At 40.6% G+C, this 71,425-nt stretch overlaps 2 protein-coding genes, 9 non-coding genes and 1 pseudogene across 11 annotated transcripts; 7 read left to right on the top strand and 5 right to left on the bottom strand.

Moving 5' to 3' along the window:
* The first annotated feature begins 21,437 nt into the window (after nt 1–21,437).
* On the top strand, nt 21,438–29,309 carry ZNF311 (zinc finger protein 311). Its single transcript, XM_057698150.1, has 6 exons — nt 21,438–21,579; nt 23,772–23,863; nt 24,204–24,330; nt 24,946–25,050; nt 25,821–25,847; nt 27,664–29,309. Exons 1-6 carry the CDS (start codon nt 21,507–21,509, stop codon nt 29,250–29,252), a joined length of 2,013 nt encoding a protein of 670 aa, XP_057554133.1. The 5' UTR covers nt 21,438–21,506; the 3' UTR covers nt 29,253–29,309.
* Nucleotides 29,310–33,915: 4,606 nt separating this feature from the next.
* Nucleotides 33,916–35,284, top strand: LOC130830825 (translation machinery-associated protein 7-like). The gene is made up of 2 exons (XM_057698149.1): nt 33,916–34,059; nt 35,090–35,284. Exons 1-2 carry the CDS (start codon nt 33,916–33,918, stop codon nt 35,282–35,284), a joined length of 339 nt encoding a protein of 112 aa, XP_057554132.1.
* Nucleotides 34,536–34,617, bottom strand: TRNAL-AAG (transfer RNA leucine (anticodon AAG)). Its single transcript has one exon. It is a non-coding gene; the product is annotated as a tRNA-Leu (tRNA).
* Nucleotides 35,285–40,344: 5,060 nt separating the features above from the next.
* Nucleotides 40,345–40,416, bottom strand: TRNAE-CUC (transfer RNA glutamic acid (anticodon CUC)). The gene has a single exon. It is a non-coding gene; the product is annotated as a tRNA-Glu (tRNA).
* A 485-nt stretch (nt 40,417–40,901) lies between these two features.
* Nucleotides 40,902–40,974, top strand: TRNAF-GAA (transfer RNA phenylalanine (anticodon GAA)). Its single transcript has one exon. It is a non-coding gene; the product is annotated as a tRNA-Phe (tRNA).
* A 10,588-nt stretch (nt 40,975–51,562) lies between these two features.
* TRNAM-CAU (transfer RNA methionine (anticodon CAU)) lies at nt 51,563–51,635 on the top strand. Its single transcript has one exon. It is a non-coding gene; the product is annotated as a tRNA-Met (tRNA).
* Nucleotides 51,636–54,176: 2,541 nt separating this feature from the next.
* On the bottom strand, nt 54,177–54,249 carry TRNAK-UUU (transfer RNA lysine (anticodon UUU)). Its single transcript has one exon. It is a non-coding gene; the product is annotated as a tRNA-Lys (tRNA).
* Nucleotides 54,250–57,627: 3,378 nt separating this feature from the next.
* TRNAM-CAU (transfer RNA methionine (anticodon CAU)) lies at nt 57,628–57,700 on the bottom strand. Its single transcript has one exon. It is a non-coding gene; the product is annotated as a tRNA-Met (tRNA).
* Nucleotides 57,701–58,499: 799 nt separating this feature from the next.
* TRNAL-AAG (transfer RNA leucine (anticodon AAG)) lies at nt 58,500–58,581 on the top strand. The gene has a single exon. It is a non-coding gene; the product is annotated as a tRNA-Leu (tRNA).
* A 3,010-nt stretch (nt 58,582–61,591) lies between these two features.
* LOC130830824 (FAU ubiquitin-like and ribosomal protein S30) lies at nt 61,592–63,973 on the top strand (annotated as a pseudogene).
* Nucleotides 62,265–62,336, top strand: TRNAQ-CUG (transfer RNA glutamine (anticodon CUG)). Its single transcript has one exon. It is a non-coding gene; the product is annotated as a tRNA-Gln (tRNA).
* Nucleotides 62,776–62,887, bottom strand: TRNAL-CAA (transfer RNA leucine (anticodon CAA)). Its single transcript has 2 exons — nt 62,850–62,887; nt 62,776–62,821 (listed from the first exon to the last, which is right to left on the bottom strand). It is a non-coding gene; the product is annotated as a tRNA-Leu (tRNA).
* Nucleotides 63,974–71,425: the final 7,452 nt, after the last annotated feature.

Genomic DNA, 71,425 nt, shown 5'->3' with positions numbered 1-71,425 from the left:
GGATTCCCATCTCCGTAGTGTCGGACAATTTTTCCTTTATCAATCAATCCTCCAACCCACACCCCCCTCCCCACCCACACACAGAATTTTATAATTAATTACACTCTTTCCCCAGAAGATGGCGCTCTCCATCCACATCCTTTCCATACTCCCCAGCATCTCTTACTCATAAATTTGCTGCAAGAATGTGGTGCAGCAGGCCTTAGGATAAATTCTGCAGATCACACAGTGAGAACCAAAGAACAAGATTTATTGGGGAAACACAGAAACCAAGAGCCAGGCATGAGAGGCATGGTGCCTCCATCCTCTCATAATCCCTCGGAGACATGTACCATGGCCAAGGGCAAGCTCTTTAACATGCAGTGGCTCAGTGCTCCAGTCCTGCCCTACTGCTGTACCTTCTCAAAACGTAAACTTGAATGCTACTTCTTAGTGAGACATCAAGACTACTTGGTTGCCAGGCAGTCTGGGTTTAGATGTCAACTGTTTGAGGAGGGCCAAATATCTGGCACCTGGAGACCATGGATACTGTGGAAAGTTGTAGCCCCTCCTGTTGGGGAATATAAGGCACTGGTCCTATGATAAACTGAGTTTAGGTGCAGCCCCTCCTTCCAGGAGGAGGGGAAAACCCCAGTTCTAGCTAGCTCCTTTCCTAGGCAACCTAGAGTGAGATCCCAGGATCATTTTTTAATAGATCTGCTCATTGCCACACAGAAGATTAAGAAAAATATTGTACATGGTGTTTAGTATAGTCTGTAATTAAAGTGCTTAATAAATATTAACTATTGAAATTAGTCCTGTTTGGCTACTGTTCCTTTCTATAACTCCCTTAGGACTTTCACATGAGAAGAGTATCAGAAGTAACTGACAGGGATGGACTTAGCCTTTTCTGAATCCATTAGCAAAAAGAAAAAAAATCTAAAAGTATCTCAAACCTCACCCTCAACTCTCAATGTGTTAAGGTGGACTTAAACTACACATTAAACCAGATGGACTTAACAGATATTGACAGAACATTCCATCTAAGAGCAGCAGAACACACATGAATATTCTCAAGGATAGATCATAAGAATTAATGTTGTTAAAATATCTATACTACGCAAGGTAATCTACCGATTCAATGTAATCCCTATCAAAACTCCAGTGGAACTTTTCACAGAAATAGAACAAACAATCCTAACATTTGTGTGGAACCATAAAAGAACCTAAATAACCAAAGCAACCTTGAAAGAACAAACTTGGAGGCATTACACTTCCTGATTTCAAACTATATTACAAAGCCATAGTAATCAAAACTGTATGATATTGGAAGAAAAACAGATACATAGATCAATGGAACAAAATAAAGAGCCGAGAAATAAACTCATACATATACAGTCAATTAATTTACAATAAAGGAGCCAAAAAAATACAGTGGCAAAAGGACAGTCTCTTCAATAAATGCTGCTGGGAAAACTGGAAAGCCACGTGCAAAACAATGAAACTAGACCTCTATCTTACACCTCTCACAATAATTAACTCAAAAAAGATTAAAGACTCAAATGTTATGACCTGGCCATAAAATCCTAGAAGAAAATATAGGGGAAAATAAATGGTTTTTTGGATATGACACCAAAAGCACAGTTTAAAAAAAATCAACAAAATGAAAAGGAAACCTATGAAATAGGAGAAAATATTTGCAAAATATATATCTGTTAAGAGCTCTGAAATATATAAGGAACTCATACACCCGTAGCAAAAAAAACAAAAAAAACTATCCAATTTTAAAATGGGCTGAGGACCTCAATAGACATTTTTTCCAAAGAATACATATCAACAGAAATACATGAAAAGATGCTCAACATCACTAGTCATCAGGGAAATGCAAATTAAAACGACAATGAAATATCACCTCATACGTGTTAGAATGGCTATTATCAAAAAGACAAGAAATAACAACTGTTGGTAAAGATACAGAGAAAAGGGAATCCTGTGTACTGCTAGCAGGAATGTAAGCTGGTATAACCTTATGAAAAAAAGTATGGAGGTTCCTCAAAAAATTAAATATAAAACTACCATATGATCCAGCAATCCCACTTCTGGGTATATATCCAAAGGAATGAAAACAGAATCTCAAAGAGATATCTGCACCCCCATTTTCACTGCAGTATTATTCACAAAGGCCAAAATATGCAAACAACCTAAGTGACAATCAACAGATGAGTATATAATGATGATGTGGTATATATGATGTGATATATATATATGGAATGGAATATTACTCAGCCATGAGAAAGAAGGACATCCTGCCATTTGTGACAACGTGGATGGACCTTGAGTGAAATATGCCAAAGAAAAACAAATACTGCAAGATATCACTTATATGTGGAATTAAAAAGAATAAAACAGTAGAAAAATTGTTGACAGGGACCAGGGAATGGAGAAAAAGGGAGAGGTTTATAAAACGTTACAAGGGTTAGGACTCCATGCTTTCACTGTTGTGGACCTGAGTTCGATCCCTGGTGGGGGAACTAAGACCCCACAAGCCACGTGGTGTGGCCAAAAAGGAAAAAAGAAAAAAAAGTTACAAACTTCAACTATAAGATGAATAACGTCTGAGGAGCTAATGTAAAACATGGTAACATAGTTGATAACATTGTATTTTATAATTGAAACTTGTTAAGACAGTAGAACTTAAATGTTCCCACCCCTCCAAAAAAATAATAAATATGTGAGGTGATGGTGTATTAATTAACTAGATGGGTGGGGGCAGAGGAGAGTGTGATATTCTTTCATAATGCATACACATATCAAACCACCACAATGTACTCTTTAAATATCCTATAATTTTATATCTCAATAAAGCTGAAATTAAAAAGAAAAAGGCAAAGCAGGTTAAGGGGAAACAATGATTGAAAGTGCCATTTAGAAAGGATGGTCAGGAAGGTCTCTCTGAGCAGAGGCAGTCTTTTGAAAATTATGGGGAAAACAGTTCCCAGGAAATTGCAAAGGATATCTTTGATGTGTTTGCCAAACAGCAAGAAAGTCAGTGTGGGGAAAAAAACTGTAAAAAATACAAATACATGGAGGCTAAACAATACACTATTAAACAACCAAAAAATCACTGGTGAAATCAAAGAGGAAATCAAAAAATATCTAGAAACAAATGACAATGAAAACACAACAACCCAAAACTTATGACATGAAGCAAAAGCAGTTCTAAGATGGAAGTTTATAGCAATAGAGTCCTACCTCAAGAATCAAGAAAAATCTCGAATAAACCACCTAAACTTACACCTAAAACAATTAGAGAAAGAAGAACATTAAAAAACCAAAGTGAGAAGAAGGAAAAATCATAAAGATCAGATCAGAAATAAATGAAAAAGCAATGAAGGAAACAATAGCAAAGATCAATAAAACTAAAAGCTGGTTCTTTGAGAAGATAAACAAAATTGATAAACCATCAGCCAGACTCAACAGGAAAAAAAGGGAGAAGATGCAAATCAACAGAATTAGAAATGAAAAAGGAGAACAACTGACACTGCAGAAATACAAAAGACCATGAGAGACTACTACAAGCAACTATATGCCAATAAATTGGATAACCTGGAAGAAATGGATAAACTCTTAGAAAAGTACAATCTTCCAAGACAACACCAGGAAGAAACAGAAAATATGAACAGACCAATCACAAGTACTGAAACTGAGATGGTGATTAACAATCTCCCAACAAACAAAAGCCCAGGGCCAGATGGCTTCATAGGCTAATTCTCTCAAACATTTAGGGAAGAGCTAACTATCCTTCTCAAACTCTTCCAAAAGATAGCAGAAGGAGGAACACTCCCAAACTCATTCTACGAGGCCACCATCACCCTAATACCAAAACCAGGCAAAGATGTCACAAAAAAAGAAAATTACAGGCCAATATCACTGATGAATATAGATGCAGAAATCCTCAACAAAATACTAGCTAACAGAATCCAACAGCACATTAACAAGATCATACACCATGATCAAGTGGGGTTTATCTCTGGAATGCAAGGATTCTTCAATATACGCAAATCAATCAATGTAATACATCATATCAACAAATTGAAGGATAAAAACCATACGATAATCTCAATAGATAGAGAAAAAGCTTTTGACAAAATTCAACATCCATTTATGATAAAAATCCTCCAGAAAATAGGCATAGAAGGAAACTACCTCAACATAATAAAAGCCATATATAACAAACCAACAGCCAACCATCATTCTCAATGGTGAAAAACTGAAAGCATTTCCTCTAAGAACAGGAACACGACAAGGGTACCCACTCTCACCATTATTATTCAACATAGTTTTGGAAGTTTTAGCCACAGCAATCAGAGAAGAAAATGAAATAAAAAGAATCTGAATTGGAAAGGAAGTAAAACTGTCACTCTTTGCAGATGACATCATATTATACATAGAAAACCCTAAAGACTCTACCAGAAAACTGCTAGCACTAATTAATGAGTTTAGTGAAGTAGCAGGATAAAAAATTAATGCACAGAAGTCTCTTGCATTCCTATACACTAACAATGAAAGAGCAGAAAGAGAAATTAAGGAAATTCTCCCATTTACCTTTGCAACAAAAAGAATAAAATACCTAGGAATAAACCTGCCTAAGGAGGCAAAAGACCTGTATGCTGAAAACTATAAGACACTGATGAAAGAAATCAAAGATGATACAAACAGATGGAGAGACATACCATGTTCTTGGATTGGAAGAATCAACATTGTGAAAATGACTATACTACCTAAAGCAATTTACAGATTCAACACAATCCCTATCAAATTACCAATGGCATTTTTCACAGAACTAGAGCAAGAAATCTTATGATTTGTATGGAAACGCAAAAGACCCCAAATAGTCAAAGCAATCTTGAGAAAGAAAGAAGGAGTTGGTGGAATTAGGCTTCCGGACTTCAAACTATACTATAAGGCCACAGTGATCAAGACAGTATGGTACTGGCACAAAAACAGAAAGGAAGATCAATAGAAGAGAACAGAGAACCCAGAGGTAAACCCAAGCACATATGGACACCTTATCTTTGACAAAGGATGCAAGAATATACAATGGAAAAAAGACAGCCTCTTCAATAAGTGGTGCTGGGAAAATTGGACAGCAACATGTCAAAGAATGAAATTAGAACACTTCCTAACACCACACACAAAAATAAACTCAAAAGGGATTAAAGACCTACATGTAAGGCCAGACACTATAAAACTCCTAGAGAAAAATATAGGCAGAACACTCTATGACATCCATCAAAGCAAGATCCTTTTTGACCCACCTCCTAGAATCATGGAAATAAAATCAAGAATAAACAAATGGGATCTAATGAAACTTAAAAGCTTTTGCACAGCAAAAGAAACCATAAACAAGACAAGAAGACAGCACTCAGAATGGGAGAAAATATTTGCCAAGGAAGCAACTGACAAAGGATTATTCTCCAAAATATATAAGCAGCTCATGCAGCTTAACACCAAAAAAGCAAATAACCCAATCCACAAATGGGCAGAAGACCTAAATAGACAGTTCTCCAAAGAAGACATGCAGATGGCTAACAAACACATAAAAAGATGCTCAACATCACTAATCATTAGAGAAATGCAAGTCAAAGACACAATGAGGTATCACCTCACACTGGTCAGAATGGCCATCATCAAAAAATCTAGAAACAATAAATGCTGGAGAGGGTGCAGAGAAAAGGAAACCCTCCTGCACTGTTGGTGGGAATGCAAATTGGTACAGCCGCTATGGAAAACAGTATAGAGGTTTCCTAAAAAACTAAAAATGGAAATACCATATAACCCAGCAATCCCATTACCAGATATATACCCTGAGAAAACCATAACCCAAAAAGAAACAGGTACCACAATATTCACTGCAGCATTATTTACAATAGCCAGGACATGGGATGCAACCTAAAAGTCCATCAACAGATGAATGGATAAAGAAGATGTGGCACATGTATACAATGGAATATTACTCAGCCATAAAAAGGAATGAAATTGAGTTATTTGTAGTGAGGTGGATGGACCTATAGACTGTCATACAGAGCAAAGTAAGCCAGAAAGAGAAAAACAAATCCCGTATGCTAACTCATATATATGGAATCTAAAAAGAAAAAAAAAAAGGTACTGATGAACCCAGTGACAGGGCAAGAATAAAGATGGAGATGTAGAGAATGGACTTGGGGACATGGGGTTTGGGGAGGGGGCGCAAAGGGGAAGCTGGGGTGAAGTAAGAGAGTAGCACTGACATATACACACTACCAATTGTAAAATAGATAGCTAGTGGGAAGTTGCTGCATAACATAGGAAGATCAATTCGATGATGGGTCATGCCTTAGAGGGCCAGGACAAGGAGGATGGGAGGGAGTCACGGGAGGGAGGACATATGGGGATATATGTATACATATATATATATGTATAGCTGTATAGCTGATTCACTTTGGTGTACCTCAAAAACTGGTACAAGAATATAAAGCAATTATATTCCAGTAAAGAACTTACAAAAAAAAAAAGTCAGTGTGGGGCAAGTGGCAGAATAATAAGGGATTCTTTCTACAAGAACAACAGGGGGGAAAGGCTTTGTATTTCACATACTATGGTTCTTATTCTGAAAGGGATCATTCAGAACGATCCCTTTACAGGATGTTCTATAAAACAACTTGCCTGGACTCTTTAAACAGTCAATGCCATGAAAGAAAAAGGTGAGTGATTTGTTCTGACTCCACAATATCCAACAGAAATACCATGTAAACACCAAATGCAAGCCACATATGTATTTTAAGTTTTCTTGTAGTCACATTTTTAGAAGTTAAAATGAACAGCTGAAATTAATTTTAATCATTTTTTATTTAATTCATATATCCAAAATATTATTTCAACATATGATCAGTATAAAAATTGAGGTATCTTACATTTTTTCTGTACAAAATCAAAACTAGTGTCCATTTTAACTGACAGCACATCTCAGTCACACTAACCACATTCAGCTCAGTAGCTACATGTGACTAGAGGCTACTGTATTGGACAGCATAGTTCTAAAGTAAAGTAGACTAAAGAAACATAACTATTGCAATGTGTGTACCTTAACTGGATTTTGATTGATGAGGAAAAAAAACAGCCATAAAAGACTTTTGAGGATGATGGGGAAAGTTGAATGTGGACTTGATGTTAGATGTATTATTGAATCAGTAATTTTCTTGGGTACAATAATGGTATTGTGACTATGAAAAAGAAAGCCATTATTCTCAGGAAAGCATGCTGAAGTATTTAGGGATAAGTATCATGATATCCTCAACATTTTCAAATGGTTCAGAGAAAGATCAAGTAAATACGACAAAATGTTTTTTTTTAAAGTGGGAAGAAAAAAAAAGTGGGAAGAGAGTGATGCGAAGCCACTGGAGAATTTTAAATGACATCACCTGATTTGCATTTTTAAATAATCTGGCTGGCTGCTCTGTAAAGTCTGTCTAGTGTCTATCCTGTAGGGAGACCAGTGACATGACCTAAAGGGAGATGGTGAGAAATGTATTCAGGATACATTTTATATATAGCATTGACATGATTTTCTGACCTTCTTGAGGTAAAAAAAATGAAGAAGACTTTCAGGCAAGAGAGTGGCATAAACATAGGTATTTATTTTTCCCATTCCATGATTTGCCTTAAAATGCCCCCAATGAATACAGAAATAGCATGTTTGTGGTTTATGTAAACATACTGCTGACATAGAGATGATAGCAGAGCATCATTTAGTTTAACAGGATTGGAGTGAAGGTCAGGAGAAGATACTGGCAATTAAGACCCCTTGTCTAAAGAATAGAGCATGATACCCAGCCACAACTTCGGTTAAGGGAACCAAAAGGAGTCAGCAAAGGCAAGAGGAAAGGAACAGTAGGACACACTGAAAGGCAACCCAGAAACAGCATATCATGCAAGCCAAGAATTCATTCCACTCAAAAAATATCCATTGTGCCTCTCACTGCCACATTTACCAGGCAAGGTTCTAGCGGCCTAGAATATCTCAATAAGCAAGAGACCAAGTTCCTTGTCCTCAAGGAGTTTATATTCAAGCAGAGGAATAAGATAATAAACATAATAAATAAACATTATAAATAAAATATAATTAGAAGTTATTAAGAGGTATGGAAAAAAGTAGGTCACGGTAAGAGCAATTGAGAACACCAGGAGGGAGGATACAATATTAAATAGGGTTAAGTTTCCCAAAACAATAAGGGCTCCTTGGTGCCAAATGTTGCAGGGAGGTGGATGTAGATGTGGCTGAGAAAAGCACATTGGACTTAATTTTTTACTTTCACACTCAGGTAGTTTCTCTTCAGTATGTGTTCTTCTTTTATGCCCATTGAGATCTGTGTTCACTCTCAAAGCTTTCTCATACTTTTCACATTTATCTGGTTTCTCTCCTGTGTGGACCCTTTGTGTGCATTAAATTCTGAGTTCTGATGAAAGGTCTTTCCACACTCATTACATCCAAAGGGTTTCTCCTCAGTATGGACTCTTCTGCGGTGCCTAAAGCCCAAGCTACAACTGAAGGCTTTTCCACATTCTTGACACTCTTAGGGTTTCTCCCCATTGTGGATTCTTTTGTGTTCAGTAAGATCTGACTTCCCACCAAAGGTCTTCCCACACTGATTACAACCACCTGGTTTCTCCCCATTGCGAATTATTTTATGTTTGACAAGGTCAGATCTGCAACTGAAAGCCTTCCCACACTTGGCACACCAGTAGGGTTTTTCTCCAGTGTGGTTTTTTTGTGTGTGTGTTTAGTAAGGTCTGAACTCCCACTGAAGGCTTTATGCCTAAACTGGAAGGGCTTACCAGTGTCATTCATAAGGCTTCTTATTGTGGATTTTCTGGTGCATGGTAAGTCTTTCCCACAGTCACTGTACTCATAGGATTTCCCCTTATCATGAATCCCTTTATGCTGAGAATGCACTGACCTGCTACTAAAGGTCTTTCAACATCCATTACATTCAAAGGGTTTCTCCCCATTATGAATTCAGTTCAGTTAGGGTCAAACTATTCCTAAAGGATTTTCCACAGTTCGCACGTTCATAGGGTTTTCCTCCAGTGTGAATTCTCTTGTGTTTAATAAGAGCTGAGCTCCCACTAAAGGCTTTGTGACACTGGTAGCTCATACACGGTTCCTCCTCACTGTGGCTTCTTTTGTGTTGGGTTAGGGCAGAGATCCTGCTGAAGGCCTTCCTCCATACTTTCACATCAGTAAGGTTTCTCCCCAGTGTGGATTCTTTTATGCAGAGTGAGGGCTGACATCACCCTGAAAGCTTTTCCATATTCATCACATTCACAAGGTTTCTCTTTGGCATGCATTTTCTCATACAGAATAAAATCTGACTGCCAATAGATGTTTTTACAACCTGTGCTACATTCACAGAAACTGTGCCCATTCAAAGTTCTCTCATAGCTGACATATACCAAGTTTATGTGCAAGCCTTCCTCTAAATCCTTATCCTTTTGTTCTGAAATGAGAATTTTCTTAGCTTTGCCTTTAACCTTCCTAGAATTTCTATTCTTATGTTTCAATGCTTCTGTGGATTTTCCACACTGATTCTTCTGAGTATTTGTCAAGATGATCCAATGTGAATCCTCCTTTTCAAAACATAGTCTTTCAGTTGATTCCCTACCTGCAATCTTGTCTTAACACTGGACACTTAAAAGAGAGAGGAGGAGGGGGAGGAGGAGGAGAAGGGGGAGGGGGGAGGAAGGAAGGGAGGGAGGGAGGGAGGGAGGAAAAAAAAGGAAATGTCACTTGTTTATCGCACTCACGTGGGGGGGAAAATGGATGATAATTATATGGAAGAAGAAAAATGGGCTATGGTGAGAAATTTTCTAAGCCTAAACATTGTTTAAATATTACGGACAAGACACAGACAAAATTAAGAAATACTGGGAGAGTGCTATCCAAGAAAGACAAAGGAAAATGAGTTGAAGCAGAAAGTAAAAGGAAGTAATATATGGTAAAATAAAATGGAAAATCTAAGCACATAAAGATATGGATTTATAACCTCAAAGTGCCCTCCAAACTGAATAAAATGGAAATAGAAGATAGGTTATACCTGCAGTAATCCCACCAAGGAAGCTCAAAAATGAGATGCAACTCAAGAGATCTGTTCAGCCCTTGCCTAGTGTCACACACCTCACTTTGAATACATTCTCTTCTAACTGCTAGGTTATTTTCAGTATTTTCTTTCAAAATGTAACTCTAAACTCCTCTTCTATATATAGAAGTCACTCAACATCCCTCCTATAGGAAACTTCCCCTGATTAACTTTGATCCAACCCTTGTCAAACAAGGACTGAGTTGTCTTTGAGTTCTCTTAAAAATTACTGTTCATTGTATACTAATATGTGAATGGTTACATATGCTATTTTGTTAAATCTTAGCTAATCCAGTCATCTATTTATTCTGTCTCCCTAACAAGAATGTAAAGTCTCTTATGGCATAGATTCTAACTACTCTAGGAATAATCTCTTCATCAAAATCCAAAATAAAGTTTACAGTAAGTCCCCTACATACGAATCTTCAAGTTGCGAACTTTCAAAATGCGAATGTGCCCAGAGAAAGGACGAAGAGAGACTAGAGGAAGAAGAAACAACTGAAAAACAGAAGAAATTCACAACACAGGAAATGGCAAGGGGATTTTCTTTATTTGAGGAGGCACTGTTAGTTTCTGAGGCACAGGACCTGAATGTAGAACCGTACACAAAGGTTGCAGCAGCTGTACAGAATGCAATCCAGTGCTACCGTGTCATCTACCTCGAGAAAAAAAGAGCTACCACCCAGATATCACTGGATCATTTTTTTTCAAAAGGTAGATAGAATTGAATCCAGCAAGGAACCAGAACCTGTGCCATCAGCGCCAGGCGTGACTGAAATTGCAGCTTGCCCTCTGTCTCCTATTGCTGATGATCCTTCAGCTCTGCCATCTCCCACCTCCTCTCCCTCCTCCAGTCAATAACTCTTCTTGCCTATTCACTTGATGCCAGCCCCTGTATGCCAGCTGTTGTACAATACCACTGTACTTTTCAAGTTACTATACTGTAAGATTAAAAATGTTTTCTTTTTTTGTTTGTTTTTTATGTATTTGTGTGAAAAGTATTATAAACCAATTATAGCACAGTACTATATAGCCGATTGTGTTAGTTGGGTACTTAGGTTAACTTTACTGGACTTACGAATGTGCTTTTGGAACAGAACTCGTTCATATGTAGGGGACTTACTATATCCTCAATATAAGCACAGTATAGTTGAACAACAGGAGGCAGGGGTGTTGACCCTTTGCCCAGTCAAATATCCAAATGTAGGGACTTCCCTGGTGATCTGGTGGTTAAGACTCCATGCTCCCATGCAGGGGGCATGGGTTCGTTCCCTGGTTGGGGAACTAAGATCCTGTATGCTGTACGGGGTGGCCAAAACAAACAAACAAACAACTAAAATGAGGTACCACCTCACAGCAGTCATAATGGCCATCATTAAAAAGTCTACAAATAACTAATGCTGGAGAGGGTGTGGAGAAAAGGGAACCCTCCTCTACTGTTGGTGGGAATGTAAACTGGTACTGCCACTATGGAGAACATTATGGAGGTTCCTTAAAAAACTAAAACTAGAATTACCATATGACCCAGCAATCCCACTACTGGGTATATATCTGAACAAAACTATAATTCAAAAAGATACATGCACCCCATGTTCATAGCACTATTCACAATAGCCAAGACATGGAAACAACCTAAATGTCCATCAACAGATGAATGGCTAAAGAAGATGTAGTACATATAAACAGTGGAAAACTACTCATCCATAAAAAAAAAAACCCTCCACATGTAACTTTACAGTCCACCCTCCATATTCACCGTTCTACATCCTCCCACAGATTGTGTAGTATGTATCAATTGAAAAAAATTTGCATGTAAGCAGACCAACACATTTCACACCTGTGTTGCTCAATGGTCAACTGTATATTACTGCAACGATGCTATCTATAGACTGTAGACATCACACCGACACCTGAAATAAGAGACTAGTATACACATGGGCTTTTTCAGTGTTCATACAACAAATATTTATTAAACATGAATCATATGTCACTATGTTCTAGGGATAACTACAGTCCCTCGCTTCAAAAAGCTCACAGTCTAGCACAATGCTTCTCAAACCCTCAAACTCTTATGTACCCTATACATTTACTCAAACATAAAGCCAAATATTTTATTCCCATTTTACCTCTGACCCTACTCCCACAACATCCTGTACCTGCTTCTAACACAGTGTTTATCACACTTGATTATTATCACAGATTTCCTAGTCTGCTTTCCCAACCAGACTGAAGTACCTTGAGAGCAGGAGCCAAACGTCCTTCAATTTTATCTCTCTACTGCCCAGAATAATTATCTGGCACTTAAAATATACTCAACAAATGTATCAATGAATGCACAAATTAAATGAAGGAACTGTTTAGTATCTGCTCAGGGTGTACAAGGGGCTGACAAGGAAAGCTGGCCTTATTAAACTGAGGGCTGGCCTCTCCTCCCATAGATATATCAGGTATAGTACAGCCTAATGTTCACTTAGGTCTATTTTTTTTAGTATTTATATGTATAACAACTAAAAATCAGTTCTTTGTACTATCATTTCAAAGATATGCTCTGGCTCCTTTTCCACCAGAACTCACCTCATTAGCAGAAAGATGACTGCTAGCTCCCCACCTCTCTTGTGCAGGACCCAAGAAAAAGAAATGACATTTTCAGGCTGGCTGACTATGGGCCAATGCTGAATAACTGGCGAACCGAAAGCCAATGCCAAAATCTTCTCACATGCCAAACTCTGCCTTCCTGGGCACTGGGTAGAACCTAGATGTAGAATTGTCCTCAAAAGGAAAGGGAAAAAAGGGTTATTTACATGTTAAAATTAAAACCTCAGAAAAAATACGAAAGAGCAATATCTCTGGACTACAGAAAAAGGGAAAATCCAAGTCTCATTCCATTTTAGGGAAACAGAGGATACACAGTCTTTCCTACAAAAGCATGCAACTTTAAAGACTATCAATACAGTCAGTAACAAAGAGGTTAAGGAAGAATCTCAATTGAGGCACCTTGCCACTATTTTCTTTAGCCCTTAAAAAAAAACCACATCATTCATTGTTTCTCTCCCCTGGCTGGTAGAGACACTTCCTCCTCTTCCCCATTCTCCTCCATCCAGATCTCACTCTCCATCTCCCATCACTCCTGTGACCTTCTCTCTGCTAGGTAATCACGTACCCACATCCAGTCCCATCTCTCTCCAGGCAGGATGTCCAGGGCCTGCTGCTCAGGACAGGTCACCTCAAGGAAGCCAAATCCCTGTGAACACTCATCAAAAATAACTGCCTTCTCCCAGTGACTGACATTTTGAGGGGCAGGAGCTGCTCTGCATTTTTTGTCCATTGACAGTATGTCTTTAGGGACCAGTGAAGTTCAGCGGCTCCACTCTGCATTTTGGGTTACTGGCCTGAAAGAAAAGGGCAGGAAAAGAGAGAGAGAAAGAAAGTCATGAATGGGACCACATCACAAAAAAACACAAAAGAACCAAATGTCCTGACAGGGAAAGAAACTGGCAAAAAAGGAAGGAAGTTAAAGCTCTGATCAGAGTTTCAGAATTCGCGAGGAAAGTCTAATGTCGGGGTTAAGAGTACCACATCGTTTGGGTGCCCTTTCCTCACCTAACCAGCTATGCGACTGTAGGTAAGTTTTTAGCACATCTAGGCTTCAAGATGACTATCTAAAAATTGGGGCAGTGATAGTACTTAACTCACTGGGTTGTTTGAGAATTAGAGTTAATACATAAACTGCATTTAGGACCAGGCCTGACCCAGAATAAGCGTTCTATTCACTAGTTTGCCAAATAAAAATATTTTAATTGTAATATTAAAGGATGGCCTAAAGAAGCAGGAGCAGGGGGAGGAGAGAAAAATAGACTAGAAGAAGTAAAGATAAAATATGCTTCAGCAGGCAGGCCCTCCTAAATCCCAACCCATCCCATCTCCGACCGCAGGCCACCCCCCGCCCCAGAAGACCAGCGACCGGCTCCCGCCAGAAGCCGAGACGAGGCTGCACAGACCTGCCCCGCGACCACCGATTCTCCGCCGACCTTGCTGGTCCTGCCTTCCCCGCGGTGGGAAGAAGAAGCCCAAAGGCCTCCTCAACTGAGGTCGAAAACTTTCCACCTGCACCTCAGAGACGAGAGGCTGAGCCCGGAAGTGCAGACAGCGCCTTTCCATTCCGCGATCTCCATGGTAACGCGCGGCTCGCCCTTCTAGGAGCCCCGGAGGACTCTTCTCTTTGGTCCAGCGCTACAAACCCTGAGAAGCTGGACTGTCCCAGTCCCTGTTTGCTAGTTTGGGACTGTTGCCACGTGGAGAACAGATGAGCTTGAATATGAAATTGATCTTCTTCAGCGTGTGAAGAGGGAAAACAACGAAAGAAAATGGAAGCACGAGTTAATCAGAATTACGTGAGTGTAAGCTCCACCACGCAGAGATCTTTCAACCGTTTTGTTCATTCATGTATCCCAAACTCTTAGAACAGTTGCTGAAGAAATTCTTGTTAAACGAATGAATTGAAATGATTCTGAAAAACTATTGCCGCAAAGCATCATTAACTAATATCAATATTTGCCTCTTATCAGTAGCTTTATTTAAAAGAGAACTATGTGTCACATACATTTAAATATGTTATAATTTGCGGATTATGAAAACCCACAAGCGTGCATTATAAGTAATGTATGCTGTATTTCCCAAAATATTATATTTCTAAAATGTATTTTTCTATACTAAATATTTTCATTATGGTATATTTCAGGATAATGATTAGCAGTAGAAAGTTGAACAAAAAATATTCAACATATGCAAGTTATTAAGTTAAGCACAAAAGATATATTTAAATATTTGAGGAAGTGGCAAATACTTTTTAGATTATTCTTTCCTACACTAGAATATGAACTGGCTAGCATAAAATTATAAGACATGATCTTTTTAGAAGGAGAAACTCCAAGAAAATTATTTCAAAAAGACAGCCAATATAAACAAAATGAAATCCATAAACTCAAAGACAAAAAACAAATACTTGCTAAAGTTCTGAGCTGAACTGGAAAAATAATCAGAATAATGAACAAGATTGTTAGAAGGAAAATGAAAAATACCTGTGATAGATAAGATAAATGAGCTAAGGATACATTTTTTATTAAGGAGAAATTTCAAAACTATGAAGTTGAGTACATACAAAGTACATAATAACCCCTATGAAGCATTCTTGCCAAAAATATTTAACCTAAATCAAATCAAGTCTTTCAAACTTACATATGTACAGAGTGAAACTACTGGTATAAAATTAGTAAAACATATAAATTATATATAAAATGTTTATGGCTACCCACATATGTACTGAAAACATATAAACATGCATCAGAATAATAACATCAATATCAAGATAGTAGTTAACCTGAGAAGGAAGAGGATAGGAATTGGACAGGAGTAGACAAAGGAATATAATTTTATCTATAATATTTATATCTTAAGATAGATGTTGAGTGTTTCTTACATTATTGTTTTGTATGCCTGAAATATTTGCTATTTTTTTTTTAAAAAGCCTCTGGAAATGAATTTGGTAATTTCAACAGATCGCAGAGGGGCCATTGGGTTTCTGTTTCTCCATCAAGGATCATGACCTTCAAATTGGGAATGCTAGGACAGACATTAATATGAAATTAAATTTCAGGACATACAAGGAGATAGTAAAAGAATAACTACTTGCTTTAAATGAGTGCAAGTCTTCATACCCAAGTAAAATCGCTTGAAGTATCCTGAATTTCAGGCAGATTGGCCACAGGGCCCCTGAAGGCCATTTTTAAGGAGTGACTCATGCCTAAGATTGGCAAATAAACAAATTTTCAAAAACTAAAATAAGATGAACTGTGGAATTAGGCTGAAAAGCTTGACATGGATCCCTGGCAAAAATCCAGCATTAATTCTTTTAGGAGATTATTTAGGAGATTTTATGAGATTGGGGTTAACCAAGAATAATGTAAATAAATTATATCTCAATTGGACTAGATTATTAAAGTGGTATACTAAGGGTCTGCTGTGGAAGTAAAGTATCTTCATATCAGCAAAGATTATAGCAAAGTCTCTCATAAATGTACCCTGTGAGTATATGTTTGTACTGTTAAGTAGATTGATATCAGGAAGAAAGACTGTACCTACTCAGCCTGGAGGGTGGGTGACCACGCATAGCATCTTTCCTACAGCCTCTTGCTCAGTGCCTTTGTGCAGTATTCACTGAACTCAATTTCAGAACTAGGGACTTAGGGATCAGTCTAATCAAAACCCAATTTCCTTTAGAGGAGAAGGATACATTTGTATTAAATTGGAGGAGTAAAGGAATTTTTTTATATAATGACCATTATTTAGCAATTATTATGAGCCCGGCACTTTCATATACAATACATTGTATTTTCATCCTCACAATGAGCTGAGATTAAAAGATTAATTGTTACTGTTTTACAGATGCAGCAATTGAGATGCAAAGGAGTTAAATGACTTGCCCAAAATATCAAGCTGCTGAGTGGCAGAGTAAGGAATCAGGTCTTCAGAACATAAGATTGATGAACTTTTCATAATACCATTTTATAACTAATGTGCCAAGTACTTTCTAACCTCTTTTGTTTTTGAATAAATAGAAGTCCTGTTCAGGCTGAAGAGACTGCTTTTTACCAAAATGGTCCAAGTACAAGATCCAAGACTCTGGAGTCATTAGTTTCTCTCCTAATTTTATCCTCCTTTGTAGTTTTAGACAAAATTTTAATCTCTTGGGCCTCAGATTTCTCAAGTGTGAAATGAAGGAATTGTACTTGGTCATCACTGTGGTATCTTTCAGACTTGAAATTCCATTATTCTAATCATGAAATTTGATGCCAGGTGATGTATTAGATGATTGTCTCATTTAATCCTCATAATGACTCTGAAAATTAGGTATCTACCCTGGACCCATTTTACAACTGGGGAAACTGGGGCATGATGTATACCTTGCTTAGGTTCTCATGCACACAGCTACCAAGTGGTTTAGCATGGATTCAGTCCCATAATTAAGTTACTTTTATTTCATTTTGATAAGCTTTAAAAGAAGTTATGACCATTCACAAAGCTATGCAATCACTCTTCCCACGGAAAGGAATCAAGACTCCTTGGAGAAATGGCTGATTCCGGGTCTAGAGCAGGAAATATACGAGTATAAAATAGCCTGAAATATCTTGTCCTGCCAGAAGGCAAAAAAACTATCAGAGACTCTTAGAGTTAGATGAAGAGGACACAGGAAACAAAATAAAGGGACTCCCACTGGCCAAAGATGGAATCATTTGATCATCAAAAAGAAAAAGATAATAATAATAATGACTGCAATTGATTGACTGCTTGAAAGCTTTTTTAAAATCCGTGAGTTGATGTTCAAAAAGAGAAAACAGCAAAAAATATTAGTTACCAATTTCTGCATAACAAATTACCCCCAAATTTAGAATCAAACATTGAATATTTACTATCTCATACAGTTTCTACAGGTCAGGAATCTGAGAGATGCTTAGGGGTTGGTTCTGGTTCTGATTCTGTCTTAAGGTTGCAGCCAAGATGCTGACCCAGGCTGCAATCATCTGAAGGCTTGACAGGGAGCAGATGGATCCACTTCTAAACTCACTTATATGGCTGTTGGCAGAAGGCTTTAGTTCCTCACCACCTGGGTCTACTTACAGCATGGCAGCTGGTTTCCCCCAGAGTGAGTAATCTGAGAGAAAGGGAAAAAAAGACACCAAGGTGGAATCCACAATTTCTTTTCTTTTTTCTTTTCTTTTTTTTTTTAATTGGAGTATAGTTGCTTTACAATGTTGTGTTAGTGTCTGCTGTAAGCAAAGTGAATCAGCTATATGTATACATATATGCCCTTTTTTGGATTTCCTTCCCATTTAGGTCACCACAGAGCATTGAGTAGAGTTCCCTGTGCTATACAGTAGGTTCTCATTAGCTATCTATTTTATTTGTAGTAGTGTATATATGCCAATCCCAATCTCCCAATTCATCCCACCTCTTCTTTCCCCCCTTGATGTCCATATGTTTGTTCTCTACATCTGTCTCTATTTCTGCTTTGCAAATAGGTTCATCTGTACCATTCTTTTAGAGTTCACATATATGCATTAATATACAATATTTGTTTTTCTCTTTCTGACTTCACTCTATGACAATCTCACATCTCTGCAAATAGCACAATTTCATTCCTTTTTATGGCTGAGTCATATTCCATTGTATATATGTACCACATTTTCTTTATCCACTCCTCTGTTTATGAACATTTAGGTTACTTCCATGACCTGGCTATTGTAAACAGTCCTGCAATGAACACTGGGATGCCACAGTTTCTTTTATTACCTAATATTAGGTGTAACATAACATCATTTCTGCCATACTCAATTGGTCACACAAAAGCGCCCTGGTAAAATGTGGGAAGGAGCTACACAAGAGTACAAATACTGGAAGGCAGTGCTCGTTGATGGCCATTTTGAAGAATTGCTAACGTATCAGTGGCCATGGCACCTAGGGCACAACAATTTATCCTGAAAATTGGCAATTAAATAGAGAAGTAAACATTTATTCTGTCTTTCCTGTTTCAACAGACATTTCAGGATAACCAAATAACCCTGAATTGATAGGTTAATGAGGTAAAATCCTTCTTTAAAAAGGAATTCCAACTCATAAATGTGAAAAAAAGCATCAAATTAGAAAATCCCAGTTTTGCAATAAAATGGTTGATTCAGGCAAAGATCATCAGCAAGTAAAACCACCAGATGACAGCTTGATGAGGCACTTTACATGGAGGCATCCAACTAGCAAGTGCTGATTCATTGATCAATCTTAGCATCACAAAGAGGGAAATAATCAGGCATTATATGCCTCCTGATATGAAGCAAAAAGAAGTTTGTAGCACCACATAAGAAGAATGCTTACCCATAAAGGTAAACCAAACACTAAACCTTTAGAGCTAACGTCTACTGGTAGTTAACAACTACAAGGCTAGAGAAACAAATTAAAGCCAGCATGTGGAACATCTGGGACAAATGACCCAATCTGTTCAATGAGGGGAAACTGAAAGATGGAGGAACTATTCTAAATCTAAATCAAAAGAGAATTAAGAGAAATAACCAAATAAAGTATGCTGACTTTAGATCTTGATTCAAGAAAGCAGCATAATTTATATATTTGGGAAATTTTAATATGGACTCAGTATTAGATGGTACCCAGGAATTATTTTAATTTTGTTAGGTGGCATAATGACATTGTGGTTCTGTTTTAAGAGACGCATTCTGAAGAACTAGAAATCACATGTTTGGGGTTTGCGGGGTTTCTAAGGAACTCCTCGACCAGCGAGTTGAGTGTTTCCTAGAAAGTCACCGGAAATGATTATTGAAGGACTGGGAAGTGGAGCTGGAATAGATTTCTCTGTTTTCTCATTTCTAGAGGACAATATCGGCAGGAAGGTCTGTGTCACCAGCTAGCGTGGGATGGGACTTTAGCTGAGGGGCTCCCAAGCTGCCACTGGGGTCTCCGAACCCGCCAAAGGGCGGCTGGGAGGAGCCGGGCCCCGCCACCTGCTTCACTTAAATACACCCGCTCCCTGAGGACCGGGACCGCTGGCGGGCACCGGGCGGGGCTTTGGAGCCAGATCCGCCGGGAGCGGGGGTCCGCCGCGGGTTCCTGCCCCACAAAGGGCCTTTCCGCCGGTTTTCCTAACTCCCTCCCGCCCTTCTTGCTCTGAGTGGCCCCTTACCTTCCGCTCCGCCCCACCCGCCCCGTTTATTTTTTTCTCCAGCATGCATTCGTGCATTCGTGCGTTCATTCATTCAGCCAATTCCTAGTTGAGCGCCTACTGGTGCAGCCACTATTTTAGACGTTGGGAATACAGCAGTGAACAAAATAGACAAAAATCCCTGCCCTCAGAAGGCTAGGATCCTACATTTTAGTGAAGGGGAGATCTACAATAAACAATGGAAAGTATATAAGTAACTTATGCACCATGTTGGAAAGTGATAAAGTGCTATATAGGAAGGTAAGGCATATCAGAATTGGAAAGAGAGAGTAGGCTGTAATTTTAAATAGGGCACCTAGAGTAGGTTTCCTTGGGAGGATTACATAAATACAAGCAAACAGTTGAAGGAGGCAAGATTATTCATGGTGAGGATAGCTTGAGGTGGAGGGAACAGCCAGTGCAAAGGCCCTAAAACGGAAATGTTCCTAAAAAGGAAGAGAAAGGTCTGTGTGAATGAAGAGGGTTGAATGAGGGGGAGAATAGGAGAGGTAATAGCACACCCTATAGACTTGTATGCCATTGTAAGCACTTCAGCTTTTATTTTGAATGAGCAAGAGAGATGTAATGGGTATATTTTTTAGGGCCTTTTTTTCTGCTCTGTATTTTGGGTAAGATGGACCCATTGAGGGGTTTTAAGCAGAGAGATGAAATAATCCAACTTAAGTTTTAAATGGCCCACTCTTCTGTATTGAGAAGAGACAGGCAGAAGGCAAGGATAGAAGCAGGACACCAGTTAGAGGGCTAATGCAATACTGTAGGGCAATGCAGATAATGGTGACCTGGGCCAGGATGGTGGCAGTGGAGGTTGTATTCTGGATATATTATCATTTTCAGTTTGTCTTCCTCTGCTCCCTCATCTCCCATAGATAACTCAGATTCTCAGTGATTCCTTCTCAGTGATTCCTTCATGTTTCTTTTTTTTCTCTTTCCTTCATCAAATATGCAGGAAAACAAGGTATGGAATCACCACTACCTTAGTACTGCTGATGAACCCCAAATCCAGGGCAGTATTTGGCACATCAAGCCAGAAAGCAGCTACCCTGTGGGTCAGGAGCGGCCCTTTGGCGGTTACCACCAAGGCTTATATCTCTGAAAGGAGGCTCGTATCTATTGGAGCCACTTCAAAACTGGTTGTCTAGACAAAGCCAGGATCGACTTTGGGAGCTAGATCCAACCAGCAGAGAAGAAACTGGGACACTGTTAGAAGACTGGAAAAGAAATCTGGGTAAAAAAATGCAGCAGGTAAGATGAGAAGGGCTGCAGTATATCACAAGGAGGAAGAAGTAAGTCCAAGAAAGGAGGAAAGCAGTGGGAGTGTAGTGGGCCTGGATTGACCTTGTGGAAGTTTTCTCCTTCAAAATACCTTTTTTCCTGGATGGCCTGGTGATAATTTTAAGTTATAGCATAATTGGATTTCTGTTTTTCATAAATAGAGTCCCTAATTTTCATCCCTCTTGGTAGCTCTGGGAGTTGATTTCCATGAACAGAACTTTATAGTTGGTTGCAGCTTCCCATATATTTTCCATCCCTCCATAACCTCTCCAAATGTATTCTGTTTCTTGCAATAGGTCATGGTATCAGATGAGAGTCCAGGACCACCAAACCAGCTTTGTATCCCTGATAACAAGCTCCTGCAGGAAAGAGGTAATGCACACAGAATATTGTGGCAGGAGTTAATGGCAGCTGAAAATGGGTCAGGGACACAGACTAGGTAGGAGATGCTTCCTAGGGCCTGGAAATATGCTCATTATTGAGTATTTATAAAAAATCTGTTATTTCTGTGCTAGCTTGGCTCAGTATTAAGAGGAACTAAATTATTCAGTTTCTGCCCTCATCTTAAATTTGGAAAAAATAAAGATTCATAAGAAAAGATTCTTCAAAGCAATTTATGAAAGATATTGAATGTATTCATTCATTTATTTTATGTACAATTTGATGTGGTTTTGGTAAGTAGCTTACATATGTGTATATGAATATTTGCACATGTAAAACTTGTGGTATAATTCAGTAACTCCTCCCCAACCACAGTTTTACCAACATGTAAATTTTACCTCCTTATTTTTACACTATTGAACTGTACATTTAAAAATTGTTAAAATGAAAAACTTCATATTATGTTTTTAACCACAATTAAAAATAGTTTTTGATGTAATGAACACAGAAAAAAAGCCATTACAAGGTAACAAAACTCCTAATTTATGAAGAAGATATGGTAAAAATCCAACTGGGATGTATAGGGAGGAGAGTTTTGGGTTAAACAGGGTTATGCTTTGTCAAAAATTTAAGACATACATTTTACTGAATGTAAATTTTACTTCAAAAATGAGAATGTAAACAAATATTGAACTCTAGTTAATGATATGTGTCATAAAGTGTTAGGGGTGAAGCATGCTGATGTCTTCAACTTACTTTGAAATGTAACCAAAAATAAAATGAATTTGTGGACAGAGACAGGGATAGTTAGATGGACAGATATGTGATAAAGCAAATATTGCAAAATGTTAATTGTAGAATGTAAGTGATGAGTATATGCATGTTTCCTGTACAGTTCTTTCAACTTTTCTGTATATTTGAAAATGTTCATTATAAAATTTTGATTTTAAAAAAAGCCCAATTGGGAGGTTTAAGTTTATTTTTGTTATAAGGAAAAGAACTGTTGTGGCACATTTCAGAGCAAAACAAGTATCTGCTGTGAGGTCTGTGCCTTCCAGGTGGTTTGGGAACTTTTTGAGATAACTGTTATAAAGTAACAGGCTTTCAGGAGTTACTGGGAAAACTGTATGGAATCCACAATGATTAAACACAGGCCTGTTCTTGATCAAAAGCTAAGGGTGACTTAGACCAAAGAAGAGTCTTCTTGACATATTTCTGTGGCAAGAAGACCATTCACTCCTAAACTGAGATTTTGGTAAAATTGAAATGATAGTTTTGAGGTCCTGAGGTTAAGGGGTGATCCAAGAGTCTTACCAATAGATGACTTCAGACCAGAAAGGAATGGTCTTAGACTTGGGAATATGTTGATGGCAATCAAAAAGATAAACCACCATAAACACCAAAGCTACAGAAGAGTTGAGCTGACCTGCAAGGAATAAAGCAGGGCCGCATTAATCAGTAATGTGAAACTGTACTTCTTGCCCAGTCTATACAGATAATACTCATCACTTGTACACTCTGAGAAAGTTTCTTTTGCATTTTAAAAAGCTGTGTGTGCTATAGTATACTGGGAGGGTGTTGTGGGGAGAGGAATGGCTTAATACTAGGGAATCAACTGGTAAAAGACTCAGAATCAAAGGGGGAAAGTGATTTTCTTTAATAAGAACAAGGGAAAAAATTTTTCTAGTAAACTACCTAGAGGTAGACCAGCCATTAAGTTACCTAAAGAAATAAGCTTTGGGCCTATCCCTGGGTATTTCTGATCCATACTTTTTCTCCTTTCCTTTCCCTCCACCTCCACCCCAAGTCTTTCTGGACAAAAAGACTTCAGCATTCAAATATAGGAAGCCAGGTTATCGTATAAGCTGCGAGTCAGTGATTTAGGCCTTTGGGGGAAGAGTGTAAGGTATTCTAGGATGAAGAGAGACCAGATAAAAAGGTGTAGTAGGTGAGAGAAAAGAAGAATGCACTTACAGTTGGCTTGGCTGTTGGCCAGGGCCTGATACCCCAAGCTGAAAACTGAGACTAGAGGAATAATGGAGAAGGAGGATACTGTAATGCAGTAGACTTAACCCCTAGGTTAGAGCTTCAGAAGCGTCTACATTTGGGGAGGGGAGGATGAAAGCAGAATGTTTCATTACCACTGTGCTGAATTTACTCTTGGCTTACTTCTCTTCTATCAGCTCTACCGTCTCCTCAGTGTCCTCCCTTTGCTGAAGATGGAAGCCAAGGAAACCTGCCAGGAGCAAAAATCACACTGATGAGCCAGCCTCAAGTGAGCTAAGGACCCTTCCTTCCTTCCTGGAAATATGTCACTGCCTCCTACATGTGGCCTTATTTTCACTGCCTTCCATGGCTATGCACCTCCCAAGTCCAGCCTCCCTCTTGTAAGGGATACTTTGCTGGATGAAAAACCATTTGTGGATTGTTTGCTCTTTCACTATTTTTTGCTATTGAAAGCCAATGCTCCCTTTCACCTCCTCCCCAAATATACACCAAACAGTAACAGCCTTTCACGTCTGTAAACCTTCTCCCTACAAATTTCTTTCTTCTGCCTCTGTTTCCTGAGGGAACTATAGAGTTTTCTCCAGGACAGCAAGAACGTATTGTTTCAGGAGCCAGTGACATTTGAGGATGTAGCTGTGAACTTCAGTAATGAGGAGTGGCAGTTTTTGACCCACGCTCAAAAGCACCTCTACAAAGATGTGATGTTGGAAAATTATGGGAACATGGTATCACTTGGTAAGGACTTTCCCTGGACTTGGGTTAGTACGTTCTCCCTTCCTTTTTTTAATTGCTTTATTTGTTGATGTTTATGGGGTCTCATTGAAAATCAGAGCCCCCCATTCTTTCTCATCAATATCTTCCCCCAAAATAGAGTTGCCTCTGTTACATAGCAAGATAGTTTTCTGGCTAACTTAGTTGCTGTTTTCTGATTCTTTGGAATGAAACTCTCCCTGGGTAAAGAGGAGACACTTAGTTTCTGTTCCCCCTGTATTCTTGCCTCCTCAAGCCTCTCATTTTCCTTTAGATGCTCTGTTTTCAGCTCCTAGTCATAAACTCCTTCCCAGCAACTGAAAACAGATTAGCCTCCCTCTACAGACTCCCATCCTCCCAAAAAGAACAGGGAAAACACAACCAACTGACCATTTCCCAGAATCTCCTTCTGAGTATTGACTTTCCAGGAAGGTCCCAAAACCTGTTCATTTACCTGTTAGCACACCCCTGACTAAACCCTTTTCTCTACCCAAATGGACATTTCCTTCCTGTTTCCATATGCAAACAGAGGGGTCAAGGTAAGTGTTAGAACAGTTCTGTGTTGCTCTATACACTGTCTTATTCCTTCTCTACAATCAGGATTTCCATTTCCTAAACCTGCCTTGATCTCCCATCTGGAGCGAGGGGCAGAGCCCTGTATTCAGGATCGACAGGACAGGGAGTTCCTGAACTGCTCCTACCCAGGTGAGTGCCAGAGAAGCTGTCAGTCCCCTTCTGTGTTCCGTGTGACAAAATGGCTATAGAATGTTCTTAGTGGTGGGTCATCCATCCTCAAGGGCCCAGAAGGAAATCTATTTAGGAAATCTTATGGCAAAGAAGACGAACAAACAGTTTGGGTAATTATTCTGCCATTATCTAATTGGCTGTTTGCAACCTATCTAATAGGGTTTTTGCAATTTAGTCTTCCAAAAAGACTCAATTCATCTCCCCCTGTGTGTCATCTACTCCAGTGCTCAGAGAGCATTGCTTGTCTGCCTCCAGTTGGTTTGGTTTGGTTTGGTTTGGTTCGGTTCGGTTCGGTTCGGTTCTTTTCAGGACCTTCCCGCATTTGGAGTCCTAGGCCTTTGACCCTTGCCTTTTTTATTCTCTCTTATTGTGAAGTTAGTTTCTCTCATGGCTTCAGCTCTTAACTCCGAGGCAGATGCCTGCCATATTGATAATGCTAACCTTTACCTCTTTCCTGGGCAGGAGTCTCATGTTTCTAACTCCTGGTTTTTATTTGAATATCCCATTGTCATCTGGAAAGCAACATATCTAAAGTCAAACTGATCTCTCCTCCAAGGCTGTCTCTTCATTAAGCTCTCCCTATTTCTATATCTGTTTCTACCTCTTTCTCACTTTGTCTTTGCATTCTCTGAACCTCTTATCTAGTCAGGCATGAAATATTACCAGCTCTTCATTCAAACTATTTTCTGTATTTGTCATTCAAAAAAATACTTGTCCTTTGTTTATAGGCCAACTCCAGCTGCCGTATCCACAACGCCTACTCTTCCTTCCTCCCTTCCTTCCATCTGAAAAACATTTATTGAGAAACTATTATATACCAACTGCTATATAAAGTTCCGGATATATACAGTCAGATAAGCTATGGGCCCTGACTTACAGAAGCTTATTTTCTAGTGGGGAGGGCAGATAAGTAAATAAGTAATTATATAGTACGGTATGGTGGGAATTATTGGGATATGTACCTGGTATATACAGACATAGAGGAGAGGCATCTAAATCTGACCTGGGGACCAAAAGTCTGCAGAAGGAATGACAACTAAACTAAGTTATGTAGAATAAGTGAGGTCATTTAGTTGAAGTACAGAGAGTCATTCTAGGCAGAGGGAATAACAAGTAGGAAAGTATTGAGGAGTGAAAGAATGTGAACTGTGAATAGTTCAGTATGAGCAGAGCAAAGTACTTGGGGTAGCCAGTGGGGAAAGTATAGGAGCAGTAGCCAGGGGCAAGATCCTGATTGAATGTTTTTGATAAACTACAGAGCTTTAACTTTATTCCTATAATAACACTAAAATTAATTAAGTACTTACTTTGGTGTTGGAAGTGCTTTGCATACATTGACTCATTTAAGTATCATGGATAGTCTAGATCCCATTTTATAGATAAAGCAAGAGAGAAGTTAACATCATCCTCCCAAGTTGGCACAGGTATTAGGTGTCAGAACTAAGATCTGTGAGCTGGGGCTCTTGACTTCTTTTCTGTCTTATTAACTATGTAATGCCACTGAAGTGTTTTAAGCTAAAGAGTGACATGATTAGATTTGATTTTTAGAAGGAATAACCTGGAAGCAGTGTAGAGGATGGATTAGAGGGGAGGCAGACTAAAGGATTTTTGAGGGGTATTAAAGTTAGCTAGTGAGAATGCACTGGCAGTAGAAATGAAGAAGAAGGGATAGAGTTAAGAGATAATAAGATTGGTTTGGACTCTGGTTGCCAACAGTAAAAATTAACTCTGGCTAGCTTGAGCAGAGAAAAATAATTTATTTTTCAGGGTGTGTCATGGAATTTAAGAGCAGATATATATGAGGCTCAAGAAGGGACTGGAAGGCCATCAGGCCCCGATCTCCAGCTGTCTTCTCTGCTGTTCTGTGGGTCTGCTTCACTCTCCTTTCTTGGCAGATTGATCTTCCCTGCTTCTCAGTCCCGATGGCAGAGCTTTCCCTCCCCTACACGACATACCATCCCACCACCACTGGTTCTCATATTTAAGTGCTAAAGCTCTAGCTGTCTTCATAGCCTGGCCTTATCTGCTTTCACATCATGATTCCAGAGTTCATGAAGAGAGAATCTGGCCTGGTTTGGGTCAGGTCTTGCCCAGATCTAATCCGCCCTCCCCTATGGGTGGAGTTACCCCACAGAAATATGGCTCTCCAGGGCCCACTTTCAGGGCCAAAGCAGATAGATCCCTGGAAGGGGGCCGCACTAGCACTTCAGCACCCCCTCTGCAGCTCACTTCACAGATAACATTTATAAAATGTTAGTGAGTATATATGAGAAGGCATTGAAGATGATTTCCAGTTTGCTGTCTTAGGTGACTAGGGGTATGAAGTTGTCATTCACTAAACTAGGAGATTCTAGAACATAGATTTGGAAGGATTTTTGTAAAGTTTACACAGTTTTAATATCTTAGTACTTTTCAGTATTTCAGCCTATTTTGACCTTTGCTATAATGTTAGCAATTTTTCAAGCATGGGAAAGTCGTTTACTCTTCCAACAGCTTACCATTGCTTCACCTCTTCCTGCTCACTTATTTCCTTTCCTCTGAACATCTGACATTTTTATTTTCTTATTTAAGTATCAGCTGCCAAGGCATGGCCTGAGAATGAGAAGGCAAGTTCAGAACAGGAGGTTTGTGAAAATGGAGAAGTCTGCTGGGTGAAATTTAAAAGTCTCCTAAAAGTTGTTTCCCAGGACCCAGAGGTTGGAGAAGTTTGTGTACAGGCTGTCAAATTAGAGAATCAATGGGAAATGCCTATGAGGGAGAAACTGAGAGGAGAGAAAGAAAGCTTTGAGAGAGTGATCTTCAAGAAAGGAAAAAACCAGAATGTACTTGAGAAAAACTTCAGTCCAAACTCAAAATGTATTTCATATAGATTTCTTACAGAAAAGAAACTCCATGAATGTTCCAGGTGTGGCAAAAACTTCAGTTGGCATTCTGACCTAATTCTCCATGAGCAAATTCACTCTGGCAAGAAACCCTATGTGTGTAATGAGTGTGGGAAAGCATTCAAGACCAAAAATCAGCTTTCTATGCACCAGATAATCCACACAGGGGAGAAACCCTTTAACTGTACCCAGTGTGGGAAGGCCTTCAATAGTAGATCAGCTCTTTGCCGACATAAGAAAACCCACAGTGGGGAGAAGCCTCACCAGTGCAGTGACTGTGGGAAGGCCTTCAAGACCAAGAACCGTCTCAGGATACATCAGATCATCCACACGGGGGTGAAGCCTTATGAATGCAGTGAGTGTGGGAAGGCCTTTCAGTTTAAGCACTGCCTTATCATCCATGGCAGAAGCCACACCGGGGAGAAACCCTATGAGTGTGAGGAGTGCGGGAAGGCCTTCAGCGGGAGTTCAGACCTCATCAAACACACAAGAGTCCACACTGGGGAGCGACCTTATGAGTGCAATGAATGTGGGAGGGCCTTCAGCCAGAGCTCAGACCTGAACAAACACAAAAGGATCCACACTCAGGAGAAACACTGTGGGTGCCCTCAGTGTGGAAAAGCCTTCAGCAGCAAGGCAGAGCTCACCAAACATAGAAGAATCCACACTGAAGAGAAGCCTCACAAGTGTAAGGAGTGTGGGAAAGCCTTTCGTCATAAGTGTAAACGCAGGGCTCATGAACGAGAGCACACCGGGGAGAAGCCCTATCCATGTGGGGCTTGTGGGAAAACTTTCCAAGATCAGCACTGCCTTACCATACATCAAAGAATCCACACTGGAGAGAAGCCTTATGAATGTTCAGAGTGTGGGAGAGCTTTCAGTGGGAAATCAAACTTGACCAATCATCAAAGAATCCACACTGGAGAGAAGCCTTACATATGTGAGGTGTGCAGAAAGGCCTTTCATCATAGTTCAGTCCTCAGGCAGCACAAAAGAATCCACACTGGTGAGAAGCCATATACCTGCTATGAGTGTGGCACATCTTTCCGTCAGAGCTCAGCTCTGATTGGACACAAGCGAGTTCATACTGGGGAGAAACCTTATGAATGTGAGGAGTGTGGAAAAGCTTTCAGAGTGAGTTCAAATCTTACTGGACATAAGAAAAGAAAACATAGAATGTGGAGAACCCACAGACTTGATGAAAGTGGGATATCCCTCTCTCCAGTAACTGGTTTTCAGACCTTTTCATTCATCAATATTTTGACCACCAACACCTGAGAGTAGTGATTCTGGTGTTTACACGTTCTCATTTCTCCTTCTACTTCTTACACTGGTCCCTCTTGTCTCCTGTATTGGTTCTTCCTGGTTCCCTGACCCCCTAATTGTGAGATTCCCCAAGCCTTTGTTCTAGACCTTCTTATTCAGTGTTTCTTCAGCGAGCACATTCACTTCCAAGGCTTTGTCTATCAGTAATAATACTGTAATATTAAATACTAGTGCTTGACACATGCCAGGCACTATTATTTACAACTTTAAATCATTTAATCCATACAACATCCCTTCGGAATGAGGAAATTGAGGCATAAAAAGATTAAGAAACCTGCTGAAGATCACTTAACTAGTAAATTCTGAACAAATGCCCACTGAATGCTCAGATTTACCTGGGCAATTTCCATAATTCTGCACCACATCTCTTGGATATGAAGCTATACCTCAGTTCAGCACAGAACATTTTTTTAATTGATAAATATTGATTATGTTTAGCAAGTTTTGTTTTAACTTAAAGCCTGAATGGTACTTCTCCTTAAAGGATCAGAATTGCTGGGACTCAATGGGGGAAGGGAGGAAGAGCAAGCGCAGATTTTAAAATTACAGATAAGCAGAAGTCAAGTGTATGCTGCTCAAGTAACCACTTACATATGGAAGGAGCATGAAGCCTGCCCCACTTTGTTATAAATACACTAAAAGGTCTTCAAGGTGTTGATTTCTTAAATATTTGCTGTATCTATTTGCATGACATATGAAATGCTCTTTCAAATAGATTAGCAAATTTATATCTATCTTTTCAAGTCTTTCAATGTCTCTTAACATCTGTCCTTTCTCTTTCAAATGTTATAGGTCCTTACTGCAGACAGAATTAAATAAAATACCCACGTGCAGTGAGGCTGTTAAAATAGAAATTGAAAATCCTAGAATACAATGAAAATGTGCGTGAACTTAATTAACATAACGACCATAATAGAGAATTAAATTTTTTTTTTGAAGCATAAGAGATTACTTTTAGAGAATTAAATTTAGTTCTAAGTTCCCTGTCTGGTAAAGAAAGAGATGGGCAATGGGTTACCGAGCATTTGTTAAAGGTGTTTTATAAGCTAATGTTTTTAAAAAATAATAGGTTTGAGAAATGCTGACTAGGTGGGGTTTTTAGTCCCTTGAAGACTTCTCAGGGTTTATAATATGCTAATGTCCTTTCTGAATCTTAAACAAAGGAACTGTAAGAAGCATTGCTTTCCCAAAGTGATGGACGAAAGAATCCTGTTTGGAGGAGCACATTCATGGACTCTTGTTTCACAGAAAACATCTTGGGAAATGGTTACACATTATCTAATATGGACAAGGAGTCCAAGATATATAATTTTCTAGTAACAAATTCCATATGGCTTATTATACAAAAGACAGATTTACCATTGTTCCTTAGGTTCAGTTTCTACAGGAAATTAGAGCACGTTCTTTATATGGCCATTTCTTATATAGTTTGTTGAAGAAAACCAAGATGAAAACATTTAGGATATAACTCTATAATTGTTTCTATGGAGGATGAAGCTCTGTATATGTGGCTTTCAGATGATATAATGTGACATAAGGACAGAGCATGTCTTAGGATATGTCTGGAGAATTGGCAGTGCTTTTCCAGTCTTTTTTGAGTATGAGGACACCTTATTTGATGGTCAATAAATTTCATTGACACCCTCTCCCCATGCATACACACACTGCAAGTAGTCGTACTTTAATGCCTGATGGCAAAATGTTGTCATGTTCTCCTAGAAAATCTGATGTTTTGTTAATTACAGCAGTATGTATATGCTTTTGGAAAATGTATACATGTTTACATTTTTTTACACACACAATATGATGTTCATTTGGATTTTGGACTGAAAATCCTTAGCCCATCATGAGAACCCACCAATACATCCTTTCAAGTCACTCCTTCAGTCAGGCTTCTAACGGAATCTGGCAAGGTTTCAATTCCAGTTTAAATTCTGGACAATCCTAGAGTGTTTCTGTTTTGTGTTATTGATGGGAGATCATATTCTTCAGACACCAGTTAACTGGAGGGGGTGACAAGCCTGACATCCCATTGTGAAAGTTGAGAAGCCTCTGTATTGAGCCCAAAAGAATACTTCTAGACTTTATCCTCACCAGTGCATCTTCAACTTAACCATTGTCTCCCTAAAATATTCCTATGATCTTGACACGTGCTTTTTTAAATTATTTATTTATTTATTTATTTTTATTGATGTATAGTTGATTTACAATATTTTGTTCTCTTCAGGTGTGCAGCTGCTTTTAAAACTCCCAACTGACTCTCAGTCCTGCAGTAAGAAACCCCAAATTACTAGCTTGATCTCCAAGAATCTTTTGCTATTTCCTGAACACTTAAAATGAACACTAGGGAAAAAACACTGAAGAAGTTTCAAATATTTTACCTGCAGAAAAGTCAGTACATTTAAAAGGGATCCTAAGGCGAAACAGACTCTTCCATATGGTTGTAAGTTTGGTAGGCAGACATAATGTAGAAGGAATTCAAAGATCAGATGCATAATTGAATAATCAAACATGTTAGTATTTCTTGAAACCCTAAGATTCTTTTAGTTCTAATTCTGAAGTTACCAAAACAGGAGTTATTGATTTAGTTATAATTTCTTAGAAAAATCTCCAGGTAAAACTCACTTTTTTAAACCTAATTAATTCTAAATGCAAAGATAGAAAAATGTTACCATGAACACTGATAGCAAGAGATTGTTTTCACTTTACCTGTACAAAAGAAGTAAAGAACGCCCTTTTCACTCAATTTTGAAAAGGGTGATAAAATACAGATTTCAGAATTAGAACCACAAATGTACAGAAATGTCTTTCTTAGCTTCTACCCATGGATTATAGTTCTATGCCCTGGGATAACTGCAGAGTAATATTAACCCATTGCTCACAAGATAGGCCTTCAAAAATTTCAAGACAAAAGCTTCTCTGTCCACCAGGTAAGATATCTGAAATGTCTTCAGTGCCTTTTCACATGGTCATTTTAAATGTTCAGGAAATACTGTATAAGATTCCTGGAGTTCAAGTTAGTAATTTTGGGTTTCTTACTATGGGATTGAGAGTCAATTTAATTGAGAGATTTTAAAGCTGGTGTCAGGATCATAGCAATAGGAAGACAATGATCATATTGAAGATGGGTTGGTGAGGGTGGAGTCTAGGTGTCTTGGCCTTTCCTTCTGTTCTATTGGTCTATTGTCTAGCCCTACACCAATGCCAAACTGCTTAATTACTATAGCTTTAAAGTATCTTGATACCTGGTAGAGTAAGTCCTACTGCTTTATTATTGTTCTTTAGGACTGACTTGGCTATTCTTGTCTAAGACTATCTTCTTCATGGATTGCAAGACTCAGTATTATAAAGATGTCAGTTCTCCCCAAAATTGATCTATACATTCATTGCAACCTAAATAAAAATCCCAAGGGTGCATTTTTATGGAAATTGACAAATTGATTCTAAAATTTATATTGAAATGCAATATAATTCTTGGTCAAGGGTGGAAGGGTGGGGGGAAAGGATAGCTAGCAAGTTTGGGATTGACATGTACATACTGTTGTATTTAAAATGGATAACCAACAAGGACCAACTGTATAGCACAGAGAACTCTGCTCAATATTATGTAACAACCTAAATGGGAAAAAATGTGTAAGTGAATCACTTTGCTGTACACCTGAAACTGTCACAAGACTTTCTTTTTTTTTTTTTTGGCCCATACTCCGGGGCATGTGGCATCTTCCTGGAGCAGGGATATGAACCCATGTCCTTTGCATTGGCAGGCAAATTCTTAACCACTGTACCACCTAGGAAGCCCTGTCACAAACCTCTTAATTATCTATACCCCCAAATAAAATAAAAAGTTTATATATATAGATATATAAAATTCTTTGCCAAGAATAGCCAAGACTATAAAAGGTAAAATTTCTTCCGTTTACAAGTAAGTTTTGGAAAATATTTGTATGCCCTCAGGTCAGGAAAGAATTTCTCAAACAAGACACCAAAAAAAGGTTAATTTTAAGGAAAACTTTCTGATAAATTCAACTAGATTAAAATGAATTATTTTTGTCAAAATCGCCATAAGGAAAGTGAAAAATACACTTTTGTCATGAATTGAAAAAAAAATATGTAGAATATATACTTGGCAAATTATTATCTAAAATATTTTAGGTAGAATCCCATGAATTGCCAAAGAGGTTAAATAGTGGCAATTTGTTTCAACCTAATATAAAAACTGCTATGAATCAATGAGGACAACCCCAAAATAGGCAAAAAGCATGAAAACGATGACCAAACACAGGAAAAGTGTCCAATCTCAGTAATTAAGGAATTTAGACCACAGTAATATGCAGTGAGATACCTAGTTGGTTGACAAAGATAAGAAAACTGACATTACTAAGTTTTGGCTTTATTCTCTTAAATCTGCAACTTCATTCAAAGTCTTCACATAAATTATCGTTTTTTTCAGTAAAGATTGAGACGTATTTGAGCAATAACTTACCTATTGCATGAACCACACTAAGCTTTAAGTTCCACGAAGGCAGTGAACTTGGAGCTGGTAGGAGGAAGAGGGAGAGGGAGAGGCCAGGGAAGGCTTCCTGATAGAATCAATTTCCAAGCTAAGGCCTAGAAGATGAGAAAGAGACACGACGATCTGCTCAAAGCAGAGAGAACTCTCACCCCAAGCCGTAGCGTGTGCGGTGCCGCTGAACTCGAAAGCGGAAAAGTGCCCAGAGGGGCGAGGGCACCTGACGCTGGTGGAATGTGTCCAGCAGTTGTGAGAAAAGGCGCTGGCGCTTTCCATAGTCTCTTCTCATATCTTAATAACTAGGGTTCCAAACACTAAGTGCTCCACAGACAGGATAGAGGAAGAACAGTGGCTATTTTGAACATGAATTATTCCTTCGGAGGCACTGGCAAGATCTATATTGAATTATAAGGACATTCCCAGGAATCTGACGTCTATTCATTTGTTTGTAATAAGGATTGTATGCAGAAAAACACTTTTTGTTTGTGTTACTGACTGCTGCATCCGCAGGACCTAGAATTATGCCTAGAATATACAGGCCGCTCAAATAGATTGAGTGCTTATTTTCGGGTGATCATTTTTCTAGGGCAGTTATCTATGGCTCCTGGGTAAAAGTCAAAACAGGGGAAGATAGAGACTGACTTTGTAGAATGTTAGAACTGACCACATCCGCTGTAAAGAGACGGCGTCTAATACCAGGCAGTTTTAAAAGAGGAAGGAAGGCCTGGCAGCGGTGGGATTCGAACCCACGCCCCCGAAGAGACTGGAGCCTTAATCCAGCGCCTTAGACCGCTCGGCCACGCTACCACTTCCGGGGTGCTTGCCTTTCCATATTTCTCAAGAGTGAAAGTCTTCCCCTTCCGGCTCCCACACACGTTTTCTATCCCTGACTTCCTTTTCTGGTGTTTTTCCCACTAATACTACCATAGAATTTATGCCTGGTGTTCAGCCGTCGCCCAGCCTGACCCCTGACACCCTGCTTCCCCACAGCTGGGAGTAGGACGGGAGGAAATCAGGGGATCCGAGACGCCCGCCCCTTTGTAACCAACACAAAAGGAAAGGGCCGCGGGGGCCTGGTGGGTTTCAGGTCCGCCGTGGATGGGGACGTCCAGGAGTGAGTTTTGGCTGAGGAGACGCTAGGAAAGAAAGGCAACCCGACGAAAGGAGCAGAAAGCACACTCCTCAGGGGGACCGCGGTCTCTGCAGAAGTGCCGCCAGGACCAAAGGCGTTGGGCGGTTCATTTTGAAAGGCCAAGATTCGAATCATTTAAAAATATAGTTGCAGTCGGGCCGCGAAGGTGGCAAGAAGCCCCTGAAGCAGCCCAAGAAGCAAAGCAAGGAGATCAACGAGGAAAATAAGGCATTCAAGCAGAAACAAGAGGAGGAGCAGAAGAAACTCGAGGAGCTAAAAGCGAAGGCCGCGGGGAAAGGCCCCCTGGCCACAGGTAAAATTAAGAAATCTGGCAAAAAGTAAGCTGTTCCTTGTGCCTGAGGCAATGATGATGTTTCATTCCATTCCTGTTTAAACATCTAGATTCCGTGCCATAGCGTCTGTTGCCACCTATAGCTAGAATGAAGCGTTTTCTTGGAATCTATTGTACATTTAAGAATAAGTTTTTGGAAAAAAAGAAAAAATCATACACTGGCTCATCTTGTCTTTAGTTCTTCTCAGCCGTTTCTACCTTAGCTATGAGATCTGCATAAACCCAGCCCAGAATCCTGCCAAAGTGTGTTCTTAAGTCTTTCTTCTATCCTGAATTCTGTACCACCTGGAATTAAGCCAACTCATTTGAAATGGCATAATACAATGCAAATACATTGATAAAGCTGCTGTCTGCATTTCTCTTCTTAGTGCAGATGGTGGCAGGTGGGTCTCCCTGACCTAAAAGTTTTGGCTCAGACAAAGGTGTTATAAAACAACACATTGTGCAGATTATGTCACAAATAATATCTCAATAAAGAAAGTTAGCTAATGCTGGAGTTTCTGTTTGTATTGCCATTCATCTCCAAAAAAATCAATGCTGATAGTGTATTTATCTACTATTCCAATGAAAACTAGGATTTCTTACAAATTCCTTTACTGGAGTTGCTCATATGGAATTTATCACACAGTACATGGGTGTTCATTTCCTGTGCCTACGGTAACAAATTAGCACAAACTGTGTGACTTAAAACAACAGAAATTTATTCTCTCACAATTCTGGAGGCCAGAAGTCCAATCTGTATCACCTCCCAAATCAGGGTGTCCTCAGGGCCAAGCTCCCTCTGGAGGCTCTAGGGGAAAATCTGGTTCCTTGACTCTTTCAGCTTCAGGTGGCTGCTGGCATTCCTTGGCTTGTGGCTACATCTCTCCAATCTTCAAAGTAGGCATCTACAAATCTCTGCCTGCTTTGTCTTCAATGGCCTTCACCTTCTAAAAAGAAAAGTTTAAAAATGATCCAGTTGTATCTCATTATCCTTAGCTGTAATACTTCAACAATTACCAGGTATTATTTCCTAAGGAGATTACCTTAGGAAAATCACTAAGAAAAAGGATTCTCAAGAGCAGAAGCAACATAGTCACCCCCTACTCTTGCTAAAGCCTCACTTTCCCTAGTTCCTCCGTATATCCCAAGCTAGGAGCCCCTTTTCTCACCTGCTGTGTCATTCTGAGCCCTCTCCCTGTTTCTCTCTCTCAGTCCCTCACAACAGTAGTACTCTCTTCTCCACAATCAGGACTATGTACTCCCACCAGTTCTGGATCTCTGAATGCAAGATGGACAGAGCTTGATGGAAACTGACCACTTTGTGGCAACTGTAACCCTCAGAGACATAGAGCAATGGTACCCTCCGGCTAGGTGCTAATTGGTTCAGTGCTTCATCACCGTCATCTTGATCCATCAAAGGCATCAATTTAGAGACCAATTTTCTCTTCCTAGTGTTTGCATTCCTACATGGTAAACTAATAGGGGAAACCGAAAAACGAAGAAATAAATTGAGATAAAGTGACTATATCAAGGAGTGGGCATCAGGAGTCCACTCATTCATCCAACAAGTATTGACCAAGTGCCTACCGGGTACCTGAGCATTAAGCTGTGCACTGGGTAATCAACAGAAACACGTGACCATTGCTGTCCTCAACCTCAGAACTACCAGGGAAGGCAAACGTTCATTCGGTAATTACAACTCAGTGTTGTGATGGAGAGCTGGGTTCACACTTAGTTGGAGGAGCTAACTTAGCGTAGATCTGGAAAGGCCTGCTTGGAGGAATTTATGAATGCCCTGGGGAATGGGGTGAGGGAGTTAGCGTGAGACAAGCCGGGCGAGAAGTGTAACAAGGAAACGTTTGAGTGGAGGGAGGCCGGGGTCGGGATTGAACCTGCAAACCCCAGCCCCAACACACACACACACACACACACACACACACACACACACACACACACACACACACACACACACACACACACACACACACACACACACATTTCTGAAGGAGCCAGGGGTGAGACGTGGAAGAAGGAAGAACGAGGTGAAGGAGAATGAAAAGAAGAGGAGTTCTCCCACAGCCCCCTCGGTCCAGTCGGGTGATGGTCGGGAGGCCCCTGGGAGCTGCCGCTACCTAACCGTTTCCGGATCTATGATTCTAACATTACGAGAAATAATGAGCCAAAGAGTGCTCCTCAGGAGGCAGTCCCTGCAAGGACTAAAGGCCTACGCCACACAGAACAGGAATTTAAATATGATACAAATATTCCTGATCCCTGGAGAGGCGCATTCTAGTACCCTCCATCCAACTGTCCGCTCAGTGTATACTCTCTAGGAAACGGGGAGGACTGCCTCTCTCGCTGGTTCTATTTCAGTTTACGGGGCGCTACAGCTTTACTCCCGCCGCTGGGTGGGCGGGGCGTCAGAGTGAGCTTTGGAACCACCGTCACAGGTTCTTGGAAGTCGAACAGAGAATTCTGATGATCTTCTCTTTAGAGAATAAGTTGATTGTAAAGCTTTTAAAATTAGTCCCCAGGGCCGACCAATGTGAGAAAATTTCTGGGAAGCAAGTGTGTACGTTTAGGAGGTGGATTTGTCAGCAATTGCCATCGGAACATATACGGAAGTGTAATTCTACCTTCGCTGCGTATTGTCAGAAGGTTTGACATTGAAAACATATGCCATCCCATCAGTAGCAGAGATTTTCCAAATTTCCAGTTCAGAATTCAAAGAGTTCGGAATTCACAGTCCTGAAGGATCCAGGGGCTTTCGCAATTCTGCGCTCTGCTTCTCCTGATGCCTTGTCCTGGAATGCAGGTCTGCTCCTTATTCCCTCACAGAAATCTTGTTCATTCTTCAAAGCCCACTTCAAATAAATCAGTCCTCCACCCTGCCTCCGAATCTCTCTCTTTCTCTCTCAGACCCACACACACATACGCCACCGTGATTTTCCACACTTTATTTTAGCAGATTTCTCTTTCTGCCCAATGGAAAACTTGTTCACAATATCTGTCTCCTCCACTCATACCAAGCACCACAAATGTAATAAAAATAATAATAACAATAAAATCATGTGGATTAGGATACTAGCATGGCTGAGCACTTTTTGCGCATTACCCCTCACAGAAATTCTATGCAGTAGATTTTTTATTCCTTTTTTACAGATGGGAAAACTGGAGTTTAGGGATGTTAATTAAGAGGTAGGAGTGTGTCTTGCTCGTTTTTCATCTTCCACAAGGACTAGTGTAGTGCAAACCTTCCTTGGCCCTTAAGATTGATTTACTGACCCCCAACTGTTGTCTCTTTTCTTATAGCCATTTGCATTCTCCCTCCTTTCTCTTGTCCTTATGTGGATTTTGGTTTTGCTATATTTTTGCCATTTTCTTTCTGAGTTGACAAGTAATTAGGTAGCAGTCTCATGAATGAACAGAACATACTGTGCTAAAATACAAATTAGAGATTTTTCCCCCATGGAGAATAAGTAATAGCTCATAACAGAAGAATAAAAAAAGTCCCATCACTTTCAAAGAAGAGTCCTTTGTCTCTAATCCAATTAGGTTTATGTGGAAAAGTTTTAAAATTTAGAAAAAATTAAACACATCCTGGGATTCTATCCACACACCTCCCTAAAAACAGACATATAAAAAGAAATGAAGCAAAGGATTCTTGCTGCATACAGAGGAGACAAAATACGACATCATTAAAAGAGGGTGTTGTTCAGGAATGATTGCCATCAAGCCTAGAGGGTTGATTTCCTGTGGAACATTAAGCAGAAAGACACAGAACAGCTTCATTATATACAGAAATTTGACAAACCATACAACTTTTATACTTAAGGAAAAAAAATTTCTTAGACAAATCGATCTTACATAGGTGTCAAAGTGTATTTACTCAAGGAGAATATTGACAAGATGACAAAGGAGTGTCCCCGCTCAAAGAGGTCTTGGAATTTGTGAATATATGTATATGGGGGTTGGAGGAGAGCAGGGAACGTGCAGTTAGAAAAATAGTATTACTGTTTCATTTAACATGATCATAAAAAGATCATATCCCCATCTGTTGGTAGAATAAGATCAGGGACACCATGATCTTTGTTTGGAAACTTGTGGAGAGTTCATATGTGCATTGAACTTTTTAAGAAAGGAGAAGGAAATAACAAGCAATACATCTGTGGCTGCTACTTAGATACACCAAGTAACAAAGATTGGTACCCCAATACTGTCAGACAGGAGCCAACTGGCACAAAGGCATCAAATCTTATCAAAAGTCAGGAGAATAACAGAATTTGCTTTTTCTCCAGTAGCTATCAGTACTTTTCTCAGGTTCGCATTCAGAGATGCTGGATACATCGTTTGCCTGTTTTTTAGTCTTTTGACAGCAGCTTCCTTTAATAATATGGCCTTCCCCTATTTCCTTAGAAAACTCCAGACAAATTGTAAATTCATAGAGGAAGACAGGTGGAGGCTCTGGGGAGATCAGGCAGTCCTGAGACCGCCTTGATCCAAGACTAAGTTACCGTGTCAGTATTTTCAGGGCGATCCCCCTCCTCCCAGTTGGATCAGTGAAAGTAGGAAATTCGCCGGAGAGAGTGCGTTTCAAAATTTCAGCCGGCATTCAAAAACGCCCACAAACCAGCCAATGCAAACCTCCAGAAAATAACTTCCCGATTTCTTCCCTCTCATCTTCATTAACTGTCTTTACAACGTGTTATACTAATCTCAACCAATTCCTAAAGCTAATCAGTTGCCTCCAAAATTTCCCGCTCACTGTATCATCCAACTGAATGAACTGAAATTTTGAAGCATTCAAGATAGTGGCGAGCTTTTTGGTCAATGTCAGGTAACGTGCTCATTAACAAAACATTAACAAAACTTTGTAAATCATTGAGATTTACATCATTTGTCATTTTGCGCTTAGACTAGCAAAACCGTTGCAGAGTTTCTAGTCAGAAAATGCCTCATATGAAAATTAAAAGTAAATCTGTATACACTTTAACGAGTAGTCGTGTTTACAGCTTTCTCCTTTCAGGGCAGAGAAGTAGGTAGAAAAAAGAAAAGAAAGCCACACCTGTTCCCTGACCGGGAATCGAACCCGGGCCGCGGCGGTGAGAGCGCCGAATCCTAACCACTAGACCACCAGGGAAGGCGGTGAAACCTCTTCAAAAAAAGCCTACGAGGCTAATGTTCCATATCTACAAACAGTTCTTCTTTTCTGAATATTCAATGAGGCAGTGCCAGACCTCATTCGTTTACGCATGGCCCTCCTGTTCCCACCAACCAATAAAATCTAGACGAGGGGAAGATAATGGCAACGCCTGAAAAAGAAGTAATCTGGTGCACGTAGCTGCATAGAGTCTCTTTTCCTGCTCCAAACTTGTGAATTTACTCAGGAATAAATTGTAGATTTAACTAAGTAGTTACGGCAGTTCTTATGACATTAATTTGTAATTGTTTTCTTATCTTTCTCCTCGTAAATTGGTGAGCCATTCGAAGATGAAAACCGTTTTAAAATTTATCTTTGTTTTCCTCAAAGTTCTTATCATGATATTTATCATATTCTTATTACTTAGTGAACAAAAAGACGAAGGATAAAGCCATAAAGTATTATTTTAAGGGGATGTGGGCGGAGCCGAAATAGCTCAGATGGGAGAGCGTTAGACTGAAGATCTAAAGGTCCCTGGTTCGATCCCGGGTTTCGGCAGGAAGGCGCTTGTTTTTGGATATATGTTAATTAAAATACTTAATGCACAGATTGCAAACAAGAAAATATCAAAAAGATAGGCAATTTTTTTTCTCAAATTCATAAAGGAAGACACAAGAGGATTGTGCGATAAAATAATTCTTCCAGTCAGAGTAGCCTAGGGATGGGCTTCTACATCTCACTAAAGGAAAGAGAGAGATCCAAATGTGCAGAAGGAAAACCACTTTCCCTTCTTCTTTGCAATATTTAGTGTGTATCTTCTTTCTTGGTTCGGGCTCTGTTCCACTTATGCTATGCTCCTCTTTCTTCAAACTTACCCCTCCTTCATTCCCATGGAATTATTCCAACAACCATAAGCCAAAGTCGAGGGGCCCCAAAATACTCCTTTCTCCTGTTCATTTCTACTTCCTGATCCCGCTTTCCCCCTAATCTTGTTCTCTGCCAGCGTCTAATGCAAAGGAGACAGGTCCTCCAGATAGAGATGGAAAAGAGAAGTTTAATATGAGGAATACCAATTACGTTTTATTCTCGAAGTCATGTTCCTTCAATAAATATTTATTAAGTGGTCTCTTATGCAGCTCTGAAAAGAAAGAGAGAGGCAAGACAGGAGAACTGAAGGAAAGGTTCCTGGGAAATGAAGTCATATGAGTTAAAGAGATGGCTCCTGGCTGGAAGAGGTGGAGGGCAGGGGACGGCGGTGGTGCAGGGTGCGTGGTAAACTGAGCCTGAGCCTTGAAGGAGAGAAAAGAGTCGTGATATTCCTGTAGCTTCCTTTTCCCCTACCTCTTACTTTGTTAGTTCTTCACATATTCCAACCTCTTCCTTCTTACTCAGAGGAAAAATTTCCTTCATTTCCAAGGCTAGTTAATATGCCACCTGTGCTTTTGGCCGTTCTCCCAATTCCATTCTGCTCTTGTGTCTTTGATCTCTTTCCCTCTTACCTGCCTCTCTTCAAACTACAGAATGCCTAAATGTCCATCTTTAGACAACAAAAAGAGAATGCATGCCCTCCAGTCTGAACAGTATTTGTCTCCACTTCCTTGCCTCATCAATTGCTCACCAGCTGAGGTCTGCCTTCCAATTCTAGGAAACCATTAACATCAACTTCCGAAGTTTCTAATGCTCTGGCTTTTTTTTTCCCCCCTAAACTTAATTTTGTGCAGGATGGAAACTATTGACAACTCTTCCGTCATGAATCAATCTTCCTTGGACTTTTTCTTCTCTGTACTCTCTGACTGCTCTGTTTCCACCTTCCCTCTCCCCCACTTCTAAGGACTCTTTAGAAATGGCTACTTTAGAAATGGTCAGTGTCCTGACCTTTGTCTTTTTTAATTCAATTTTTAACTTTTAGATAATTAGAGATTCACATGCAATTATAAGAAATAATACAGAAAGATCTCAAGTACCCTTTACTGAGTTGCCCCCAATGGTGACATCTTGCAAAACTATAATCCAATATCAGGAGCAGGGTATTGATATTGATAAAGTCAAGATACAGAACATTTCCCTCACCACTAGGATCCTCATGTTGCCCTTTTATAGCAGCATCCACTTTCCTCCTGTCCCCCCACCCCCACCCCCAACATCTGGCAACCACTAATCTGTTTTCCATTTCTATAACTTTATAATTTCAAGAACGTTATATAAATGGAAAAATACAGCATGTAACTTATTGGAACTGGCTTTTTGCACTCACTGTAATTCTCTGGAGATTCATCCAGGTTGTTGAGTGTTTCAGTAGTTCATTACTTTTTATTACTGAATAGTATTCTGTGGTATGAATTTATCACAGATTGTTTGAACACTCCCCATTGAAGGACATCTTGGTTGTTTCCAGCTTTTTACTATTATGAATAAATTTGCTATAAACATTTGAGGATAGCTTTTGGTATAAACATCAGTCTTCATTTCTCTCCAATAAATGCCCAGGAGTGCAACTGCTAGGTGGCATAGTATTTACATGTTTAGTTTTTAAAGAAACTGCCAAAATGTTTCCCAGAGTGGCTGCACCATTTTACATTCCCACAATATATATAGCCTCACCAACAGTTGGCGTTTTACTAGTTTTACTTTAGACATTCTGATAAATATATAGTGACATCTCATTGTGGTTATAATTTGCATTTCCCAAGTAGCTAATGATGTTGAAAACCTTTTTATGGGCTTATTTGCCGTCTGTATACCTGCTTCGGTGAAATACCTCTTTAGGTCTTTTGCCCAATCCAGTAAGAACATTTGGGTTCAGGTTTTTGAGTGAGAAGTTCTTGAAAAAACTTGGAAGTTCAGACCTGTTGCAAATCTGTCTTGGATTATACAATTGGCATGCTATACAATATAATGCAGCAGAGTTTACAAAATGCAATACAGCCTTACTGTTTTGGGAAAGGCCTATTGCAGGGTGGAGAAAGCCACTAAAAGGAGTTTCTTCCAGTGTAGACTGACTGCAGCACCCTTCCCCTGTGCACAAAACCTGAAGTATACTGTAGTGTTTTTAAAAAAATAAAATAAAAAGGGCAGACCCAAAATGGAGTCATTTATGCTAAGCCTCATTGTCACCAAACCTAGACTTAACTACGGTTTCCACCCGCCTAGAAATATAATCTAAAACCAATCAATCAGGAATGGCCTAGTTAGGTTATCTGCTTGATAGACTCCTGCCATCCCCTAAAGGAAAGTAACCTAGCAATAACCAACCACATTTTTGCCTAGTATAACTTCCTTGTTCCTGCTCCCTTCTGCCTGCTAAAGTCTTTCATTTTGTACAACTCCTCGGAGCTCCTTCCTACCTGCTAGATTGGATGCTGCTCCATTGGAATTGGTTTTTGCTCAAGTAAAACCTTAAAACTTTTAATATGCCTCTGTTTATCTTTTTACAGTAGTAGGTACACCGCCCCGTGTACTCCGTGAAGTCAGGTGGTCCGGTGTGTGCAAAAATAATTCTTAAAAAAGAGAATCCTGAAAAGGGAAGATTAAACAAAAGAGACCGGGTCTCGTTGGATGTCCAGGCAGAACTGCAGGCACTGCTCGCAGGCGCGGTCCCACCGCCGCCCAGCACGGGGAGTTTGACCTGCTCCGTGTCCGGCCTGGGCCGGGTCCCCCCCTCCTTAGACAACCTGGTACCCCCGAGCTCCCCCGGGAGCCCCATGTTGGTGCCAGGCCCGGTGCGGACGCCCGCTCTGCACAGCGCCGTAGTCCCGAACCCCCGGGCACCCACGATCCGCCGACCTCAGCCTCCCGGGAAGCTGGGATTACAGGCACACGCCACCGTGCCCGGCGCGGGGAGATGCGGCGCCGCGAGCCTGGAGCCTGCGGCCGGCGGCCCAGCTGTGCTGCGCGGCGCGACCCGCGCGGCTACTCCCCCGTGCCCACCCCACTACCCACACTGGATTGCTAGAGGAGTTGATAGAAGCGAGCTCAGAAAGCACTGGCAAAGATGTGAATAAGCTCTCTTTATCTTGCTGTCCTAGGAATCTTTGCAAAAAGGTCGGTTTTAAACAAATGGCCGTAAATTGAATAAAGGAAAGGGTGAAGGACTGTATTGAGCGTTGCAAGTTCTTCACAAACTTCAGTGCGCATACAAAATCACAGGGGGGTCTCGCTAAAATGCAGGTTCTAATGCTGTAGGTCTGGGATGAGGTCCGAGATTCTGCATTTCTAAAAAACTCCCAGGTTCGGCTAATCAGCTGTCCGTGCTGCAAGTGACAAGGTTGTTGACGCTTTGGAAACTGATGGTTCTACAGTTTTTCATTTATTTTTAACAGTGACAGCATTATGATGTTAGAACACTAAAGAGAGAAATTAAAGATAGTTCTGCCTTCCCAACAGATTATGGACATTTCCCTTCTGCCTTTTTATTTCCCGCCTCATTCATACATAATTTTTTGCATGGTTGAACCATAGCATTTGTACAATATCATGTTGGGTGTATTTGGGTTGTGGCAAGTAATACATACATGCAGAGAATTGCTCAGTTACTACCCTGTCAGCCAACATTTACTGAGACCTTTGTGCCATTTATACTAGGTCTATCTGAGGAATCTGAGAGTACAAAATGTACTCTTCTACGGAGCTTATGACTTGATTTTTAAAAATACAGGCAAGTAAATCAGTGAGAATTAAGGTACACTCATATTCTTCCATACATGTAAAGGCAAGGTGTTGCGCAGAGAAAATCATCAATGCAGGCACCTAACCTAAGGTGGGAATGGTTTACTGGAGGAGATCTTAGCCACAACGTGTCTTAAAGATGAGATATAATTAGGCAGGTAAGGAAGAAGTGATCATTGTGATTTATAATAAATATTATCTGGTCTTCCTCACACTTCTGGCACACAGTTCCTAAAACCCTTGGACTTTCCTGATTGATGAGAGCAGGAAAGGTGCCTTTTGTTATATTAATAAGGAGACCTTGGGAAAGCCCCTAGGTCCCCGAAAGATCCCAGGGGAACTAACAATGTGATTAGAGGATTGAAACTTTCCGTCCCAACCCCTACCTCCTGGGAGGGGAGAGGGACTAGAGATTAAGTTAAATTACCGATGGCCTATGTTTAATGAATTCTGCTTATATAATGAAGCCTCCATAAAAACCAAAAAGGACAGAGTTTGAAGCTTCTGGGCTAGTGAACACTTGGAGATGTGGAGACTGTGACCAGCTCAGAGAAGACAGGGAAGTCCTGCACCCCTTTTACCCATACCTTTGCATCTCTTCCATCCAGCTGTTCCTGAGTGATAACCCCCTATTATAAACCAGTAATCTAGTATATAAAATGTTTCTCTGAGTTCTGTGAGCCGCTCTAGCAAATTAATCAAACCCAAGGAGGGGAGCCTTTGAAAACTCCCATCCATAGTCAGTGGATCAAATGCACAAGGGACAACCTGGACTCACGTTTGGGGGCAGTCTTGTGGAGCTGAGCCCTTATTTGGTAAAATCTGATGCTATCTCTAGGTAGGTAGTGTCAGAATTGAGTTGAATTGTAGCACACTCAGCCTGTGTAAAGAATTGCTTGGTGATGTAGGGGGAAATCCCACACGTTGGAATAGTGTCTGATTTATGGGGCATGGGAAGATTCTTTCCATGAAGCATCAACAGGTGCAAAGCTGAAAGGGTGTGAAAATCCCTAGTTCTAGCTCAATTAGACCTGAGCAGAGCATCGATGGTGCATGGGCCAGGAGGAATAAGATTAAGATGAAGCTGCAAGTGAAAAAAAAGGGTTACCTTGTGTGGTAGCTGGTCTCCCAAAACTGACCCCTGTGTAGCAGATCCCTCAGTAATCGCACCTTTGTGTAGCACATTCCCGCAGTGAATCTTGGCCGACCTAGTAGAATTTCATTGAAGTGACACTTTGCCAGTTCCAGGCCCACCTGAGTCATAAGAACCCTTGCAGCTTCTGACTGGGTTTCTTGGAATGCTCAATCTGGGAAGCTCCCTCTCAGAACCCAGTCACTATACTGTGAGAAATCCAAGCCACATGGAAAGGCCACAGCCCAGCAGTCTGGACAACAGCCTCAACAGAGCTCCTCACAGATCACAAACACCAGCTGCCACCACCAGTCACATGAGCGAGCCATCTTGGACAGCTTGGCCCAATCAAGTCCTCAGAGGATTGGAGTCTTTGCGGACACCACGTGCAGCAGAATTGCCCAGATGAGCCCAGTCAACCCACAGAATCAAGAGAGATAAGAAAATGGTTTTCTATTGTTATCATAGCAACCTTAGTGGCTTTAAACAACACAAATTTATTATCTTAGAATTTTGCAGGTCAAAAGTGATGGGTACTGTCTCACCCTGCTGAAAGAATGGTGCTCACAGCCTGCATTCCTTTCTGAGAGACTCCTTTTCCTCCTTCACACTGTTTATAGAGTTTGTTTCTCTGTAGTTGTAGGACTGAACTCTCTGTTTTTTGCTGGCTTAAGCTAATGGCCACTCCCAGCTTCTAAAGGCTGCTACATTCTTTGGCTCTTCAAAGCCATGAATGATGGGTCAAGTCCTCAAATCACATCTCGTTACCTTACTCTTCTCCCTCCCTGGCCACTTTTAAGGACTCTTGGGATTAGAATCATCTCCCCATCTCATGGGCCTTAATCTTACTTATATCTGTAAAGTCCTTTTTACCGTGTAAGGTAACATTCACGTGTTCCAGGGATTAGAAAATATCTTTAGAATGGCCATTATTCTGTGTACCGCAAGCCACTGTGTTTTGGAATTCTTTGCTACATATTAGTAGATAATGAGAACACATTGTGAGCTAAATCTGCAATGCTACAGGCTTTGAACTTTACCTCAAAGGCTTTGAGCAGACAAGTGCCCTTCTGAACAGAAAGGTCACTGTAACTGGTATTTTTTGCAAGCTTGTCCTGTTTGTACTGCAGAAGTGGGGCCTCAGCTAGCACACAGAGTGCTTTTGTGCAAATTATGTAATAATGACTCACTTTGGTGGATGAATTACTGAAAGGCAACCCTCGGGGCTGATAAAGTACAAAAAAAGGAAAATGCCACCTCTATCCAAGGACTCTTGGCTTGGTTCTCAGAGCTCAGGTCAGACTTTAGCCCCTATTCACCTTATCCACAAGGGTCGTTTATAGGATACCTGTGTATGACGGCCTTGTGTAGACAAACAATGGGAGACAAGCAAGGTTAGAAGCCAACAAACCAGATTGGAGGCCATTGCAGTACCAGAGGAAAGACATGGACGGAGGAGGAGGAGAAAGGAAAATTAAAACAGTGGTAGTATTCTGGTATGGAATAAAGGAGACAGATTCAGGAAGTACCAAGAAGGTATAATTCATAGGACTTGGAAGCTGGTAGAATGTATTTGGAAGTAAAACAGAGGAAGGGATTAAAAAGGATGCAAATGTGATGGTGCCAGTCACCTGCTATTACAGGAGAAGAAGGTCTTCGCCAAGCTGATACTTTTCTTATGGAGAAGTGGGATTTCAAAACCAGGGAGAAAACAATGAGAACAACAGGCCTTGAGTCTGGTGTCTTAACACAGTTGTCCATGCAGATGAAGAAATGCTATTGCATGCTAAAATATTTTAAGTCCTCAAGGTCAGCAAGACTAGATGAAGCTGAATGAAAGGAAGTTTTCAGAGCTGATGAGGATATTTTAATGAGAATCTTCTCATAGCTGAAGAGAATTGACCCACAATTTAGAGATTTCAGAAACTGAGGAGGATAAGGATAGGAGAATGAGGAGAAAAACAAGAGAAAATGTATCCCCTTCCTCCTCACATCTTTACCTCCCTCTTTCCACAGCTTAGATTTCATGGTTAATTGCCAGCATTACTAGCTCGCATAATCTTCATCTCTTTTGCCTCACTCCCAACCCTTGGTCAAATCAAACACACCACCACTTTCTCCAGACCTGAATCTGAATAGCTGAATGGATAGAACACACCCCTAACTGTGCTTCTCCATTTAACTCACTCTAAACCAAAGCTTTATCCACTTCAACTCCACTGAAATTCCCTTGTCAAGTCTCAGCAACCTCCATCTTGCAAAATCCAATGGTCAATTCTCAGTCTTCAACTTGCTCAGCTTCTCAGTAACACTTGGCCCAGCTGATACTCCCTCTTTATGGAAACACATTCACTTGATTTCTGGAATGCCACTCTCTCTTGGTTTTTTGTTAGTTTGTTTTTTGTTTGTTTGTTTGGTTGGTTGGTTGGTTTTTTCCCCCACTTAAATGTTGTTCCTTCTTTATTTCCTCCTCTTCCCAATCTCGAAATTTTGGAATTCTCCAGGGTCCCAACCTGAGTCCTCATGTATTCCCTATGTATACCCTCTCCCTGCATGAACTCACCTGATCACCCTGACTTTAAATACCATCTATACCCTGATGGGTCCCAAACTTCAACTTTCAAACCCATCTCTCCATTGAGCAGATCCAATTACATGACTGACATCTCCACTGAATGTCTAAAACGCATTGCAAACTTAACAAGTTCAAAGATCTCTTGATTTCCTACCCACCTGCTCCTTCTCCAGTTTTCCTCATCTTGATAAAAAGCACAGCAGTATTTTAAACTTGTGAAATAAAACTTGGATTCCAAATAAGTTATACTTTTAGCAAATAAGTTAAGAAAGTCCTGTTTAACTTGACTACTTGGCTGCCCCGTATGGTATTATTATTATTATTATTATTATTATTTCATTCCGAAGCAGTCATATTTTCCCTAAAATAAGTCATTTTTTTTCAGTGTATGAGTTTTTGTCACAATCTATACAACATCAAACAATATCGGAGAGTGTATACATTTTTGTTTTACTGTATTTTTTTTTCCATTCCCATCTTCAAAGTATTTCCAAATTAGAGAAAGAGATTCTTTTTATCCCACACTTTGAAAATAAAGATTTCACAGCAGGCCAATATTTTAACACAGTTTCTATGGCCAGCAACAGTGATAGCCATCTTGTAGGCACATGCCTAAAGAGGCTATCTCATTCCACTTTTACCAAGTAAAAAAACCTCAGTAAGTGCTCTACACATTTTGAAGAAAATAAAAAGTGACCATAAACCTCAATAAACCATGAAAACCTCCGTACCATGAGTAAGCAGACCACCATCTTTTAAAGCAGTGTATGCGTACAAGGAGTGCAGGACATTTAGCAGATAAGATCTTTTCATTTTCTTTGGTAAGGCTAAATGGAATTTGCCAAAATTTGCATTTGCACTGTTGCCAATGTGCAGATAGATGAGCACGGCCTAGTTTGTATTTGAAAAAGATATCGACAATCATTTGTTTTATATATCTAGAGGTTTTATTAAATCTACAGACAAATCAAGAAGATTTTTGACACCATGTTTCAAAAGAAAGTCGTAGGAGCTCGGGGAAACATTTTTTGGTTGCTGTAACTTGACACATCACTTGAAGTTGCTATATTGTAGAAAGCAAGGTCATCAACAGAATCAGCTTCACAGTGCCAGAGGCCAATACATGGTATCTAAATTTCGCTCTTTGTTTGCCCTCGGGTTGCAACCTTTGGATCAGGAAATAGAGAATACCTGTTCTTTTCAAGTATTATATCCAGCACTATTTTTGACTGAACATTGGTGTCATTTAGAGACGAAGAAAAACCTCTGATTAGAAAATTCTCGCCAGTCTTAACCCAGACTTGGGAGATTCAGGCTCCCCGTTGTACTGTCACACCTCTTTCTCCACCATACCCAAACCCAAATTCTTTTCTACATATTGTGCAGTACTCTGTTTTGGTAATTAACCCCCCTAATCCAGTTATATGTGTTCTCCCATCTGTCATTTAGACTTTTTCGGTGAGGTCTGGGTCATGCTGGCATTCACACGGTGGTCGTTTGTTCTCATTTTCATGATCTAGATTCTTAGAAAATATGGTTATAATATCCACAGTGTTAAAAATTAAGCTCACACTATTTCGATAAAAGGCCCAACAGTTTCTACAGGCAGAGCCAAACTGTTAACTCTCACAACTACAAAACACATTTCATGTATTTAAGTCACAGGACTCAGCGGGTTGCAGCACTGGACCGCCCATTATTGGAAACCGAAAATTCCGGTTGCCCTCATCAGCGGCCAGGGGGGAAAACAGCGACTGCAACTACAGAAGCTGAATAATATGCACGCATCCATTTGGCACTGAAATCAATGTTCCTTTCAGCCCTCCAGGGGCTGGGGGGATCCAGAGTGAAAGCTGTCATAGGGATTTTTTGTACTTTCCCCAACCATCCGCAACCCATCTCTGAGCACCGAAAACCCCGACTTTTCTCACCCCCGAGAAGAGGTTTCCCCGGAGGTGGGGCTTTCCCGAGACATTCCCCGGTCAAATCAAGACAGTATGGTAAACCAGGCTTTTCACCTATTCCTGTCCCTGTAACTACAGCTCTCTCATACCAGCAGATTCCCAAGAGTTTGCACCAAGGACACCTTATTCTTTAAACCTTCAAGTCCCATATGTCCAGGAACATCTCCACCCCCACCCCCACCCCCCCGCGGGCTTCTTTGGGACGGAGTAGCAGTCAGGGAAGGTTGTATAGTCCTTTGAAAACCTGATGGCACTTGGGGAGGTGTTTTCTTCAAATGAGGACAGACTGCCTTATGGGAAATTTGCCTGCGAGGGAGTAAACGAAATAGAGCGACAGCCTGAGACCGAGGCGCCGAGTCAAAGGGAGTGTTTTGTTATTTAAGACAGTAAACACTTAAATCTGTTTAACAGTAAACACTTAAATCTGTTTAAGATACTGATAAAAAGAATCGGGTGTGGAAGGAGAGAGGGATAGTGAGAGAGGAAGCGGGTCGTTTTCCTCTTCCCTAGAGACCACAGGGATGGACGCCGGTGTAGGTTAATTGCAGGTATCTGGGCAGGAAGTTAAGGAAATTTTCCTTCTGTTGTGAGGTGGGGGTTATCAGTTCAAAACGAGGGGAGCAACGACAGCGGGATCAACAGCGACTTTCCTCATCTGATTCAGGTTGAAGAAGCTGTTGCACTTTTAAGATGTTGCAGGAGAGCATTTCATTTGCAAATTTTAAAGTAAAGGGAATACAGAGCAAGACCGAAGTTTGAGCAAAGTAAATCCCAGTGTTAAAGATATTTGATGAGGATCGTGTGACATCTGCCTCCTTAGCGCAGTAGGCAGCGCGTCAGTCTCATAATCTGAAGGTCCTGAGTTCGAACCTCAGAGGGGGCAGTTAGCTTTTGCCCTTGTCCCCCCTTGAAGTTACTGCCTTTGTCTGGCAAAAATATGCCTCCTAGCCATGGGGCCGGATGTCTGTTGCCAAAGAGGTTCCGTGTAAGCTTTCTTCCTCTTGACTGATATAAAAATATACAAGCATGTTCTCCTTTATGTGTAATGACTTTTTATCTTCATCTCTTTCCAATGGACAACCTCTTGTCCAAGTTCCTCTGATTACTATTCCTTCTTGGAACAGTATAGTATTGGTGCAATGTAATTTATTGAAAAAAAGGAATGGACAGATATATGAAAATCTGACATTCAATTTTCTCTGTAAGTCTTCTTGTTTCCTCTTCACATACACATTCAATCTCCTTGCCCTGGTCTCCCTATCTAATCTGGTCCCAGCTGGTTTCCCATCCGTAGGACACTGAGTAGTGTTCCACAAAAATGTATGCCCACCCAGAACCTCAGAATGCAAACTTATTTGGAAATAGAGTCTTTGTAGATGTAATTAGGTAAACTAACATGAGGTCATACCGGGTTAGGGGGAGCCTTAAATTCAGTGGTTTGTATGTCTGTTTTATCACTGGTATGTCTTTTATCTGTTTTAAAACAGACATATTAAGTATGTCTGTTTTATCCAATCCTGTACTTCCAGTGCCTAACACAGTATCTGACAAACAATAAACACTTGTGAAATTAATTAGAATATTAAATGTTACTCTGGTTTTGTTTTGGGTTTTCTTTGGAGGGGGGGTTGGCATTGCCATATTACCTACCACTATATTACTTGAAGTGATCAACATCTCAAATTTGGATTTTTGCAGTAATCCCCACATAAGTCACACTACTGAAGTTCATCCTGCAGGCATACTTCTCTGGCCCAGTCTGTGCTGGAAAAAAGAGAGGGCAATATTTAGGCTGCTCCTGCTAAATATCTGGACCTCAGACAATATGTATTTCAGGATAGTTCTCTCTACAGTTCATTCTGGTGCAGAATGAAAGAGGCATACACTGGGAAACATCTTAACAGTGTCTTCTAGACCCTCAGCCTCTGATTCCAAGAGCCTGCATCTGCTACACTTTAAGAGATCCAGTTAAAAATTGTGGAGAGGCCAAGGAGCTGGCTTATCTGGCTGTTGAGGTAGTTCCTTAGAGAATCTTGATTCTCATTGGAGCCACTATTCTGAATCTGTTCCTCTCCTTTGTAGAGTCAGAAACTTTTTTTTTTTTAATTCACCCAGATTTTTTCAGGCTTACAGGACTGACTCACAATAACCAAATGTCAGAGACATTCCAAGCTGCCGAGACCAGCTCGGCGACTCGAGGTGAGTGACGGGTGCCGCAAGCTTGAAGAACACACAGACACAGACTGAAGAGAAAGATGGGACCGGGGGACTCAAGACCTCTAGGATCAAGAGCCCTGCTGACTTATCCCAGGTTGCTTTTATTGAGTTCGTGGGCTAACATTCTCAGGTTACACTCATAAACAATCAAAGGCCTCACATGACTGAGGCAATTATCTTTGTTTACTTCCTGGGTCTGAGTTGAGCAGGTGTGGATTTGAGCTGGGGGTGGAGAGCAAAACAGCCCTGGGGGCAGGAGACCTCTCTCAGATATTAGGGGTCTGTGCCCCACCCGTGTTGGCCCCTCTGCGACTGTGCCTGTCTTAGGTTGTTCCTCCCTTGAGGAATCTTACCCGTCTCTGGCTAACTAGTCATCCTCTAGGGCCAAACACGGTGATATAAGGAAGGTTCTATGCACCACCCCTGCTGGCCCCTCTGCAGCTGTGCCTGTCTTAGGTTGTTCCTCCTCTGAGGAATCTTACCCGTCTTTGGCTAACCAGCCATCCTTCAGGACCAAACAGGGTGATATTAGTCTCCACGCCCCGCACCCTCAGCTCCTCCACTGCTCAAGCAGGACATTCTGAATCCCATCGCTCGGCCCACATACTTCAACATTTTCAATGTTTCAAAAAGGTTCCAGAATGTCTTCCCACACCAAGCCAGAGTGTGAACATATTATTGCCATACTGATGGTTGATCAGCATATTCTTTCCCACGTAAAATAAGCTGTATAGTGGAAAGCAAACATTAGAAGATTGCTCTGTGCATCTGTAATCAGAGTAATAGAAGTAATAAAACATTAATGACTATTAATATGATATTGCCTATGATATCAGGCACTGATGGTCTGGTACATTCATCACCAAAAAGCCAAGCCAAGCCAAGTTGTAGGTTGGCTGCCTCTGGGAAGAGATAGAAACAACGGAGTTCTGATCATAGTATATTTTTCTACATAAGGCTACATCATCATTGGTTAGATAGTGTTGTTAGCTTTATGAAAAGCCTCCCTCAGCCACTTATTAACCAACCAACTCTTACTTCACTCTGGTTTCGGTACAAAGCCACGTAGTCCATAGTTCTCCTTAAAGGCTAGCTCCCTTTATCTTACTGTAGAGGTACTGTCTATTCATACCCACATTTGCTGGTCACCCGTGTGAAGCGATGCACACTTTTCAAAGGCGGAGTCATAACTGGATGCTAAAAGCATCGCCCGAACAGGGGCTTGAACCCTGGACCCTCAGATTAAAAGTCTGATGCTCTACCGACTGAGCTATCCGGGCTCCCTGAAAAGTCTTTTCTTTCACGTATTATCCTAGTTTGAAGAAAAGTACATGGACAAAGTTCCACTTCTGTTCATGTTCCTTTTCTTTATTCCTAATAGCATCCTTGCCTCTTTGAATATGGTTTACAACTATTTCTGCCCCCAGGTCATAAGAAAAAAATAACTCCTGTATTTGACTAACATAATCTAAACAATCACTTCTAAAAGTTGTATAATCACCTGGACCACCTTGTCCTTCATCTTCACAGTTTGTGCTCCTGTCTCCCCCCCAGACCTTAAGAATGCCTAGCACAAAGAGCTCTTAACAACTAGGTTTTGAGAACTTACTTTGAGCAAGGAGCTCTGCTTTGGCCTCAGTTTACAGCAGTGGAAAGCCACCACCTCTGCCCTCGTGGAGTTTACCCTTTAGAAGGGAGAGTCAGCCTTTTAAATGATGAATTACACCACAAACGTTTAAACAGCCATTGTGACAAATGCTCTCAAGGAAAAGTATAGGTTACTGAGATGTGTAGAGAAACAAATAAATATACTCTCATGATTGGAGTTTCCAAATTAAATGAGATAATACCAGTAAATTTTTGGAATAGTGTCTGGGATGTGCTAACAGTTTGATGACAGTTAGGTGTTATCATCATTATCACTTTTATTGTAAAACAGATCAATTGGAATATCAAATTTAATTGTTTTCATTGTGTCACCTTAGAAAAATCACTGAATCTCTCATCCACTTTCCTCTCTTAAATCCTGCAATAGACATTTCTTCCTCAAAACTTGGGTTTAAAACAATAGTCATCATGTGGTACTTTTCTAATTACATATTTATTCATGCCACTATTCAAAATGAATTTGAGGTGGTCTACACAACTTCACTGTAATAAGATAAAATGAAAAATGTTACTAGACTTAAATCAGGATAAAGGGAACATAGAGGTAGAAAATAAAGATAAGACAAAAATATGCACCTATATCTCCAAGACAGTGGATTATAAAGGGAGGTGACCTCTTCCAGGGGGTCAGAGAAGACTTTCCCCAGGACGTGATGTTTAAACTGGGAACCAAAGCCTTTATAATAATACATTAAACAAAAATTTGGCTCCAGCATTCCAGCAAGAGCAAAGAGCAGAAAACTTTCAGAGACGTTAAAGAAGGCTTGAGGTGCTTGAGTGCAGATATCTTGGTATTGATGGAAGTGTGGGGCAAGGTGAACAGAAAGGCAGGGGCAGATCAGAGGCTGACAAGCTCAGAGGTTATGGCTGAGAGTGCAGAGTACCGACCTCATCCTTGCAGGAATATAAACTCACTGGTGATTTTAAGCAGAGAGGAACAACATGCTCAGAGATGATTTCTAAAAGATTAAGCTGGTTTCAAGTAAAGAATGTGTCAGTGTGGGGCAAGAGATGATAGGAAAACACAAATTAGGCTATTGTGTAGCTACGTAGACTTGGCCTACTGGCTATATGGCATTGTCAGGGAATGGTGCAGAGACTGGGAACATTTGGAAAGAAGCAGCAGATTTGGGCCCAGACTCTTCCTGGGGACCTAGAGAGGAAGAGGTGTCAAAATAATTCATTTCTCTTGGTAGCTCATTGCCCTAATAAGCCCTTTATTTGGAAAGACAGAAATAAAGCAGAATAGGAAAAGGCTCTTTGAATCTTTTGACAGCTCTCTGGAAAGCGTGGAGTGTTTGCTCTGCTCTTTATCTGACTTGGGTGATTAGACAAAAAAAAAAGGTGAATCTTGGGAGAATGTGACCTCCCCACCAATAGTCAATGTGAGATAACTGGGAATATGCAAAGGGAATCCAAAAACTTGTCCAGCTGATTGCATTCAGATCAGATCTCCTGACATTGCTGTTAGAAATCCAGATGTGCTTTGTCTGCCATGTCCCACTCAAGCATAGTAAACTCCATGAGATCAGGAGTATTTTCTGTTGTGTACAGTGTGGTATCCCTCAGCCCTATGTATCAGTCAAGGTCTAGTTCAGAAACAACACCAGGGACTTCAGCTGAGAACACTGTGGTAACCCAGAGATAATAACCATGGAAAGTAACTACCACCTTCTAGGGCTGAGGGGAAAAAAGGGAAGGAGTTGGGGCCTCCGAGGAAAAGTATAAAGAGAATGATGGTTGGAATCAACTACCATTGTTGGAGTGACCCTGACTAGAATAGCAAAATTCAGAAAATAGTTCCTCATCTCTTCTCCTGCCTTGCAGTCTCCTTCTGGTTCCTCTTATTAACAGAACCTAAGAGAAAATCAACCAGCAAAATTTTAGATATGTAATTTGCATATGGCCAGCGCCAGCATCGCAGAAGAGGGTGAATTTGAAGCTGAGAGAGAATGGATTAACAGCAAGGGACACAGCTTTGAACAGTACTTGGTACATAGTAGGTGCTCAATAAATATCTGTTCAATACCTCCCACTCAATAAGCTGAGATGTTAAGAGCTGGATATTAAATATCAATCTTGCTTTATTTTAAAATTAATTTTTATTGGCGTACAGCTGCTTTACAATGTTATGTTAGTTTCTGCTGTACAGCAAGGTGAATCAGCTATATGTATATATATATTTGCTCTTTTTTTGGATTTCATTCCCATTTAGGTCACCACAGAGCATTGAGTAGAGTTCCTTGTGCTATACAGTAGGTTCTCACTAGTTATCTATTTTATACATAGTACTCTATATATGTCAATCCCAATCTCCCAATTCATCCCACCCCCCTTCCCATCCATACATTTGTTCTCTACATCTGTGTCTTTATTTCTGTTTTGATTCTTGCTTGTTTTTATTTGAGTCAGGTGCTTATCCTGTCTCTCTAAATATCAGTTCTTCTTGTTTCTTTGTTTCCTATTTCTCATGTTACTCTTTCCTGTATTTTGCAATTTGGATGACCTAGAAACCCAGTCAAGGGCACTGGAAGCAAGAAAAGAAGTCCGACGCAAAGAGACTGAGGGGGAAAATGTTTTTTTCTTTTTCACGTAAGATGTCGTTGGTGATCTGGTGGTAATTCCAGAAGAATGGCAAAAGATAATCAATAATTAATAAAAATGTTTTTTGCACATCATACTACACCTTCCACATCCCCAGTATAACCCTCCATCCCCTTCTCCCTTTCAACTAGCAAGTTTCTTGACCTTAATATTTTTGTAACAAAGACAATTGCCAAGCATATCGGAAAATCAGCCTAAAAATCTCCTAGCTTTATCCACAATTGGTATAGAAAGACTTTAGGAGTATTTAATCTTACTAAAAATTACTATTTTGTATCTGAACATTACATGCTTCTGCAAAACAAAAAATTACCCGTTCACTTTCATCAAAGCAATTTCCTCGAATTTTTTTTTTAATACATACAGAAGGAAAAAAAGTCTAAGGTTGCCCCCTCTGAGGTTCGAGCTCAGGACCTTCAGATTATGAGACTGACGCGCTGCCTACTGCGCTAAGGAGGCAACTGTTCCTCCCACCTACCCAAAATATCTACCAACTTTATTAGAAGAAAATCATTTTAGAATTTTCTGAATCACAGTGTTTTAGATGAAGGAGAAACCATGGTTTAATTCGCGTCTGAAATAGTCTAAGTTTGGATGGCAAAGCGACGCAGCACAAGGTAACGGCCCGAATATCAGCCCAGCCCTGTTTCCCTGCAAACTTTCCTCCGAAGACTTTAGGGACGGTGAGGGCAGCTGAGTCCGGACTTTTGCAGAACTTCTGTTCGGTACGACCAGGACCTGCGGAGATGGGCTACCTTCTGAAAGGCAAACAAGACTTAAATAACAAGGACCGCACTCTTTGCCTCCCTCGTGAGGTTACATGGAGGAGCTTGGTCTCCTGAGATGGATGAAGGAGGGCAGGGAAGGGAGGGGGCCTCAAGATTTCTTTCCTCGTTTCTCCTTAGCAGCTCCCGGGCTCAAACCAAACGCCCGGACCCGCTCACTCCTAAAATCCGGGGGCTTACACCCTAGGGTCCAAGTGGATCTGGAGCCCACAGCATCCACTGAAACACTCAGTCTGCGTGACTGCTTTTTCCTATGTTGATGACAGACGGGGCAGGAGCCTCCTCCCGCGCCACCTGTGGCGTCGCGGTTCACGGTGAACCTGGGAGCCACGAGAAAGCGGGGGTCAAGTGTGCAGGAAGGGCCCGCGGGAACAGCTCAGAGTGGCGGGGTCAGGGGTGGGGGTGTGGAGAAGGACCTGAAAGGGGCGCAGTTTGGGTCAGATGACATGCACGTAAAACAGTGTCTTGAGAGAGGTAGCGTGGCCGAGCGGTCTAAGGCGCTGGATTAAGGCTCCAGTCTCTTCGGGGGCGTGGGTTCGAATCCCACCGCTGCCAAGGTGCTTTTGCCCCTCACCTTTGTCGGAGTAGTACTCTTTCGTGCCCAATGTACACAGTTCTCATAACTCCAAGTTCTGGTAGTTTCCTCTGCTCCTACCACTTCTGTTTTCCCAGAGGCCAGAGATAACACCCATACGCACTGTCTCCCAAAACAGTGTTCACATGATAGGCCTGCAACTGATCATTTCAATTAACAAAAAGTTAATGAGCATCTACTCTGCGCGGTATTTACTCCCTTATTGTATTGTCATCATATCTGAAGTATAACAGACCTTCATTTAATTCATTCGTTTATGTAAAAGAAAAATTAGCACCTACTGTGTGTCACCTACTAAGTACTTAGGCCCCGAAGATATAGCAGTACTTACTTATTACATTATTCAATAAACAGTGGACCAATGAGTAGCTGTTAGTCTCCCTGTATCCATTTGCAACTGGAGACAGGTCCTGCCCGGTCGCGATTCTCAGCATCCCCGAAGGCTTTTCATTTCACATTTTGAATCCTAATTATGTTGATCTGAGCTGTGGCGACTCTACACAAGGCGCCTCGCCTTGCCACTCAACTGCCCCTCACTTCACACCATCTAGAGGCGTTTCCCCCCTTCTCCGCGCATCTCTTGTCTTCCATTGGGCACCCTCGGTTTCTGCGCCAAGCAATTCTCTCTGCCCTCAGAGCTTCTTATTCCTCTACACCTCAGCTAGGTAGTTGCTTTTTCCTGGGAGCCTCCCTTAATGTCTTCAACCAGAATTACTATTAGGCACTGGGGATTTGGACGGGACCAAGGGAGAGGATCCCTCACCTGGTGCCGTGTAGAGAAGACAAGCATTAGACGCATAATGGTCCCAAAATGACACAATTTCTACGGTAAAGAATGCAGTTGAACTATGAATGACATTGTAGATATATTGTTACCAAAATAAAGAACAGTTACAACAGCACAATGTATAGAAGGACACGCTTCAAATGTTTCCAGTGATAACAGTGTCTGAGGATAGGAAAGGGGGAGATTGTAAATTATACCTTTAGCCACTTTTGTTTGAGTTTTTAGGATGAGTGGATATTTATTTCATAAGTCGACTAAGTGAATTCGTGAGTCCATAAATGAATTTTTAGAAAAATCCCAATCTGATAAATACCGCAATAGAGAAATGGAACTTGCTGGGGAGCTTGTAGCAGGCCTCTGCTCCGCCATCCCTTCCTCCGCAGACTTTCTTCCCTACTCTGCCCCTAATTGGGTATTCCTGTTGGTTTGCATTGACCTTGCTCTGTTATCACTCGATTCATCACTTATTTTAGCATTTACCATAACTTTTGGAAATTTTTGTGTAATCGTCCGCCTTTCCCCATGCGTCATAAGTTTTGTCAGATAGAGAACCATATTTCTCTCACTTCCCCGCATCGTGAAAACTAAATAGATATTTGTGGTAAGTATTAATGAATAAATAAATAAATAAATACATGAAAGAATATCTTACTAATTTGTGAAGTGAGAGAGGTATACAGAGCTGAGAAGCCAGGAAGACCTTGAGATCTTCAGTTTGAGGTAGGGTCATGTGTTCTCAAGCCCCACCTCTACAGGACACTCCAGCTGAACTTAGCTCTTGACTGCTGATTATGCCACACTGACTTGCTCTTTCTGGATTCAGCTCTGCTATCAGGTAACTGCAAACCATTCTTGCTCAGATTGCCAGGGAACAGATTGCTCCTGGATTGTGGGGCACGGTCATCTCTTCCCCAGTCACTCCCCTCAGTGGTCTTTGTTTGCATTCACCTTGCAATATTTGCAAGCCAGCTATGGGCGATTCCAAGGGAAAAGTGCAGGCTTGGGAACTCCAGATTCACGAATAAATAAACCAACCCCTGGCCATCTGTCTTATCTTTCAGCTCTATACCTGCTATCTTTTCCTATGATATAAATGTGCTAAGGTTGAAAAGACATTCATTTATACCCTTTCTGCCTTGCCTATCCTCAGAGAACAATTTAAAGCCTATAGTTGAATAGTGGGCTTTTGAGATTCTGGAGTAATTTTAAAACCAATGGACATTTTTCTTTAAGAAGTAAGTTTGTAGTTCATGGAATAAAATGTATCCCACCTCTACTGAGGAAGAAAGACTTGGTCCATTATTCACCTGGATTTGAGATAATTTAGACCATCTTTTAAAGCTAGAAGGCTCATGAAGATAGAATGGAGAGAATATGCGTGGAGGAAAGGGGTAGACACTTAGGAGAACTTTATAGTGACCTGGCCAAAAGTCTTTGAATTCCACTGCTTCCCTCTCCACCTCCCAAAAGACATATTCACTGCAACCCATATTTACTGAGCAGCTATTTTCTGACAGGCACCTTGCTTGGTTGGAGATACAACAGAAGGATGAATGCCAGAAAATGATTTAGGGATTAAGAGACTACCAGAGGCACATGAAAAATGGCTGGCTAGTAATTAATATTTAGACTGAGTAAAGCAGTAATTTATACCTGAGTATTTCTTCCAGTAATGCTACATGTATGATGTCTTTATTATATGTTGTTCTTAACAGTTACTGGGTAAATAATCATGTTATGATAATACAGTTAAAGTTTAGAAAAATAAATGACTATGCCCAGCACTATGACGTCCTCGCTTGGCCATCCACACTTGAGGACACATTTGTGGGGCCATGTGAACTCTGGAATGTCCACCTGGGAGTTAGGACCTGGAAAGGAAACTCTCACCCTCAAAAAGGCAACAGTCGAGCCCTTTAGACTTGTCAGATTTAGCCTACGGAGAGAAGGAAAAAGAAACAGTCAAAAAAAGTTCAACGTTGGGTTATCTGATTATTTATTTACTCGTTCGTTTATTCATGCATGCATTCATTCATTCTTTCTTTCCTGTAAGCATTCATACAACTAGTCATTGATTAAGCTTTTAGTATGTACCAGACCTTACGGTGTCAAAGAAGAATGAGTACCGGTCCTGCACTTTAGGCTTCTCGGAGCAGGAGGACAGACTTTAAAATGGTAAGCCCATGATTACAGCTAAGCAGGAAGCACCAAGAAACTCCGAGATTGCTCAAGAGGCGTCTGCAGGTATCCTAGAAGGAATAAGCGAAAATGTAGGGAAAGAAAGATGTTATTTTTTTTTCTCCCTTTTGAACGGCAAGATTAAAATCCAGTTTGCCTTTGCGTGGGTCGGAAACGAAGGCAAAATCAAAACTAGCAGAGGTATCCATTTTCTCGGATCAGGATCGTGCCCTGCCCCTGACATCAAGCGAAAGAAACCTGGGAAGAAAGCTAGGTGGAAACGATCAGTGAAAGTCCTCTCCCACCCATCTCACATCCTTGCTTTTAGCTTCTCCATCGCCCTTCTGCTGAAAGAGCAGAGATTTCCTATCCCTCAAAAACATGCCCCCGTGTATTAAAGCAAACAAACAAAAAAATCAGTTAGGAAGAAGAGGAAGAGCTTTCGGTTAAAGTGGCACGTTTCAATTGCTTTCTATACATTTAGCTCATCAAAAAAATTAATTAAAATTAAAGAGCACGAGGATAAAATAACTTTAAATGAAGTAAAATCTATAAAAATCTTTGAGTCACTATGTTGTATACTTGAAACTAATATACTATACTTCAATTAAAAAAAATAATAAAAGGCGCAAGGAAAGGGACATCAGGGGGATATTGTATGAGAATGGCTCCAAGAGGGGTTCCATGGTGTAATGGTTAGCACTCTGGACTCTGAATCCAGCGATCCGAGTTCAAATCTCGGTGGAACCTTTCGTGTATCTTTTCACACTTCAATCCTGTAACAGCGTGAACCACCCCGCTTTCAATTTCCGCACTTTTAATTTTTGATGGGTTCGGGCGGTGAGAAAGGACACGAGACTACGGTACCAAAGGCCCGTAAGCTCAGGGCCAGCCTGTAATCACCGAGTCTGTGTACATGTCTTTCTGTTCGCACAAGACTCATTTTTCTCCCAGGACTCCCCGGGGTTACTAATAAGCGTTCAGTAAAAGCGCCTTTAATGAACAAACCAGAGTACAGAGCAACGCGTGATCCGTGATGAGTAGCAACCAAAGCGGAAAAGAAAGGAGTCGAATCTCAGTGAGGATCCGTCGTTAGAACTCTAAACGGAAAAGCAGAGAGACGTATGAATGGAAACAAAAAATGGCTGAGACGTGGTTGTGATTGGAGTGGGAGAAAAATAAAGCAACCTGTCAGAAGTGGGATTCGAACCCACGCCCCCATTCGGGGACCAGAAACCTCTCTCTGAGAAAGCCTCATTTCAGCTTGAGTCTGGCGCCTTAGACCACTCGGCCATCCTGACAGCCCTGTAGGTGTTCCCTAAGTGAGTAAAATCTTCAATGATGATGAACGTGCACTTACGAGCTATCACATTCTTTTGCAGTTTAGAGTTTATCCGAAACAATGGTAACGTTAATGCTTATACATTAGCTGAACCTTCTTTATCAGTAGAGCCGGCAACTTTGGCTGAACTTGCTAGGCTTTCCTCTCCATCCGGGGTATAATTTGGCGTTTCTCTCCTCTCCCTTCCCTCTGCCCTTCTCTGCAAGCTCTAGGGCATTGAGGCGCAAGGATCCTTACAATCCGCAACCGACCCCCGACTGGACAAGAGAGAACACCCTTTGTTCATTCCCAGAAAGGACACAGAATGCGAGCTCTGTTCCCTAGAAGGTGCCTGGCAAACCAACCGAATTGGCGGGCGCTCAGCAGAGAAGTGAGCTGGCCAGTGTGGACCTGGGGAGAAAACCGGAGAGTTAGTATGGACCAGAAAGGGGCATAGTGAGTGGGGTTTAGGGGCCTTGGAGCATGATGACTGGATGTGGATGTGAGTTGCAGGAAGTAGTAACCAAAAAGAAAAATACTTGATAAAGTGAAGTCATCAAAACTACAAACTTCGTTCATCAAAATAATAATAATAACCACCACTAAAAGCTCTTTCTAGACTCCATCTTCGCGGTAGCAGCAGTGGTGGCCACGGATTAGTTGACGTGCAGTTCTTTGTCCTCACCCAGGAGCTACACTCTTTCGAGGTGACGGGCCAGGAGACAGTTGCCCAAATCAAGGCTCAGGTAGCCTCGCTGGAGGGCATCGCTCAAGTAGTGCTCCTGGCAGGCACGCCCCTGGACCAGTGTGGGGTGGAGGCTCTGAGCATTCTGGAAGTAGCAGGCCACATGCTTAGAGGTGGTTCCCTGGCCGGTGCTGGGAAAGTAAGAGGTCAGCCTCCCAAGGTGGCCAAACAGGGAAAAAGAAGAAGATGGGCCAGGCCAAGAGGCATATGCAGTACAACCAGCGCTTTGTCAGTATTGTCTCCACCGTTGGCAAGATGAAGGGCCCCGATACCAACTCTCAAGTTCTATTAATCTTCACTTTCTCTAATAAAGTCACTTAGCCCAATCAAACAACAACAACAACAACAACAAAAACCCGAAAACATCAAAAAAAAATACCATTAACCAAGTGTGCACAGGGGAAAGGCCATGTGAGAACACAAAGAGAAGGTGGCTCTCTGCAAGCCAAGGAGAGAGGCCTTAGGAGAAACCACTCCTGCTGACACCTTGACCTTGGACTTCCAGTCTCTAGAAAATATACTGAAAAAATTAGTTTCTGGTGTTTGAGCCATGCAACCTGGTGTTTTGTTATGGCAGCCAGAGCAGACTAACACAAACATCTTCCATGGTGGCTGAGGACTCTTAAGAGTCCAAGGCAGAGGATGTCAGTCCTCTTGTAGCCCAGGCCCAGCATCAGTGTAGAATCCTTCTGCCACACTCTATTGGTCTGAGCATTCTAGGCAAGTCCAGATTCAAGGGAAGAATAGACTGTACCTCTCAATGATGCAATATCACAGTGAATATGGAGAGGAAAAAAACTGATGATGACCATCTTGGAGGTAGCTACCATCCCTGCCCCCATCTAGCACCAGTGGCCTGTGAGCTTCATAAGCGCAGGAAGCAGAGGGTGTTCACTAGGCACCCTCTGCTCATATCAAAGTGCCAGTATTCAATGAAATCCCCCAAACCCTTGCTGTTTGAAAGAATGGGTCAGATTAGCTTTCTTCTCCATTGTCTCCAAAGATTTTATCCTCAGGAAATGGAAGACAGTTAAATGTTGGAAAGCTAATTGCCAATTTGAAAAGAAATAATATTTAGGAAATTCCCTTGTGGTGCAGTGGTTAGTACTTGGTGTTTTCACTGCCAGGGCCCTGGGTCCAATCCCTGGTCAGGGAAATAATATCTTGCAAGACTGGCAGCCTGGCCAGAAAGAAAAAGAAAAAGAAAAAAAATTTTTAATGACTAAAGATAATCACATTTTTCAGTGACAGCATTACCTGAGTATGCCTTGAATTCTTCTATCCTATATTTTGTCTTAGGTTGCTCTTTAATCTAGGACTCTTTACATTGGTCACTAAAAGTAATAATCTACACCACGGAATGTTGTTATGAACTCAGCAATACTGGTATCTGATTTTTTTTAAGTTGTCTCGCAGAGACCTGGGTCAGATAGAGAGTCCATTTAGTGTAGTGGTTAGAGCTTAGACTCTGGAGCCAGTCTACCTGGATTCCAGTCCTGGCTCTGTCATTCACTGACTCTGTGACCTTAGACAATTTAGTTAACAATTTCCCCAGCCATAAAATGGAGATTATGATACTAGCACTTCCTTGCAGGATCTAGAAGGATTTTGTGCTTTAACGCACAGAGCCCAGTATGTACTAGCTTCTAAATAGGTACTTATTAAATGAAAAACTCATCTTTCCTTCTCCATCAACCTGAAAGAATAAGAGGAAGAATTGGTGCAAATCAATTATTCTTAAAATTTTCCTGATTTTCTTCCCCTCCTCCTTATACTCAGTCCTCCTTTAGATCCATAGTAGTCCATTCTGAGAATTTGCGCTATGGGTTCTGTTTTAGCAGGGTTGCTGGCAGATGGTCAAAAAACTACAAAGCCACACTTGTTCAAAAGAAGAACTTCTGTCTCTTCCCAGAGTACAAGCAAATCCCTCTCCTTTATCAGACGTCTCTCTCTCTTTCTCTCTCTCCCCCTCTCTCGGCTTTCTGCTCACTTCAGTACTGCACACCTCTTTATTTCTCTATTTTAAGATGTCTCTCTCCTCCTTGCCTGTTTCACTTTCATTCTCCTTAGAAATAGCTGAAGAGAATGGCACTGAGTATTACAATTCTTTTCTAGCCTACCTGCCCATTCCTCTGTTTCTATTAGCTCTTACCCCACTAATGTGCTCTTTTGTCACTATTGCAGTAGTCCCCAGATCAGTCCTCCTGGTTGGTATTGCCTTTACTATGGTCTGCACCATCAATATGTCACTCCTATGCTCACAAAGTTTCATCGGAACCTCCTTCCTATAAGGAAGGGTTCAGGATGCAGAGTCTGTCCTCCCCAAGCAATTTTATCACCATTGCTTTGTTTTCACGAATTCATCTAGCCAAATTTGTCAGTAATGCCAGTCCAAATTTTCTTCCACATATTCACTCCAAAACTTATTCCAGATCAAATTCTCTCACAGTTTGCCAATACCCTCCCAATAGTTGACTTATTAATGCTCTTACAGGCAGCCACAAAGGATTCGAGGTAGTTGAAAAGAGCGTTAACCATACACTGAAGCATTGGAGTTTTAAATTTTTAAGAAAAAAAAAGTCTGAAAGATCATATGCCTTGAGTTCTTCACTTGTAACCCTTTGTAGTCTCTTGCCTAGCTCTCTAACTACCCCTCCTTATTTGTGACATTTAGATTATCTCTACTGTATTTTCTGCTAACATAATAAGATGTGCTCTTAGTAAAAATAAAACATATATCGCAAAAATATATAACCTGGAAAGTAAAAAAGTCACTCATAATCTATCTCCTCCTCCTAGTCCTTCCAGAATACCACACCCTTAATAATTTTGTTTATATTCCTCCAATATTGTTTCAGTATTTACATTAGTATATTATTTTACAAAAAAATTAATTTATTCTACATAATGTACTGCAACTTGTTTTAACATGACAACATAAGTTGGATATCTTTTCACATCAGTATACACATTTTCTTAAATGACATATAATGATAATAACATTGTAGCATGTACCATAATTTTTTTTAATTTATTTATTTTATGTATTTTTTAGTGGTTGTGTTGGGTCTTTGTTGCTGCACACAGGCTTTCTCTAGCTGCGGCAAGCGGGGGCTACTCTTCATTGTGCATGGCTTATTGTGGTGGCGTCTCTTGTTGCAGAGCACAGGCTCTAGGTGCATGGGCTTCAGTAGGTGTGGCACATGGGCTTAGTTGCTCTGCGGCATGTGGTATCTTCCTGGGGTAGGGATCGAACCCATGTCCCCTGCATTGGCAAGTGGATTCTTAACCACTGTGCCACCTAGGAAGTCCCCACATACCATGATTTTTAAGTTAATTTTTTGACAATTTTTTTCTTTGCTGTTTTCTTTTTAACTACTTTGCTTCTCACTCCTTGTTTGTCTCACTTAGTCTCAACTATAACAAAACTTAGATTTGAATAGTAAATACATTTAAAAATAGCAAGATAAGTGCTGTCTTAGACTGGAAATTTTCAGAGGATGTGGAATGGACAGACCATTATCTCAAAATGAGATACCTCATGCTTCTTTTACCATTAAATTTCAGACCTTATTTGTAAATGAGCCAATATTCCTCAAAAATCAAAAGGTAAATTTCTGAAAAAAAGTCATTCTTCTGCTCAAGCTAAACCATTTTTAAAGTTTAAAATTTAAAGTAGAATATCCATTTCTCTGTGCAGAAAGAAGTACTTTAAATACTTGACAATGCATTTGTGTCCTTATTTTTTAATTTAGTTTGTTTTGCATGATTAAGACATGCATATGGTACAAACTTCAAAAGACAGAAAAGATCCACCTATATTACTGGGAATCCTTTGATCACTTCTCTCCAGGGTTCTTTAATTGTGAATGTAGTGATCCCCTCCATTTTGCTTTCTACATTCCCCTCCCCATCACCTCCCAGTCAATGAGAGGGCAAAGGTAGGAAGACGCTGAAAAGGAAGGGAATATAGTGTTTCCTACTTTGTTGCCTTTCACAAGCTACCGTAAATATTCTTCCAAGCTAGGATAAAATGAATGATGGAAGAGCAGGCTTTTACTTATACTAATGATGAAATAAAATTCATATTTTATGGCAAGATAAAAAAATTTAAACATAAAATTTTTCTTTGCCTGTTTGGCTCTCTTCCCTCCCCTTTAATGTATATAGTGCATCTGCATTAACCAGACCTCCTCAGGAGATAACATTCCTTCTTAATCTTGTAAAGCCTCAAGATGACCCACTACTGGCTTTGTACATGCAGATCTGGATTATGTAAACTGTCAGTATGTCATTTGATGTATGACTCTGTGTCTCAAAAATGTATTGTCAACTACAAATTGGCACTTGCCATGGGCAATTTACCATCTACCTCTGCAAGGATTAAACCACACGTGCTGCTGCAGCTGCTGACCTTCAACATCCCCTGAAGGGAATTCAGGGTGGTGCTCAGGAATGCAACACTCTGTGCTTTGGAAAAATGAGCAGAACAGGTCTTCAGATAGTTAGATGTTTTTAGGAGCTGATGTTGTGAGCCAATCCTTGCAACTCCTCATATCCAGAAAAGCACTAAATCCCTTCATGGTGATGTCTGCTCCTTATGACTAGCAGAAACCGCCTACAAAATATGTGTTTGATTGCATTTACTCCTCTTTCACCAAGATTACATATATACTGACTTTCCCCCTACCTCTTCAGAGCAGTTTCTCAGAGCTATCTGATATACTGTCTCTTGGGCTGCAGTCCTCATTTTGCCTCAAATAAAACTTAATTCACAACTCTCACATTGTGTCTTTTTTAGAGGTCAACAGTATATAACTGTGCTTTGATCTCTAATGGGTGGTCCTCAGAGTTTTCTGAGAGACTCTCTGAGGTTATAATCTTCAGGTTGGCTCAAATAAAATTTTCTATTTCTTTCTTAGATTGACCTTTAATTTCTTGTCAACACTAAGTTTGAGACAGTTCTAATATTTTTAATGAAGATTTTATTATCTTACGTTCTTGGTATAATTTGGCCTCATCTAAAGAGATGTCTGGCCTTTGTCTTCTTCTGGGAGGTAACCTCTAAACACTAGGAATTTCCCTAGTGACAGGAGCATTATTCCTGGTGGGCCCCTCAGAACACAACTGAGAGTTTAGCTAATGAGATGACTCAGCATAGGGCACACACATACTTCTCAGGTCTGTTTCTTATAGACTTTTGGCTTTTGACTGAGGTAAGATGTTGGAAAACGAAAGAGAGAGGGAAAGGATGAGGGCCAAAGAGGGTTTGGTCCTGGACAGTACTGTTCCCTCTCACAATATTAGAATCAAAGTGCTGGGCTGGGAGAACCATAGCCCTGACCAAGTGGGACTATCTTTTAAGTTATGCTCTTAAATGAAAAGCTATTGTGGAGTAGAAGAACCTTCTGCATAGGACAGCCTTCAAAGATACAGTGATGATTTGTCCAGACTTATCTGGGACACTTCCTATTTCCACCTGTCGTCCTTGTATAATTATTAAGAGCACCCCCTGTCTTTCTCAAAGGTGTTCAAGTTTGGACAATGAATTAAATGGCCACCATTTTAAGAGGGTTCAGTTATCTGTGACAAGTGACATTTTGTCCTTTCTCCATCCTGTCTGGATTATAAAACTGCAGCAGCCATCTTGGACTATGACATGATCTTGAAGGTTAGGTGTCAGGCCCAAGAATGTTGGAGCAGAAAACTAGAAAGTGACTTAACCACTGAGGATGATGAATCTGCCATACTAGCCCTGAATTGCCTTCCTCTGGTCTTCTTTTACATGAGAGAGAGAGACATCCTTTTTTTGGGAGGGTGGGGGATATCTATCATATGCAGGAGAACCTAATTGTAAAGGATATAGGGCCCAAGTGACTACATAGTCAGAGCAGGGGAGGGTGATGTAGCAGACTTTGTGGATACCTCAGCAGCATCCAGTCCAGTCCACTCCATAGTACCCAGGAGGTTTGCAGAGTTTTGACTTCAAGGGTGGGTCTTGATGGGCACTGACCTGTGAGCATAATCTTAGCCCCGTTGTGACATTAATTGGTTCAGGCATGAGTAGTAAAAGCCATATGCAGGCCAAGCAGCACATAGTGTTCCTTTGTCACTGGTGATTAGTCCCCTAAGTGCAAAACACAGGTCTTCACTTGACCGGAAAAAGACAAGACATGGAAGTTGTGATGTGCAGAAAGTTTTAAAAACCTTTTACTCTGAGATTCTTGTAGATTCACATATAGTTGCAAGAAATAATAGAAACCCAGGATACTCTTCACCTAATCTCCTCCAATGTTACCATCTTATATAAGCATAGTACAATATCACAATCAGGAAATTGACATTGATATAATCCACCAACTTTACTCAGATTTCACTTGTTTTTATATGCACTTGTATGTGTGTATTTAATTCTATGCAGTTTTATCATGTCTAGATATCACATGTGATCAACACCATAGTCAAGATACAGAACTGTTCCATCACAAGGAACCCTTTTATAGTCACAGACATCTCCTTTCCTCATCTCAATAAACCATACACCACTACTCTGTTCTCTACATCTATCATTTTGTCACTTCAAGAATGCTATGAATGGAATCAAACAGAACATAACCTTTTGAGACTGACCTTTTAAACTCAGCACAATTCCCTTGAGATCCATCCAAGTTGTGTATTTCAATACTTCATTCCTTTCTGTTGCTGAAAAGTATTCCATGATATGGATGTGCCACAAGTTGTTTAACCACTCATTATTTTTTTTTATAAATTTATTTATTTATTTATTGGTTGTGTTGGGTCTTGCTGCACACAGGCTTTCTCTAGCTGCGGCAAATGGGGGCTACTCTTCATTGTGGTGCATGGGTTCACTGTGGTGGCTTCTCTTGTTGCAGAGCATGGGCTTTAGGTACATGGACTTCAGTAGTTGCAGCACGTGCTTCAATATTTGTGGCACATGGGCTTAGTTGCTCCATGCATGTGGTATCTTCCTGGGGCAGGGATTGAACCCCTGTCCCCAGGATTGGCGGGTGGATTCTTAACCACTGCGCCACCTAGGAAGTCTGAACCACTCATTATTGAAGACTGTTTCCAGGTTTGCCTATTATGAATAACACTTTATGCAAACTTTTGGTGTGAGCATAAGTTTTCATTTCTCTGGGATAAATGCCCAATGACATATAGATTTGAGACTCAGCAGCATTTGGCTACCTCATCAGAGAAACATCCTCTGACCATCCAATATAAAATAACACCCCAATTACTCTCCATTCTCCATAGCCTGGTTTTTCTTCATGGCATCTTTCATACTACATATTTATTTCTTCGCTTGCCTATTGTCCATATTTGCCCCTAGAAAGCAAGTCCATGAACACAGGACCTTTGTTTTGCTCCCTGCTGTATCCTGGAGCCTAAAAGAGAGTGATGGTACACACACAACAAACACCTGAATGCAAGCATGCATGCATGCATGAACGAATGAATAAATCTCAGACATCTTTCCACATAGATCTAACTCATCATTTTGGTCCCTGCATAGTATTCCATTGTATGCCTGAATAGTATTTTCGTTAACTTGCCCCTATTGAAGAATGTTTATATTGGTTCCAGCATTTTACAAATGGAAGCAATGCTATAATGACAATCCTTATATCATCAATCATCTTTGTACAGATGGGAGAGAAGAGGAATATGGTTCAAAGAATATATGCATTAGAATTGGGTTTTTTGTTTTGTTTTGTTTTGTTTTTGTTCTTTAGCTATTACTAAGTTGCT

The sequence above is a fragment of the Hippopotamus amphibius genome, chromosome 11 (assembly GCF_030028045.1).
Source record: "Hippopotamus amphibius kiboko isolate mHipAmp2 chromosome 11, mHipAmp2.hap2, whole genome shotgun sequence".
NCBI lineage: Eukaryota > Metazoa > Chordata > Mammalia > Artiodactyla > Hippopotamidae > Hippopotamus > Hippopotamus amphibius.
This window is presented reverse-complemented; position numbering and strand designations above follow the sequence as displayed.

Coding starts and splice junctions, on each gene's coding strand:
- ZNF311 (XM_057698150.1), top strand. CDS start 21,507: ATGGTATCAGATGAGAGTCCAGGACCACCAAACCAGCTTTGTATCCCT. Junction 23,864..24,203: donor CACTGATGAGCCAGCCTCAA/GTGAGCTAAGGA, acceptor GTATTGTTTCAG/GAGCCAGTGACATTTGAGGA. Junction 25,051..25,820: donor CCTGAACTGCTCCTACCCAG/GTGAGTGCCAGA, acceptor CTTTGTTTATAG/GCCAACTCCAGCTGCCGTAT.
- LOC130830825 (XM_057698149.1), top strand. CDS start 33,916: ATGAGAAAGAGACACGACGATCTGCTCAAAGCAGAGAGAACTCTCACC. Junction 34,060..35,089: donor GTGGAATGTGTCCAGCAGTT/GTGAGAAAAGGC, acceptor TTAAAAATATAG/TTGCAGTCGGGCCGCGAAGG.